The 72,089-nt window shown below is 41.7% G+C and overlaps 2 protein-coding genes and 2 pseudogenes across 18 annotated transcripts; 1 reads left to right on the top strand and 3 right to left on the bottom strand.

The window, feature by feature from the left end:
• Nucleotides 1–4,432: 4,432 nt before the first annotated feature.
• LOC309704382 (uncharacterized protein) lies at nucleotides 4,433–59,391 on the bottom strand. Of its 15 annotated transcripts, none has more exons than XR_014276211.1 (8): nucleotides 59,069–59,373; nucleotides 58,614–58,988; nucleotides 57,633–57,679; nucleotides 57,177–57,323; nucleotides 54,919–55,051; nucleotides 53,332–53,438; nucleotides 52,019–52,071; nucleotides 49,433–51,551 (listed from the first exon to the last, which is right to left on the bottom strand). XR_014276211.1 is itself a non-coding variant. In XM_082529501.1 (7 exons), the coding sequence occupies exons 6-7, from the start codon at nucleotides 53,110–53,112 to the stop codon at nucleotides 4,541–4,543; spliced, it is 1,206 nt and encodes a 401-aa protein (XP_082385627.1). In that variant the 5' UTR covers nucleotides 53,113–53,438; nucleotides 54,919–55,051; nucleotides 57,177–57,243; nucleotides 57,633–57,679; nucleotides 58,561–58,988; nucleotides 59,069–59,389; the 3' UTR covers nucleotides 4,433–4,540. The 15 variants fall into 15 exon arrangements, 8 of the variants coding, with proteins under 8 accessions (XP_082385627.1, XP_082385626.1, XP_082385625.1 ...); XR_014276212.1 differs by having other exon boundaries at nucleotides 49,433–51,684; XM_082529501.1 differs by lacking the exons at nucleotides 49,433–51,551; nucleotides 52,019–52,071 and adding an exon at nucleotides 4,433–5,700 and having other exon boundaries at nucleotides 53,067–53,438; nucleotides 57,177–57,243; nucleotides 58,561–58,988; nucleotides 59,069–59,389.
• On the top strand, nucleotides 21,790–27,825 carry LOC309704392 (dehydrogenase/reductase SDR family member 7B-like; annotated as a pseudogene). The gene is made up of 7 exons: nucleotides 21,790–22,785; nucleotides 23,278–23,452; nucleotides 24,911–25,024; nucleotides 25,142–25,352; nucleotides 25,527–25,619; nucleotides 25,718–25,870; nucleotides 26,292–27,825. The product of its transcript is annotated as a dehydrogenase/reductase SDR family member 7B-like (transcript).
• On the bottom strand, nucleotides 28,395–40,704 carry LOC309705592 (protein cramped-like; annotated as a pseudogene). Its single transcript has 19 exons — nucleotides 40,701–40,704; nucleotides 40,230–40,432; nucleotides 39,982–40,135; nucleotides 39,446–39,529; nucleotides 39,220–39,268; nucleotides 38,903–38,988; nucleotides 38,340–38,463; nucleotides 37,410–37,491; nucleotides 34,687–35,628; nucleotides 34,221–34,392; nucleotides 33,873–34,045; nucleotides 33,691–33,765; nucleotides 33,505–33,586; nucleotides 33,219–33,329; nucleotides 32,423–32,580; nucleotides 31,582–31,768; nucleotides 31,147–31,314; nucleotides 30,761–30,910; nucleotides 28,395–29,839 (listed from the first exon to the last, which is right to left on the bottom strand). The product of its transcript is annotated as a protein cramped-like (transcript).
• A 7,342-nt stretch (nucleotides 59,392–66,733) lies between the features above and the next one.
• Nucleotides 66,734–69,067, bottom strand: LOC309704389 (uncharacterized protein). Its single transcript, XM_082529519.1, has 2 exons — nucleotides 67,974–69,067; nucleotides 66,734–67,209 (listed from the first exon to the last, which is right to left on the bottom strand). Exons 1-2 carry the CDS (start codon nucleotides 68,793–68,795, stop codon nucleotides 66,874–66,876), a joined length of 1,158 nt encoding a protein of 385 aa, XP_082385645.1. The 5' UTR covers nucleotides 68,796–69,067; the 3' UTR covers nucleotides 66,734–66,873.
• Between the last annotated feature and the right edge of the window lie 3,022 nt (nucleotides 69,068–72,089).

Consider the following 72,089-nt stretch of genomic DNA (forward strand, 5'->3'; position numbering starts at 1 on the left):
TGCTGCGAACTGCTCTTCCTGGGATCTTCCTTTCCGACGTACGCTCACTCAGGAATGAGATGGACGAGCTGGCCCTGATGAGAAGCATGAACAGAGACGTTGCCTCCTCCTGTGTCTTGTGTTTTACGGAGTCGTGGCTCTGTGAGGACATCCCGGACAGCGCGCTCAAGCTGGAGGGCTTTCATCTGCTGCGCGCGGACCGGCAGGCCTCTCTCTCTGGTAAGACCACAGGTGGACGTGTCTGCTTCTACATTAATAGTGGCTGGTGCACAGATGTAACAGTGATTGCTCAGCACTGCTCTTCCTCTCTGGAATACCTTTTTATTCACTGCAAACCGTTTTATTCTCCGCGGGAGTTTGCTTCATTCATCTTGGCCGCTGTTTACATCCCGCCAGATGCGGATGCGCAGGCAGCTCAGTGCGCACTCGCGGAGCAGATACTGCACATGGAGCGGACATTCCCGGACTCTCTCATCATTGCTCTTGGGGACTTTTACAACACCCCCCTCCTCACCCCACACAAAAGAGGATTTCACACCACCTCCTCCCACCACAACCCTTCATATTCATGAAGCAGATGCGAGGAAGCAGTTTAAGAGTCTGAATGCTCGGAAAGCTCCCGGCCCAGACGGTGTGTCTCGTCTACTGGACGCAGCCGGAGGGTTCACTTGGTTGTTTGCTCTCAATAGAAGCTGAGCGCGTCTCCGTGTCTGTGCTGGTAAACGATACTGAGTCCCAGTGCTCAGTAAACTGTACACCTGACCGTTATTCTCCCACTGAATCCGGTGTGTCCACGGTCCAACACGTGCTCAACACGATGGTGCTGACCGGTGCCCAAACACACCAGAACACCAAATAAGTAAAATAACACAAACACGAACTTCTCCATGGCTCGTCGGGATGGCAACTGCTCCAAAAGTGACACATGAAATAGGCTGACATTTGAGTTTGACACGGGAGGTGAGGGGGTGTTTTGAATATGCTTGACTCCGTCACGAGGTTGCGCACAGCATCACCGGCAAGGGGGCTTGGTTTGAGAGGTTTTTGGCATCTGTGATGTGATTTACAACCATCCACCCATGTACAGCAAGAAGCCGCACTCACAACCGTGGGCATCAGCAAGTTGGTGAAATTTAAACAAAACAAAACAGCATTCCATCTGAAACTCTCTTATTGTACCCAAAATACAAATTTTAGTGATTACATGTGGCTTCATTAATTATGTTCAAACGGATGAATACATAACGCAAGTAATAACTTTATGATCAGTCAGTGAATGAAGGAGCTCAAGAGTGCAAATATAGTTGCAATAAAGTGACAAATATGCCCTTTTATGTCAAACAAAGACCGAAATAAGTGGCATCAGTGTGAGGATGAGAATGAGCGATCCAACCTCACACTGCAGATATCAGGGCAAAGCACAGTGGGGGGGTTGCAGTCTTCTTGGCTGGACCTTCTTCTGCAGTGTGTGATCTTCTAGGAGAGTCTTCATGCAGCATGCCTGCCAGTGTGGTCCACACTGCTTCTCTGTCAGTCTTGGGCACACTGCGTAGGTCTTTAAAACGTGGGTCCAGTGCAGTTGCGATCTGGAGCCATGCATAGTTGGTATGTTCCTGGCGGGAAGCAAGGTCTTCCTTAAACTTCTCTTTAAACCTCACCACATATGCAGGGTCCTCATCAGTTACTTCCATGACACGGCGCAGGTGGCAGAAGGCTGGTAGAACTACAGAGCAGGAGACGTAGGCCTCTCCTCCCAGCAGTTCAGTCACATATCTGCAGTGGAATACACACACACACACACACACACACACACACACACACACACACACACACACACACAGAGAGAGAGAGAGAGATAAGACAGCAAATTAAAAAAAGCTTTTTAATACTAGGTAATATTAATAAAATATTTGATTTCATTTATTTTTTAAATAAGACATTTTCATAATAACAAAACTGATTTAAGATGTATGTTTGATACATTTAATCTAAACCTACAATTATGGTCACAATGACAGGCTCACCTGCAGGGCTCTAGAAGTGTCTCCAGTCTCTGGAGTTTGTCCCACTCTGGAGGCGTCAGGAGGACAAGTTTATGCTTTTGTTTATCCAGAGTCGCGGTTACTGCAGTTTGGTTGCGGATCAAGCGCTTCACCATCTCCAGCGTGGAGTTCCAGCGCGTAGGCACGTCCTGGGCCAACGGCTCCTGCTTGCGCCCCAGTGACACCTGCTCTGCGTTCAGCTCTGCTGTGTTTGCTGGGCTGTGCTTAAAATGGCCAACAATTTTGCGGCATTTGGCCAGCGCAGTGACAAAGCCACTGTCTGCGAGACTCACTGTGATGCATCTCTGTAGAATGTGCGCGGTACACGGCATGTGATTGAATGGCATGATGCGAGCCGCGGCGATCATATTGCGCGCACTGTCCGTGCCTACTGTTGTCACCTTCTCCTCAATTCTCCACCTGCGAGCAACAGTCTGGAACTGCTCTGCACAAGCCTCCGCAAAGTGCCGCTCTTCCGTTTTCATTATAGTCAGCGCAAAGGATGTCAGACCCCAGGCTTCAGTGATTAAATGCGCAGTAACTCCCAGGTAATTGTCATTACTCAATGATGTCCAGTGGTCTCCTGTCAGAGCCACGCATTCTGTGTGAACTAAAGCCTCTTCTTTTTTCTTTTTCTCCGTTTCATACAGTTCGTGGATTCGAATTGTTATTGTGCTTCTCGCTGGGGGCTTGTAGGACGCGTCCTGAGATGCAACCTTTAAAACATCCGCAAAGCCCTTGTCCTCCACAATGCTTAGCGGTCTGCAGTCCTTTGCTATCCATTTGGCTATATTGTCGGTCAGTTTGTCCAAAGAAGACTTACCGAGTGGCCTGCGTTCACTAAGAGTGGTCTGACGCAGGCCGGGTGAAGCTGCTGCCCCGACAAACGCGTGTTTGGCATTAAGGTGGTATTTTAAGGTCGAATTTGAACGGTGAAATTGAAACTCTTTACTACAGTGAGTGCAAATTACAACGCGTTTGTTTATTGTCCCATCTATGTTCTTCTTGTATTTAAATTCCCCATCCAGAAGGCCATCCGCTTCCTGCTTCTCCATTTTCAGTGGCGCGGTAAACAAATCAAGTGGAATTATGGGAGCGACTTATCTGCGTGTTGCGCTAAATAGTTAAATATTCTAACGTAATTAATTCCAAAATTTAATTATCGCAATTAACGCGTTAATTTCGACAGCTATAAATATAATATAATATAATATAATATAATATAATATAATATAATATAATATAATATAATATATCATGTTGCTATTTAATGTTTTTTGTTCGTGTTGCAGCTGCTCTGTGAGCCAAGCTTTCGTTGTCTAAATTCAATGGCAATATATCTCTGCACCACACGATGGCGATAGATTCTCACAGACAGTCTGTGCTCTGCTTCCGCCACCAGTCATCTTTAAATCTTTTTTTTTAATTCAATGAAACCTTTATTTAACTGTCCATCTCGCGGCATTACTTAAAAAAAATCATATTTAAATACAAAGAAGATTAAATACATGAACGACAGTAAATTGATAAAATAAGAGCAAATAAATATATTTACAAATGATAGCAACATCAATGGAATAAAAGCATGAACAGCAGCAGAAGGAGAAAGAGGCCTGTATCTACATTATTACTCTGGCAGCTCTCAGTCTCCATACAGACAGGACACGTTGCAGCGTAATTGCAGACAGGTGCGTGGGCCTGAGCTCCGCCCAGGCAGAATGACGAGTGGAAGAAAGCAGCAACACAATAAACATATGTAGCCTTGCGGAGCCGGCCGGGCAGACACCGAGACAGAGTGCAACGATTTTATACGTGACAACATACACAAAAAAACACACACAACAAAAATCAGAATGTGTTTGTGATTTGGATTTTTATTTAAAGGTGAAACCTTTTTTCTTTTCTTGTTTTGCCAGATTAGACATTTTGATTCATTTCATTTAGTTTTTTTGTTTTACTTTGATGCTATAATAGATGTTTTTAAAATGTAGTCATATTTAATACTATATTGCATCATGGCAAAACAACAGTCTCCTCAAGCTGCTTTATACTGTAAGGTAAAAACACTACAGTAAAAGCCAGAAAACCCCAACAATCCAATGATCCCCTTTGAGCAAGCACTGGGCGACAGTGGGGAGGAAAAACTCCCTTTAGGAAGAAACCTCCGGCAGAACCAGGCTCAAGAAGGGGCGGCCATCTGCTGCGACCGGTTGGGGGTGGGTGGGCAATCTCAGTCCACGAGGGCCGGTGTCCCTGCAGGTTTTAGATGTGTCCTCGAACCAACACAGCTGATTTAAACGGCTAAATTAGCTCCTCAACATGTCCTGAAGTTCTCCAGAGGCCTGGTAACGAACTAATCATGTGATTCAGGTGTGTTGAGCCAAGGTGAGATCTAAAACCTGCAGGGACACCGGCCCTCGTGGACTGAGAATGCCCACCCATGATATAGGGAGACAAGATGAAGTATACTTCTAATGGCCTATTTTAGCAGTTAATTTTTAACAATCAACTGGTGGTAATCCATCATCAGAATTGAGGAAAGGTGGTGTTGATGGAGACTCTACAGGAGGATTCACTGGGGAAGCCATACCTGCACTTCTGCCAGGGTGTCTTGGACGTACCTGAATAAATGTAGTTTTCCCTGGAAGTGGACGAGGATTAATCTGAGACGGAGTCTCCTCAGAACATCTCCCCATCATGCTTCTATGGTCCAACGATGCCAGCTTTTGTCCTTTCTGTTTTTCTAATTTAAGCTGGAGTTGAGCGTCTTTCACTCTAGATTTTAGATGACCTATCTCTTTTTCTTCATTGGCAGCCTTTTGGATAATCTGGTTCACTGGTCCAATGAGCTCCTCTCTTTGTCGGAATAAAGCGTACTCGGAAGACTTTACCATGTCATTGTACTGCTTTTTAAATGATTCCAGCTCCCGTGTTTTATCTAGTAAAGCTGCATCTAGATCCTTGCATCTGATACGTAGACAGTTCAGCTGTTTTTCAAGAAACTCCTTCGTTGTTCCAACAAAGGGGGTGCCTTCCACTCCGTCTACGTATTTATTTTTCAAGTAGTGGAACATATCCCTAAATTCCACCTTTTCTTTTCCTCTCAAGTGACCTTCATGTGGAAATGCCTTTTCAAAGGACAAAACGCACTGGCACAATTCCTCTTGGAAGTAGCGCTCTTTCTTCTCCAGCCAATTCACTTTGGATATAAATCTTTCCCGTTGCTTTTTTGTGGAGCGCAGTTTCTCTTCCAGCGCCACCTTTTCAGCCAGTGCCTGATTGTGTGCCGCTTTTACTTTGTGCCGGTCCACTGCTGTCTTTCTGTGGTTTTCCTGCTCTGTGCTTAGGGCCTTTTTGACGTCTTCAATTTTCTTTTTCAAAGAATCAACTTCGTCTTCAAGCATAGCCTTCATTTTCTTTTCCAAGGCCAGAGCTCTAATATTACTCTGGCATTTCTGCTTGATCGCCATATTCTGGGCCTTTTGGTCGTCTATCACTTTGCCCATTTGACCTTTCTCCTCTGTTAATTCTTTCATGTTTTTAACCATAAATTCATTTTCGTCTTGTAACTGTGTATTATGCCACAAAACACCGTCAATCCAACCCTGCGAGGATTGACGTTCTTCCTCGCGTTCCTTAACCGCATTGACGGTCACACCTCTACTATTTTTTACTGCCGTCTGCAGCTTTTCTATTTTGGAGTCATACATGTTGATCACCTCTTCTAACTTCCTGTCTGCAGCATTTGCTTTGTTTTCCAGTTTTTTAGTATTTTCCTGGTAAAACTGCTGCATCTTATTTTTTTCCTCTTTGTGGCGTTTCAATAATAATTCAACAACTTGGCTGTTGTGAAATTGCTGACGTGCCACCTTTTCTTTCTCTGTTTCCAGCAGTCCTTGCAGGACTTGGACTTCGTCCTCGTGTTTTTCTTTAAGCTCAGCCAGAGTTTTCTCCGTCTCTGCGCGGAACTTTACCAGAGCTTCGTGGTCATCTTTTATCGAGTCCAACCTGTCTGCGATGTTTGTCCTGTCATCCAAGACCGAACCCAGCAGCTTATTATTCTGCAAAAGTTCATTGTTTTCTTTTGTTAGATCCTCGATCCGTTTCTTATTGACTGTATGCAGGTTTTTGAAGTAGTCAAGCTCAGTTTTGAGCTTTTCAACCTCGTCGATCATTGGCTGCAGTCTTTGCTCGAACTGTCTGGCATATGTTTCTTTTTCTTTTTCACTTTTTTTAACCATTGTTTTCGAGAAATTAACATTTCTGTCTTTGTTAGCTTTCGAACTCATTTCTGCTTTTTTATGTGCTGTATCACTCCAACAAAACGATAGCTTAATGAATTCCCTTTGACAGCTGTCCTCTATTTATAGACTTGAACATCAAAGGATGAAAGGACTGTCACTATGACATCACCACGTTCTGTGACGTAACAGGGCTTTGGAGCGTGATGTCATGGGGGTGGGCGTGGAAAGGATTTTGGGGGTCTAAACAAAGCGTGTCTTTTTTTTTTAAAACTTTATTTAACAAACAATGAGTATACAACATACGAACAGATGAAGTATACAACAGAACATGAACACAAAAAGCCAAGGGTGAAAGAAAAAGGTAACAATTATAAGAATACACGCAAAAATTCACATACATATATTGTTGTGAGAGCCTTTTTGTTGGTGCAGTCTGATATTGATTGTATGTGCATGTGCACATCCTTAAAATAATGACAGAAATATGGTGTTTTGTTAGTAAACTTACATTTATGGATAAAAAATTTAGCTAAAAGTATTAAGAAATTAATCATAAAAAACATTTCTCATACTTCTTGGGGAACTTAAAGAAACAGAATAAAACATTTTCCCATCGTAAAGAAAACTCCCTTAAAATATGGACAATAACAAAGCTGCTAAATTCCTTCCAGAATCTCTGTGTAAAAGAACAGTACCAAAAAAGATGTGTCACCGTTTCTGGATGATCCCCACAGAAAGTACAATTAGTATTTATGTCCCTTTTGAATTTGACCATGTAGTGACTGGCTGGATAACATGTATGTCGAATTTTAAAAGAGACTTCTTTCACCTTATTTACAATCAAATATTTATGGGGGACCATCCAGACTGTCTTCCGCTTGATATCTGGAACACTGATTGGAAAATTATATAGTGCAATAAAGTCGTTGTAAGTAAGTAGTTGTCCCTCTTTACTAACCAGCTGAGCCACCAATAGGATCCCATTTTGGAGCCAAGTTTCCAGGAAAAGTGATTTATTTTTCTATAAAATATCTCTGTTGTTCCAGATAAGGTATTTGTGAGGTGAGAAGTTGTGTTTATAAATGAGGGTCCACGCTAAGAGGACCTGCTTATGGAAGGATGAAAGCTTTACAGGGACTTTCTCAACATTGTAATTACAATTTCAAATAAAAGTAAAGCCACCAAAACGAGAGAAAATGTGGTATGGTATAAAGTTCCAGATAGAGGTAGGGTTTTAAGAAAATGTTTGGCCCAATTAATTTTGAAAGTGTTATTTAAAGTAGAAAAGTCTAAGACGTTAAGCCCACCTGATTCGTACTTATTCATCACAACAGTTTTTCTAATATAGTGCGTACGGTTTTTCCATATAAAATTAAAGAGCATACGGTCAATATCTTTACTACTTTTCTTATCCAGATGTAAGGAGAGAGCAGCATATGTTCATCGGGATATCCCTTCAGCTTTAGTAATTAACACTCTACCTTTCAAAGACAAGTCCCTTGTTCCAAGATGGCGCCGCCGCGTATGGATGCCCCGGTGCTTCAGTGCGTTACTTCTGTTTTGTTTTTGTGCATAACTTCTGTGTCTGGGCACTCCTCTGGATATTCTTACACTAGAGAAGAGCTTCTTAACTACAGGACTACAACACCTGTGGATTTACTTCCAATATTTGTCGCATCTGCGGCAGATTTACTGCAGACTCTGATCAGGAAAGTGAGACGCCGAAAGCGAGGAAAGCGAGCCGGCGCACTCGTGCGTCTGAGGAGACGCGGACTGCGAACTGCTCTTCCTGGGATCTTCCTTTCCAACGTACGCTCACTCAGGAATGAGATGGACGAGCTGGCCCTGATGAGAAGCATGAACAGAGACGTTGCCTCCTCCTGTGTCTTGTGTTTTACGGAGTCGTGGCTCTGTGAGGACATCCCGGACAGCACGCTCAAGCTGGAGGGCTTTCATCTGCTGCGCGCGGACCGGCAGGCCTCTCTCTCTGGTAAGACCACAGGTGGACGTGTCTGCTTCTACATTAATAGTGGCTGGTGCACAGATGTAACAGTGATTGCTCAGCACTGCTCTTCCTCTCTGGAATACCTTTTTATTCACTGCAAACCGTTTTATTCTCCGCGGGAGTTTGCTTCATTCATCTTGGCCGCTGTTTACATCCCGCCAGATGCGGATGCGCAGGCAGCTCAGTGCGCACTCGCGGAGCAGATACTGCACATGGAGCGGACATTCCCGGACTCTCTCATCATTGCTCTTGGGGACTTTTACAACACCCCCCTCCTCACCCCACACAAAAGAGGATTTCACACCACCTCCTCCCACCACAACCCTTCATATTCATGAAGCAGATGCGAGGAAGCAGTTTAAGAGTCTGAATGCTCGGAAAGCTCCCGGCCCAGACGGTGTGTCTCGTCTACTGGACGCAGCCGGAGGGTTCACTTGGTTGTTTGCTCTCAATAGAAGCTGAGCGCGTCTCCGTGTCTGTGCTGGTAAACGATACTGAGTCCCAGTGCTCAGTAAACTGTACACCTGACCGTTATTCTCCCACTGAATCCGGTGTGTCCACGGTCCAACACGTGCTCAACACGATGGTGCTGACCGGTGCCCAAACACACCAGAACACCAAATAAGTAAAATAACACAAACACGAACTTCTCCATGGCTCGTCGGGATGGCAACTGCTCCAAAAGTGACACATGAAATAGGCTGACATTTGAGTTTGACACGGGAGGTGAGGGGGTGTTTTGAATATGCTTGACTCCGTCACGAGGTTGCGCACAGCATCACCGGCAAGGGGGCTTGGTTTGAGAGGTTTTTGGCATCTGTGATGTGATTTACAACCATCCACCCATGTACAGCAAGAAGCCGCACTCACAACCGTGGGCATCAGCAAGTTGGTGAAATTTAAACAAAACAAAACAGCATTCCATCTGAAACTCTCTTATTGTACCCAAAATACAAATTTTAGTGATTACATGTGGCTTCATTAATTATGTTCAAACGGATGAATACATAACGCAAGTAATAACTTTATGATCAGTCAGTGAATGAAGGAGCTCAAGAGTGCAAATATAGTTGCAATAAAGTGACAAATATGCCCTTTTATGTCAAACAAAGACCGAAATAAGTGGCATCAGTGTGAGGATGAGAATGAGCGATCCAACCTCACACTGCAGATATCAGGGCAAAGCACAGTGGGGGGGTTGCAGTCTTCTTGGCTGGACCTTCTTCTGCAGTGTGTGATCTTCTAGGAGAGTCTTCATGCAGCATGCCTGCCAGTGTGGTCCACACTGCTTCTCTGTCAGTCTTGGGCACACTGCGTAGGTCTTTAAAACGTGGGTCCAGTGCAGTTGCGATCTGGAGCCATGCATAGTTGGTATGTTCCTGGCGGGAAGCAAGGTCTTCCTTAAACTTCTCTTTAAACCTCACCACATATGCAGGGTCCTCATCAGTTACTTCCATGACACGGCGCAGGTGGCAGAAGGCTGGTAGAACTACAGAGCAGGAGACGTAGGCCTCTCCTCCCAGCAGTTCAGTCACATATCTGCAGTGGAATACACACACACACACACACACACACACACACACACACACACACACACACACACAGAGAGAGAGAGAGAGATAAGACAGCAAATTAAAAAAAGCTTTTTAATACTAGGTAATATTAATAAAATATTTGATTTCATTTATTTTTTAAATAAGACATTTTCATAATAACAAAACTGATTTAAGATGTATGTTTGATACATTTAATCTAAACCTACAATTATGGTCACAATGACAGGCTCACCTGCAGGGCTCTAGAAGTGTCTCCAGTCTCTGGAGTTTGTCCCACTCTGGAGGCGTCAGGAGGACAAGTTTATGCTTTTGTTTATCCAGAGTCGCGGTTACTGCAGTTTGGTTGCGGATCAAGCGCTTCACCATCTCCAGCGTGGAGTTCCAGCGCGTAGGCACGTCCTGGGCCAACGGCTCCTGCTTGCGCCCCAGTGACACCTGCTCTGCGTTCAGCTCTGCTGTGTTTGCTGGGCTGTGCTTAAAATGGCCAACAATTTTGCGGCATTTGGCCAGCGCAGTGACAAAGCCACTGTCTGCGAGACTCACTGTGATGCATCTCTGTAGAATGTGCGCGGTACACGGCATGTGATTGAATGGCATGATGCGAGCCGCGGCGATCATATTGCGCGCACTGTCCGTGCCTACTGTTGTCACCTTCTCCTCAATTCTCCACCTGCGAGCAACAGTCTGGAACTGCTCTGCACAAGCCTCCGCAAAGTGCCGCTCTTCCGTTTTCATTATAGTCAGCGCAAAGGATGTCAGACCCCAGGCTTCAGTGATTAAATGCGCAGTAACTCCCAGGTAATTGTCATTACTCAATGATGTCCAGTGGTCTCCTGTCAGAGCCACGCATTCTGTGTGAACTAAAGCCTCTTCTTTTTTCTTTTTCTCCGTTTCATACAGTTCGTGGATTCGAATTGTTATTGTGCTTCTCGCTGGGGGCTTGTAGGACGCGTCCTGAGATGCAACCTTTAAAACATCCGCAAAGCCCTTGTCCTCCACAATGCTTAGCGGTCTGCAGTCCTTTGCTATCCATTTGGCTATATTGTCGGTCAGTTTGTCCAAAGAAGACTTACCGAGTGGCCTGCGTTCACTAAGAGTGGTCTGACGCAGGCCGGGTGAAGCTGCTGCCCCGACAAACGCGTGTTTGGCATTAAGGTGGTATTTTAAGGTCGAATTTGAACGGTGAAATTGAAACTCTTTACTACAGTGAGTGCAAATTACAACGCGTTTGTTTATTGTCCCATCTATGTTCTTCTTGTATTTAAATTCCCCATCCAGAAGGCCATCCGCTTCCTGCTTCTCCATTTTCAGTGGCGCGGTAAACAAATCAAGTGGAATTATGGGAGCGACTTATCTGCGTGTTGCGCTAAATAGTTAAATATTCTAACGTAATTAATTCCAAAATTTAATTATCGCAATTAACGCGTTAATTTCGACAGCTATAAATATAATATAATATAATATAATATAATATAATATAATATAATATATCATGTTGCTATTTAATGTTTTTTGTTCGTGTTGCAGCTGCTCTGTGAGCCAAGCTTTCGTTGTCTAAATTCAATGGCAATATATCTCTGCACCACACGATGGCGATAGATTCTCACAGACAGTCTGTGCTCTGCTTCCGCCACCAGTCATCTTTAAATCTTTTTTTTAATTCAATGAAACCTTTATTTAACTGTCCATCTCGCGGCATTACTTAAAAAAAATCATATTTAAATACAAAGAAGATTAAATACATGAACGACAGTAAATTGATAAAATAAGAGCAAATAAATATATTTACAAATGATAGCAACATCAATGGAATAAAAGCATGAACAGCAGCAGAAGGAGAAAGAGGCCTGTATCTACATTATTACTCTGGCAGCTCTCAGTCTCCATACAGACAGGACACGTTGCAGCGTAATTGCAGACAGGTGCGTGGGCCTGAGCTCCGCCCAGGCAGAATGACGAGTGGAAGAAAGCAGCAACACAATAAACATATGTAGCCTTGCGGAGCCGGCCGGGCAGACACCGAGACAGAGTGCAAAGATTTTATACGTGACAACACACACAAAAAAACACACACAACAAAAATCAGAATGTGTTTGTGATTTGGATTTTTATTTAAAGGTGAAACCTTTTTTCTTTTCTTGTTTTGCCAGATTAGACATTTTGATTCATTTCATTTAGTTTTTTTGTTTTACTTTGATGCTATAATAGATGTTTTTAAAATGTAGTCATATTTAATACTATATTGCATCATGGCAAAACAACAGTCTCCTCAAGCTGCTTTATACTGTAAGGTGAAAACACTACAGAAAAAGCCAGAAAACCCCAACAATCCAAAGATCCCCTTTGAGCAAGCACTGGGCGACAGTGGGGAGGAAAAACTCCCTTTAGGAAGAAACCTCCAGCAGAACCAGGCTCAAGAAGGGGCGGCCATCTGCTGCGACCGGTTGGGGGTGATGGAAAGAGAATAGAGGGAGACAAGATGAAGTATACTTCTAATGGCCTATTCCAATTGGTGGTAATACATCATAAGAATTGAGGAAAGGTGGTGTTGATGGAGACTCTGGGGAAGGCCTTCGTCTGCCAGGGTGTTTTGGAGCCACTTGAATAAATTTAGTTTGCACTGGAGGTGGACGAGGTTTAATCTGTGGAAAGATCTGAGACGGAGTCGGAGTCTCCCCATAACATCTCCCCATCACGCCTCTATGGACCAACGGTGCGAGCTTTTGTCCTTTCTGTTTTTCTAATTTAAGCTGGAGTTGAACATCTTTCACTCTAGATTTTAGATGACCTATCTCTTTTTCTTCATTGCCAGCCTTTCTGATCATCTGGTTCACTGGTCCAATGAGCTCCTGTTTTTGTTTGAATAAAGCGTATTCGGAAGACTTTACCATATCATTGTACTGCTTTTTAAATGATTCCAGCTCCCGTGTTTTATCTAGTAAAGCTGCATCTAGATCCTTGCATCTGATACGTAGACAGTTCAGCTGTTTTTCAAGAAACTCCTTCGTTGTTCCAACAAAGGGGATGCCTTCCACACCGTCTACGTATTTCTTTTTCAAGTTGTGGAATATATCCCTAAATTCCACCTTTTCTTTTTCTCTGAAGTGACCTGCATGTGGAAATGCCTTTTCAAAGGACAAAACGCACTGGTACAATTCCTCTTGGAAGTGGCGCTTTTTCTTTTCCAGGCAATTCGTTTTTTGTGTGAATATTTCTGTTTGCTTTTTTGTGGCGCGCAGTTGCTCTTCCAGTGAGATCTTTTCAGCCAGTGCCTGATTGTGTGCCGTTTTTACTTTATACCTGTCCACTGCTGTCTTTCTGTGGTTTTCCTGCTCTGTGCTTAGGGCCTTTTTTAGGTCTTCATTTTTCTTTTTCAAAGAATCAACTTCATCTTCGACCATAGCCTTCATTTTCTTTTCAAAGGCCAGAGCCCTAATATTTCTCTGACATTTCCGTTTGATCTCCATATTCTGGGCCTTTTGGTTGTCTATTACTTTGCCCATTTGATCTTTCTCCTCTGTTAATTCTTTCACGGTTTTATCCATCAATTCATTTTCGTCCTGTAACTTTGTATTACGTGTCAGAAGACCCTCAATCCAACACTGCGAGGATTGATGTTGTTCCTCGCGTTCTTTAACCGCATTGACGGCCACACCTCTACTATTTTTTACTGTTCTCTCAAGCTTTTCTATTTTGGAATCATACATTTCCATGACCTCTTCTAACTTTCTGTCTGCAGCATTGGCTTTGTCTTCGAGTTTTTTTTAGTATTTTCCTCGTAAAATTGCTGCATCTTATTTTTTTCCTCTTTGTGGCGTTTCAATAATAATTCAACAACTTGGCTGTTGTGAAATTCCTGACGTACCACCTTTTCTTTTGCTGTTTCCAGCAGTCCTTGCAGGACTTCGACTTCGTCCTCATCATCTGTGATTAGGTATTGAAACAGCTGTTTACTCCCCAGATGTTTGTGTCCTCAAAGAAATTCCATTTTGATTTATGTGAATGTATTGTGCAGGTACTTTCTCTGCTTCGCCCTCATTGCTTGCTTTATCTGAGAACATAATCTGCCTTCTTTTAGCTTGGGGTAGGCCAACCCCACGACTCTCCACTGCTTCCACAAAGTAACCTCCGATAACCTTTGGGTCACTGTTAGTGTGTGCGGCCCGCAGCCAAATGATGTTGCGTGAGAAACCGTCGATGCATCCATTAATACATATCCCATATGGCTTTAGTTTGTCATAAGAGTCTATGTGCCACACAAAGTTAGGCCCCTGAGCAAAATATTGCCTCCTTCTGAGACGTGTGGTCTGGCGAACCTGGGAACCTAATGGGTCCAGTAAAGAGATGAGGATCCTGACGTCTTCTTTCCTGATTGCAGTGCCGTGTTGTTTGCACTTTGTAAACATCCACCGATAACCGTGATCCTTCCCAGGCCCTTGCAGTTGGTTCACAATAAAATCTATCCCGGCGTCCAGGTCGTACTTACGTCTGTAAAGCGACTTGGCTCTCAATATCCGGTTTAAATGTCTCTCCGTAATGATGGTTCCTTGCATTGCCAGGCTTTTCAAAATGCGTTTGTAGCTCATTCCCAGCCTAAAATAAAACTCAATCAGACTGTCTCTGTCCATGGTGTATAGGTTTAGCTTCTTTTAGCTTGGGGTAGGCCTCAGTTGATGTTTTAAATTAAAACGCTTGAAGACAAAGTGAACTCTGGACAAGCGTGCGGCCTACCTGAAGCCCAGGTGGGCTTGTTGATAATCACATTTTCACACTCATCTCGGGGCACATCCGTGGTGTTCTGGTGCCAGCCTGAAAACGGGTCTCACAGACCCGAACACCATACAAGGGTTAAAACAAAATATTAACCGACAAATAAACCCCAAAATATAAGTAAACTAACAACAAACTTTAACTAATTTAAAAATAAATAAATAAAGAACAAATAGCTCCAACAATAACAAAAATGTAATGAGTCATAAATCATGTAATACGTAAATCCTTAAGAGCTGACGACAAATCTGTAAAGAAATTCCATTTTGACTTTCATTCTATCGACAATTACTATTGATTGATTTTCATTACAAAAAAGATTTAATAGGTTCCTTTAAATAATAATAATAATAATAATAAAGAAGGAAAGAAGTCAAAAGTTATCTCGATGAATTATCAGATGAGTGCGTCATAAACTTTAACTCACCAAACTAGCAGCATAAATTATGAAACCAGATAAGGTTTTATCAAACTTAATTTAAATCTCTTCTTTCAGCCAATTGGAAACTGTCAATCACATGCTAGCTTTCTAAATTGCCACTCAGCCACCAAAACAAAAATGTTGTAAAAGGGCAGGGAGATGCAGAACTCAAGAGAAAAACTTTATTGCTCTGTTTCTTTTGAAGCTGATATAAAATTGTATCAAAAACTCACACAGATGCAAAAGATTTGGACGTTTTTGGAATTCTAGCAAGTGTGAAATGACTTGCTATTGTTGGGATTTCTGGTTTATATATTGGGGATTTTACCTTGCAATATAAGTCCTTTCATACAACACAATAAAACACAACAGAAATCAGAAGGTTTTTGTGATTTGGATTTTTATTTATTTATTCATTTTTTCTCTTCTTTTTTGGTCAGGTTAGTACGGTGGCCCTCAGAGGCCAAACGGACTGCAACTTTAGAAAACACCAGCGATAAGAAAAATGCTGTTTTGTTTTTCCTATTTCCGTTGTGTTTTGTGTGCTTTTGCAGCATTTTTCTTACTGCTGGTGTCCGTTTGGCCTCTCAGGGCCACCGTAGGGTTAGACATTTTGATTAATTTCATTGAAGTATACTTTAGTTTTATTGTTTTACTTTGATGCTATAATAGATGTTTAGAAAATTCAGTTATATTTAAGATTATATAGCATCATGGCAAAACAACAGTCTCCTCAAGCTGCGTTATACTGTAAGGTGAAAACACTACAGAAAAATCCAGAAAACCCCAACAATCCAAAGATCCCCTTTGAGCAAGCACTGGGCGACAGTGGGGAGGAAAAACTCCCTTTAGGAAGAAACCTCCGGCAGAACCAGGCTCAAGAAGGGGCGGCCATCTGCTGCGACCGGTTGGGGGTGATGGAAAAAGAATAGAGGGAGACAAGATGAAGTATACTTCTAATGGCCTATTCCAATTGGTGGTAATACATCATAAGAATTGAGGAAAGGTGGTGTTGATGGAGACTCTGGGGAAGGCCTTCGTCTGCCAGGGTGTTTTGGAGCCACTTGAATAAATTTAGTTTGCACTGGAGGTGGACGAGGTTTAATCTGTGGAAAGATCTGAGACGGAGTCTCCCCATAACATCTCCCCATCACGCCTCTATGGACCAACGGTGCGAGCTTTTGTCCTTTCTGTTTTTCTAATTTAAGCTGGAGTTGAACGTCTTTCACTCTAGATTTTAGATGACCTATCTCTTTTTCTTCATTGCCAGCCTTTCTGATCATCTGGTTCACTGGTCCAATGAGCTCCTGTTTTTGTTTGAATAAAGCGTATTCGGAAGACTTTACCATATCATTGTACTGCTTTTTAAATGATTCCAGCTCCCGTGTTTTATCTAGTAAAGCTGCATCTAGATCCTTGCATCTGATACGTAGACAGTTCAGCTGTTTTTCAAGAAACTCCTTCGTTGTTCCAACAAAGGGGATGCCTTCCACACCGTCTACGTATTTCTTTTTCAAGTTGAGGAATTTATCCCTAAATTCCACCTTTTCTTTTTCTCTGAAGTGACCTGCATGTGGAAATGCCTTTTCAAAGGACAAAACGCACTGGTACAATTCCTCTTGGAAGTGGCGCTTTTTCTTTTCCAGGCAATTCGTTTTGTGTGTGAATATTTCTGTTTGCTTTTTTGTGGCGCGCAGTTGCTCTTCCAGTGAGATCTTTTCAGCCAGTGCCTGATTGTGTGCCGTTTTTACTTTATGCCTGTCCACTGCTGTCTTTCTGTGTTCTTCCTTCTCTTTACTTAGGGCCTTTTTTATGTCTTCATTTTTCTTTTTCAGAGAATCATTTTCATCTTCCACCCCAGCCTTCATTTTCTTTTCAAAGGCCAGAGCCCTAATATTTCTCTGACATTTTTGTTTCATCTCCATTTGCTGGGCCGTTTTTTCGTTGATGGTCTTCCCCATTTGAGCTTTCTCATCTGTTAAATCTTTCACCGTTTTGCCTATTAATTTGTTTTGGTCCTGCAGCTTTGCATTATGCGTCAAAAGGCCCTCGATCCAAAACTTCGAGGATTTATGTTCCTCCTCACGTTCTTTGACTGCATTGATGCTCACACTTTTACCAATTTCCATTTTCTTCTCAAGCTTTGCAATATATTTATCATAAATGCCTATGACGATTTTTAACTTTGTTTCTGCAGCATATGCTTTGTCTGTGAGTTTTGATGTATTTTCGTCATAAAATTGCTGCATCCGATTTTTCTCCTCTTTGTGGCGTTTCACCAGTAAGTCGACGAATTGGCTGTTGTGAAACTGCTGACGCGCAACTTTTTCTTTTTCCGTTTCCAGCAATGCTTGCAGCACTTCAACATCTTCTTCATGTTTCCTATTAAGTTCAGCCAGCGTTTTCTCCGTCTCTGCGCGGAACTTTATGAGAGCTTCGTTGTCATCTTTTCTCGAGTCCAACCTGTCTGAGATACTGGTCCTGTCGTCCACAACAGAAGACAGCATCTCATTATTCTGCCAAAGTTCTTTGTTTTCTTTAGTTAGATCCTCGATCCGTTTGTTCTTGATTGTGTCCTGTTTTTTGAAGTAGTCAAGCTCAGTTTTAAGCTTTTCAACTTCATCAATCATTGGCTGCAGTCTTTGGTCGAACTGTCTGGCATATGTTTCTTTTTCTTTTTCACTTTTTTTAACCATTGCTTTCAAGAAATTAACATTTCTGTCTTTGTTAGGTTTCGAAGTCATTTCTGCTTTTTTATGTGCTGTATCACTCCAACAAAACGATAGCTCAATGAATTCCCTTTGACAGCTTTCCTCTATTTATAGACTTGAACATCAAAGGATGAAACGACTGTCACTATGACATCACCACGTTCTGTGACGTAATGTCATTAAACGGCACCACGTTCTGTGGTAATAGGGCTTTGGAGCGTGATGTCACGGGGGTGGGCGTGGAAAGGATTTTGGGGGTCTAAACAAAGCGTGTCTTTTTTTTTTTTAAACTTTATTTATCAAACAATGAGTATACAATATACGAACAGATGAAGTATACAAAACAACAGAACATGAACACAAAAAGCCAAGGGTAAAAGAAAAAGGTAACAATTATAAGAATACACGCAAAAATTCACATACATATATTGTTTTGAGAGCCTTTTTGTTGCTGGAGTCTGATATTGATTGTATGTACATTTCCACATCCTTAAAATAATGACAGAAATATGGTGTTTTGTTAGTAAACTTACATTTATGGATCAAAAATTTAGCTAAAAGTATTAAGAAATTTATCATAAAAAATTTTTTCTCATACTTCTTGGGGAACTTAAAGAAACAGAATAAAACATTTTCCCATCGTAAAGAAAACTCCCTTAAAATATGGACAATAACAAACCTGCTAAATTCCTTCCAGAATCTCTGTGTAAAAGAACAGTACCAAAAAAGATGTGTCACAGTTTCTGGATGATCCCCACAGAAAGTACAATTAGTATTTATGTCCCTTTTAAATTTGACCATGTAGTGACTGGCTGGATAACATTTATGTAGAATTTTAAAAGAGACTTATTTCACCTTATTTACAATCAAATATTTATGGGGGACCACCCAGACTGTCTTCCACTTGATATCTGGAACATATCGGTTCCAATAAGATGTTATATATGGGAGAGAGACGATATCTTCTTGGAATAAACTACGTATTCTCTTATTGCTGTTACCAAGTTCCTATGAAAAGCAGATTTTTCCTATTGGTGACTCAGCTGGATCGGGGAGAGTGACTGAGGTAGATATTGAGCTGTCAGTGTTTTTATATAACATTAAAGTCCCTGAGGGTATGGCACCAAGCACCATTGAGAATTCCTGAACACTGATTGGAAAATTATATAGTGCAATAAAGTCGTTGTAAGTAAGTAGTTGTCCCTCTTTATTAACCAGCTGAGCCACCAATAGGATCCCATTTTGGAGCCAAGTTTCCAGGAAAAGTGATTTATTTTTCTATAAAATATCTCTGTTGTTCCAGATAAGGTATTTGTGAGGTGAGAAGTTGTGTTTATAAATGAGGGTCCACACTAAGAGGACCTGCTTATGGAAGGATGAAAGCTTTACAGGGAGTTTCTCACCATTGTAATTACAATTTAAAATAAAATTAAAGCCACCAAAATGAGAGAAAATATAATATGGTATAAAGTTCCAGATAGAGGTAGTTTTTAAGAAAATGTTTAGCCCAATTAATTTTGAAAGTGTTATTTAAAGTAGAAAAGTCTAAGACGTTAAGCCCACCTGATTTGTACTTATTCATCACAACAGTTTTTCTAATATAATGCGTACGGTTTTTCCATATAAAATTAAAGAGCATACGGTCAATATCTTTACTAATTTTCTTATCCAGATGTAAGGAGAGAGCAGCATATGTTAATTGGGATATCCCTTCTGCTTTAGTAATTAACACTCTACCTTTCAAAGACAAGTCCCTTTGCAGCCACTGGTTGAACTTTTTTAGGGTTTTCTGTATAATTGGAGTGAAGTTTGAAGAGCATCTTGATTTTTGGTCTTTGGATATTAACAGTCCCAAGTATGTGACTTCTTGTTTAACAGAGATATTACAGATAGTATTTGCAGGGCAGTCTTTAATTGCTAGTAACTCACACTTTTTTAGATTTAGGCATAAACCAGAGGCCTCAGAGAAATCACTAATCACAGTAAGGGCTGCAGGGATTTGGTTTGCATTCTTCAAGAAGAGTGTGGTGTCATTGGCTAACTGGCTGATGACGAGCTCCTTATCAGCTATGGTGATTCCTTGTACAACACTGTTTGAACTATTAGTTGCAAGAATTTGTGTACAAAGTAAAAATAAATATGGTGAAATAGGACATCCTTGGCGAATAGCACGTTTCAGGTCAAATCTCGGGGTGGAGCCGTTAATTATTTTAATAGAACTATTGCCATTGGCTTATCATTTTAACTGTAACACTGTTCAATCTCAACTTTGCACCTACCGTTTTCATCATTTATGTCACAAGCATTTGTAAGTGCAATTTGTTTGGAGGCACAATCGTCTAATTTTTGTGTGTGTGACAACATTTCTGCATCTCAAGAACGGTTTAGTTTGGACTACTTGCACAATTTTGCGCTTTAAACTGACCTGCAATTTCGTTTGACTAAAAACTTCACAGCAGACATTTGCCCAAATTTCTGGAAGCTTTCTGGGGTGAACACAGCCTCTCATCAGTTTAATATATGAAGTGCCAGATCTTTATTGCATGTCCACATCTCCACTCATGTGACTGAGGCCTGGTATCAGCTTGGCATCCTTTCATCTCTCTAGCCTTTTAGTTAATTATGCCTTACTAAAAACATGTACAACAGAGAGCACAATCTGTGATTAGGTATTGAAACAGCTGTTTACTCCCCAGATGTTTGTGTCCTCAAAGAAATTCCATTTTGATTTATGTGAATGTATTGTGCAGGTACTTTCTCTGCTTCGCCCTCATTGCTTGCTTTATCTGAGAACATAATCTGCCTTCTTTTAGCTTGGGGTAGGCCTCACTTTATGTTTTAAATTAAAACGCTTGAAGACAAAGTGAACTCTGGACAAGCGTGCGGCCTACCTGAAGCCCAGGTGGGCTTGTTGATAATCACATTTTCACACTCATCTCGGGGCACATCCATGGTGTTCTGGTGCCAGCCTGTCCCCTCTGTTTTTGTGGGGGTTTTCCCCACATACGAAAATGGCCGCTTCTGCCTGGAGGGAGTTTTTTATTTTTGCTTTGCAGCTGCACAGGATCTGTTTTAAACACTTCTATTTTAGGCAATTTTATAATATTTTAGACGACAGCACATAAAACACTGTTTGCTTGGACTGAAAACTGACTCACAAACAGGTTAGAGGCTCCACCCATAGAAGACCTGCAGGGAAAGATTTAATTAAAGATGCATCAACAACTATAACAAAAAAAGAATCCTATTAGACATGATTTTAAAAAAACAAAACAGTTATAGTCCCTGTTTACAACACCACACAGGTTGGAAACTAATTCTTGCAAAAATAATGCTTTCTACACAATTGCCCCAAGGGATCAATAAACTATTCTGATTCTGAAAGTCCAGATCACAATCCACACAACGGTGTATTCTTGGTATCCTTGGGAAATGTGTTGGATAGGTCTCAAATGTGGCCGGAACTCACATCTACATCAGAAGTCACATGAGATGATAAACCGTACCTTGATTTGATTTATAAATCGGAGTGTTATGGTCAGACGAAGCAAAGATTGACCTGTTTGGCCACAATGACAAGAGGTAAGTTCAGGGCAGTAATGTTGAGTCTTTAAAACTTAGTAACAGTGTTAACCAGGGTGGTAGCATCAATAGCTACAAAAAGCATCTGGTTGAAGTACAACTTACTAAAGGACATTTAACCAAATATTACTGGGGGTGTATGTATATATTTGGGCCTATATATACTTTTGACCCTGTGTGGATTAGAGAAAATCCAAAATAAAGAAGTCTTTTTTTAAAAGTCATTAAAGATGTACGCTGTATAATCATCCCTTGAAAAAAACGTTACATTAAAATCGTTTATAATTATATTTATAAAGCACAAATTTTAACTTGCAACAGCCTTAGAGGTACATACGTTTGACCTCGTGTAACCTTGGATTAGAGAAAGTTCAAAACCAGTTCAAACTTGTTTACCTAATTTTTGTTCATTTTAAAGAAATTAAAAATGCGTGCTGTACAATCATTTCACCCAGGACAATTCAAAGAGATCATGAAATTAAAGTCCATAGTGAGTCCCTGTAAACTTCTGACCTCAGCTGTATTTATTCACACTCAGGATGTCTGCATGACTCTGAGTCAACTTCCTGTGTTTGTGATGCAATTTCCATTCTGAACTTCTGAAGGGCAGCACGGTGGCACGGTGGTTAGCACTGTTGCCGCACAGCAAGAATGTCCTGAGTTCAATTCCAACATCAGGCCGGGGTCTTTCTGTGTGGAGTTTGCATGTTCTCCCCGTGTCTGCGTGGGTTCCCTCCGGGTACTCCGGCTTCCTCCCACCGTCCAAAGACATGAAGCTTGTGGGGATAGGTTAATTGGATAACCCAAATTGTCACTAGGTGTGAATGTGCAAATGTATGTGAGTGCGAATGGTTGTTTGTCCTTGTGTGTTAGCCTTGCGACAGACTGGCGACCTGTCCAGGGTGTACCCCGCCTCTCGCCCTATGACAGCTGGGATAGGCTCCAGCGCCCCCCGCGACCCTGAAAAGGATAAGCGGAAGTGAATGGATGGATGGATGGACTTCTGAAGAATATGAACCTGACAAATACCCTACAATTTGTAATAAATAATAAAAAATAAAGTAAACTAAGAATTTTTAAATAATTAAAAAGAAAAACTGAAATGAGATGTAGAGCACACTTCTAATGGATCATGTAGCAATGAAGAAGATAGCAGCTGATTAAATAGGCACTAGTGGTTTAAAAAGACCTCTAAATATAAATGTAAAGCATTAATATAGCAAATTATCAAATTATGAGCTTTACGAGAAATAATAGCTTATTTCCTTATTTGTTAATCATTTGAAAGAGCGCATTTTGTTAAGTGCATACTCCAGATCAGACGGTGGCGCTAAAGCGACCAAAAGCTGTTTTTCTAACCGTCAATAAAGACAAAACAGAAGGAAGAAGATCAGCTAAAAGAAGAGGAGACACATTGACACATTACTGCTGCTCTGCTCAGCAGCTCGGCTCAGGTGAGACCTGTAAAAAACAGAACTACAAACCAACACTTGTTAGTATTTGCTAGAGATGCTAGCTGTTGTTAGCTTTAGCCTCAGTAGCCGTTATTTTGACACTGCCTGCGCAGAACAAGCTAGTGCTAAACCCAGTGTGTGCATGTGCAAGGTGTTCACCTGGCATACTGAACTGTACTTTTTAACCATGCGAATATTAATGTGCTAAGTGATGCATGTATTTAGTTAACATTTGCTTAATAAGATTGTCCGAAGTCTGGTGATATCAAGTTATTGGTTGTTGCTAGCAGGTGGGGCTTAAGTGGTTAAGAAGATAAAGGAAGATCCATAACTCCTACTGTTCTTATTACAATGAATTACCATTTAATTCCCCCGCTTTTTTGGCTGTATGTGTGTTTATTATTGTCATGTTGGTAGTTGCATTCAGATGGACTTTAAAGGTACAGTAAATAATTTCTTATAAGGTATTTACTGATTATTTTTTACCTGCAGGTAGCTGGTGATTGCCAAGTAATGGAGCGTGTGATGGGAGGAGGAATGCTACCGGTGGTTTTAACCGGTTTGGGAGTCGTATTGTTGTACCGGATACTTGTACGTCTCAGAAAAGGGGCTTCAGTCCAAGGTGCTGTAGTGGTCATAACTGGGGCCAGCTCTGGACTCGGGAAAGGTCAGCCTCCATTCATTCATTTCAGCTTACATGTGCAAACTCTCTAAACCATACTGCTTTAGTGCTAGTAGGCTTTTATTTAGATAATGTGCAATCTCATTCTTCAGTGTTGTTGTGCAGATGCCAACATGTAGTTGTAGTTCTTTATCAGATTTGGACATTGTACTGCCCGTTGGTTGTCTCGGACCAGTCTGCGTGCGATCAATGGGAAATTAGGATTTAAACATATATACGTATACATGAATCATTTTGTCCCATTTCAGACACCAAACACTCTTTGATAAATTCCTGGTCAGAGAGTGGATTCCTGATTTTTGTAGGAAACCACATTACAAATTTGTCACTTCTATTTTGAACATGAATGCTATTTTTTTACTTTACAAACACATGTTTGTGAGCGAATGCATCTCCTCTGTAAGTGTGCCTGATCTTTTGTTTCTGAGAGTTTCTAGCCCCGAAAGATGTCAGCTGACCTTTAAAAACAGGAAAGATTGATACGGAGTGTAGAGTTTTTAACAGGACGTAGACTTCTCAATATTTAATTACTGAAGTCAGAGGTAAAGCCATGTGTTTAGTTTGTGGAGAGCAGAGTGCTCTGTTTATGGATTACAGATTGAATCCCCTTTGTGAGACTAAACAGAGAGAGAAAAGAGCTGGACTGTTGCTAGCAAATCTGCGAAAAGCAACAGGACTTTTCACTAAGCCTCACACATCCAGGGATGGAGCAGGCAAGACCAGCTTTGTGATTTCAAACAAGCCATCCTCTGAGGAGTTTATCAAAGAGTGCTTGGTGGCTGTGGATGACAGTTGTGATGACCCAGCCCTGTTAATGAATTTTTTACATGGGACAACGAAAAGAGTTTAGCAGCCACAGGCTCAGTAAAAGGGACTACCAAGGTTTGTTTGTTTGTAAACAACTTACACCTGTCAAAATCTGACAGGGAAAAATGTGGGACTTTTAAAGCAGATGCAAGATAAAGTGACTGAAATGAAGCCAGAAGTAAAATTGCTTTTTTTTCCCGCTGAATCGTACAGCAGAAGGTGTTGTGCAAGTCAGTGAACCATGCTGTTGGTGTTGTAACTAAAACCGTTAACTTCAGTTTGTTGCACTGTTGATTCACTGGATGCACTTGTAGAAACTCAAGACGGACTAGATTCCTGTAGCTGAGCAAGAAAAAATAATTAAAAATAGCAATAGCACTTATTTTAAAATAAAGTTAAGTCTTTTAAATTTTGCAAAAATATGGACATTTTGTGCACAATTGTTTTGGGGAATGTTTATTATATCATGATAAAAATGTTAGCAGTTTTCTTCTATGCTTATTTCAGTTTTATAAAGTGCTCCTGGTAAGAATTAAAGAGATACTGAGCAGATTTGAGTTCAGCTTAGTGGTGTGGCTCTCTGCACCCACCCCTGTTTTATGCTCACTAATCTACAACGAGAATTCTGCATTGTAGAGTCTGCGCGGGTCTTCCACGCTGCAGGTGCACGGCTTGTGTGGACGTGACGCAGCTCGCCTGCAGCAGGTGGTCCAAGAACTAACAGCGAGTTCAGCAAACACACAGAAACTGGTATGTATATACACACAAAGGAGTAACACAATAAAGTCTGGTCTGTCTGAACTATAGCTTAGCCTCTAAGGATCCATTTGTAAAGAGTCGTTTTGTTTCGCTTTGGTTATCCACCAGATTCACACTCCCTGTACTGTTGTCTTCGACCTGGCTAAAACAGACACGGTGGAGAGAGCTGCAGAAGAGATCCTGAAATGTTACGGACAAGTGGACATCCTCATTAATAATGCTGGAATCAGTTACCTTGGCAATATACTAGAGACTCACATTTCAGTTCAGCGGGATGTTATGGAGACAAATTACTTCGGGCCCGTTGCTCTTACACAAGGTTTGTTTAATCTTGTTGGTTTCAGCGTACGGGATGTTTTCATTTATTTTGGCTTGTGGTTGAAAGAGCCGAGCTAAATGTGAAGTTAATAAGTCATTTATGTAGAGATTTGGGTGAAGATTATCATGAATATGAGTCAGCCCTCTCTCTTTCATTTCTTTCCTCTCTCCACAGCTCTCCTGCCTTCCATGGTTCGCCGGCACAGCGGCCATATTGTAGTGATTAGCAGCGTCCAGGGGAAGATAGCCATTCCTTACCGGTCAGCCTGTAAGTCGTCTTTGATTAATGCAAACAAACACAACATGAGTTTGCCAGCAGGAGGAGGGTAACTAAAGCAAGCCTCTGATTTGTCTCATGCTGGTCAGATGCTGCGTCCAAGCACGCCACCCAGGCCTACTTCGACTGCTTGCGGGCAGAGATGGAGCGCTACGGGATCCCAGTGACTGTGATCAGCCCCGGGTACATCTGAACCAACCTGTCGATCAATGCTGTCACAGGAGATGGATCCAAGTATGGAGGTGAGGCAGTGAGAGGATGGAACAAAAGAGTAACAGTAGCAAAAGCAGCATTTTTAAGAGTCAGCTGGTAACAGGTGATAAATCTCAGAGTTATTAAGGTGGTGTTGGAATGTGTGTGGATCTTTGATGCCAGCTGGGATTTTGTGTTTTCTTACTGATTTTTTTTTTTGACTACATAAGGAAAAGACTACAAGCCAAATGGATTTTTATAACTAAATAATAAAAGTAAGAAGCAACATAACCAGAGTAATTTATAAGTTATTGTAGGGTCTTTCTTACCTTACATTAAAAAGCACCTCGAGGCAACTGCTGTTGTGATTTGGTACTATATAAATAAAAGTAATTTGAATTAATTGAAGTAATCTGTACTCTCTTGTATCAATGATGCAACATGTCTCTTGTCTTTGCAACTACCGCTCAGTGTTGGACAGAACTACAGCTACGGGCTGGGACCCCAGGGACGTGGCGTGGGAAGTCCTAAAGGCTGTTCGTCAGCAAAGTAAAGACGTGGTTTTGGCCGGCCCTCTGCCCACTGCTGCAGTATACCTCCGCACACTCTGGCCTGCACTTTTCTTCAAGCTCATGTCCTCGCGCGCTCGAAAGGAGCAAAAACCTAAGGATAAGTGATGTTCGAGCTGGTGAGGTCTAGGACCTGAAATAAGCAAGACTTTGGAGGAAATGAGGAGATCTGTTTTATAACATCTGGGACAGAGCTGGAGTGGGTTTTTGTACTATTCATTGTTTAATGTCTAATTTACATGTTGATATTGTCTGTCATGTCTGAGAAACTTTTACCCTTCCCACCCAAAAACAACAAAAATTGTTGGCAAAAGCCTGCAGTATCACATTTTGCAGGCTGGTGAGAAGAGATGGTTTAATTTGAACTCCATAATTTGGGACTCCTGATGCAAACAGAACAGCTTAAATAAACCAAACTGTGGTAAAGGAATCATGTCTGATGTTTTGGCAGAATGTCTACCCACAACTGTGTCACTTACTCTCCTTTAAAATATCTACTGTGGTTACAAAGTCAACGTTTGCCAACAATTTCTCATTGAAAAATGGTGCAGCACCCGACCTGTTTCTGGGTCATATTTTCCATGCAGTATGCAGAGCACATCACTGAAAATGAGTCACTTCAGCACACGTATGTGCAGTCGAGTTTTTGTTTCCGGCTAATATTCTTTGTCACTTTAAAGTGTCGTCTGGATTGGAGCATGATTGTACTTTTATTGGGAGCAGCGAGGAATTCAGTGTGGAGTCTGTGCGGATAAACCACTCATCCATCTCTGGAGAAGCTGACAAACCTGTCAGAAACAAGCCCAAGGCCAAAGACCGAACTTTGTACAAGCTTGCATATGAACTGCTGTGTATCCCCCAAACACAGTGAATACAAGAAAACAGGCAGGTTTTTATAACTATCTTTATGCACAGAATAAAACACCTTTTACAAACTGAAAACAGTATTTTTTTTTCCTCCTTTCTTGGATGTCACCTTAAATTAAAACAGAAAAAACACTTGTCTCAGAAATATTAACAATAAATAGTCCAAATAATGATTTACATTATGTTACAAAAGCGCAGTGAATACTGGAATTTCCATTTGTACAAATACATCCTTCAATAGGATTCCTTATTAAGAATCATCTAGTGTGACAAGATCAAGCGTTTCCAAATGTTCACAAACTAACACCACAGGAGCGCTTACATTTGTTAGATCGTCTTACAATCTCGTTTGTGGAATGACAAAGAGGTCTAACAGTTTACACCAAACGGGTTCACACAGCTGCATAGAGATGATGCTGGTTGATCAAATTAAATGTGAAGGCAATGAGTCTGTACTGCATGAAAAATTCAGAGAAACGATGTCTGCTTCTGTAACATGCAAGAGCCACTCTTTAGTCATAGTGTTTTGTTAGCATCCACTAGTCAGAGGAAAGTAATTTGGGGGCATATAATAAAAAACAAAAATTAAAATAAATGGAGTCAACTATGGCTTTAGTGTTTCATTAAATTAACCGCTCGCTCTTATGGAGTGTATTTCTACTGGGAACTCAATAGTAGCCAGGACATTCATAATTCTAGTTTGTCAAACAAAATGAATGTGTGGCTGCAGCCAGCTCATTTGTTTGAACTAATTAGGACGGCAAGAAAGCAACAGAACTAAGGAAAGTAAATGAGCAACATTGTTAGATTTCCTTGTAATCGATGGCGTCGGCAAGAGAGCGCCCACCTGTTGTGTCAGCGTTACTGAAAACGACAGCAAAAGTAAACAAAGACACGCCCTCCTTGCTGTTGATCTGGCAGCTTCAGGTCTGGATAGGTCACCTTTTAAAACAGCGCAAGCCTGAATGTATGTTAACAGACAGGCACGCATCAGAGTGCTGCCGCTCACGCGCATCTTTTTGAGTTGTTCATCTCCCTTCATTAAAACCTTCCTGTGCAATTCACGCTCACATCTACAATACAGGAGGGAAATTCTCCCTATTGCAGCTTGCGAATGAGGAGCTGGGAAAGCGCCGAGTCAAAGGAAACGTTTTAATGTGAACGTTCCTCAAGGCTTTCATTCAGACGCAACAACCATGAAGAACAGTACATTACGCACATTATGCTGTTTGTGGCTATAAGCACTGTCAGCACAGACTCTTTAAAACATTCTGATTCAGTCTCCAAATACCACACGTGTGAAGAGGGCTTAAATATCTAAAAAGGTATTCCTGTTTATGCAACAAAATCCAATATTTGAACTTGCATCTCTGCACACAAAACTAATGAGAAATGAATGCAACAATAAAATAATTCCAATAACATTTTCAGCATCTGTGGAGCTACCCAAGTGGAGTCAACCAACAAGCTGCCATTTTTTATTTGTATTTGTTTGTTTTTTTTGTTTTGTTTTTTTTGTTTGTTTTTTTTTAAATGTGGGTTTGAGAAATGAAGAACCCGATTCCAAACACGTGTGACTACAACACAATCTGTAACACCTGAACTCATAAGAGATGAGGAACAAAAAGAAAAGAAAAAAGGAGGCCAACAGGAAAAATGAACTTCTACACATCACTTTGTTTTGTTCCACTTTTGCTACTGAACTATGCCAAGTATCTCTTTCTCACCGACATTACTTTTAATAAAAATCACAGTCCAGTGGCTGTTTGCCACCAGCTGATGATCTGAACTGCACATTTTGAGCGGTCAGCCTTACAGCCTTTAATACACACGCACACACAGATACATTCATGCACTCACACACCGAGAGCAGGAAGAGACATGAAAGATCAGATATTTTGTTCGGATATGGCATAGTATTTTCCTGTACATGAGGTTGTATCTTTGTAAACTCATTTGTTTTATCTAAAGTGTTTGTATTTAAAGGGAATTGTTCCTTAGAGAACAGTTCAGTGAAACCAACGCAACTCGCTTTTGAACAATGGTCACGGTTGACCACCTATTATTGCACTTTTACAAACAGGCCATGGATGGCTTTGAGGGGGGATGGGGTTGGCCTTTCTCCCCAGTCTTCTTTCTCCAAACAGGGAGAAGACAGAGAGGAAACCTCTCCTCTCCTCACTTACAGTACCTCTTGTCACCAACAACATGATGCTCTAGGTGAGCAAAGTTCTGCCTTGGTCTCTTTTTAGGAATGGCCTGCTTATCGACAGGTGTGAGAACCAGACGTGGTAAAAGTTGGGGTAATTTGCAGCTGCTGGCTGCAAATCGGTTTTGAATTTCTAGCAGTAGTCACTGCTTCCAAGTGTGGGCCCAGAAGTTTGTGTCTCTCTCTCCTGGAACTGTGGAAATGCCTGGAACTGGCTGTAGATTAGAGGTACAGATGACCATGGCTTGGTGGAGTCTTCCTCAGGGAGGTGGAATGGAGGGCTCAGTTACGGCGAGCTCCTGAGCCAGATCATTGAAGCGAGCGATGTAGTCTATGCTGCTCTCACTCATCATACAAGCAAGCTGAGAATCCATCTGCAAGCAACACCAAAGAGCTTTCAGACTGACAACAAGGGCAAATCCAAGAAGGAGAAAAAAACCCCAAAAAACAAGATTTTTCCAGACATCCCTCGAACAGTTTCATACTTTAGGTCAAGAGTGCAGGGGGGGAAAAGTTCATCACATCAATATCTGTCAATGAAATTAAATTATTTACTGAAAAAGCAGATGTGTTAGTCCAAACACAGGAGGCAACAGTCACCGGGCTCTATTCACCTCCCAGGCAGGTTTGGGCCCCATCCCAGGAAACAGGTTTAAGCTAACAAGTCTGCGTTTGTTAACCCTGAGATGAATCACTTAACACAATCTGAACTAAACCTGCTCACTGGCAGGTTATCTTTAACAAACTTAGAGCTTCTCTCTGCCTCATCCCCTCCTGCCACACCTGAACCAGCTAACTGACACTCCCGATTCATTTCTTCATAAAGTCGCTATCAAAGCACGCAAGAGAGCGAGAGAGAGCACTAAAAATGGAAACGTGTTCACAGACTGAGATTCAGATATTAAATGCTGTCAGCATTTCAAAAGGTATGGTGTCTGAATCTCAGGGTGTGACTCAACAAGTTTTTCATTAAAAATCACCTAAAATTTGGTGGATCAGCCCAGAAGCTGATCTATCCAAAAGGTACCATGTGGTCCCTAACACAACCGGCTCTGGGTCAGAGTCCACTTGCACAGCAGGACAGATCCAAAAGGGGATAAGAACCACATTTTCAGAGTGGATATAAATGCAGGTTATTTTTAAAATGGGAAGTGATGTTTTTACATTTACATTTTAGAGACTAATTAATAACATATAACATGTTGGTTGCTGAGATTCAGACTGTGTTGTGTTTGTGGCAAGTGTTGCTTCTCAGTCACAACTTTCTTTCATTTAATCAACAAGCATTTACTTACCTCTGCCACATCAGGAAGGCCACGGGATTGAATCATGAGAATCATGAGAATTGCAGTCCAGGAGGCTAGGACCGAGTAGAGCTGTGCCACTGGAGGGGCCAGTGGGGGTTAGGGTGGTCCGTCTGCCCTTATCAGGAGAGACCATGCTGGCTGCAAGGAAAATAAGAGCAAAAGACTGAGTAAATGGCCTTTCATCATACAGCTGTGTTAGTAATATTGGGGATTTTACAAACAAATCTTTGTAAATGTTGACTGCACGTGCTGCTGTATGCAGCATTTTTAGTGGGAAGTAATGATAAAAATACATCCACTTAATATTCTGTTCTTCTTGGCCTAAAATGTAACTTCTGGCACACTCTTGAGAAAGGAAGCAAAAAAACTCTTACAAAGGAGGCATCCCAGTGTGGAGTCAGACGAGTCGCTGGGGTACCACTGAGGGTCGTGGCTGGGTGAAGGGATCCAGCCTCTGGATGGGCTGAGCGAGGGAGACGAGGCCAGCAGTTTGGAGCCGTCGCTGTTGCCCAGCTTGGCTGGAGAGAGAGCAGCCTCCTCACCTGCAGTGCAGCAGGCAAACAGAAATGAGATATCAGCGATTAAACTCAGCAGGCTCAGATGTTTAGCTGCTTGGATGTCAACGTGCACTCTTTTCCACAACCTGCAGAGGAATTAATGCTGTGGAGCCACAAAGCTGACCTCAGTGGTAATTACAAAACCTTTCTAACCTACTCTCACTTTCCATTTCACTAAACAAACATCATCAAGCTTTATTTAGCAGTTTCTTGTCAATATGGCTCGGGTAAGACGTCTGCACGTGCACGCACCGTAATGTGTGGAGTTGATGGCAAGCTCGATGATGGAGTCGCTGATCTGCGTTTGAGGTTCTCCGGGGGTTAGAGCCTCTTCAGGAGGGCCTGGGAGTGAGATATCAAGGAGCGAGGCAACGCTCGGGGGAGAGAGGAGTGAGTCTCCCCCGCCGGTGACTCCAGGAGACGGAGGTGGTACGCCATTCTATGGAAAGAGCGATTTAACTTAGCACATCACATTTTTTTAAACCATTTATTCAAGCATAGCTGACAATTTTCTTTACCAAATGGTGATCAGCTACGACTGGAAAACAAATGAGGTTACGCAGACTCACTGCCTTTAACTAAGCCAAGTGTTCCCTCACAAAGGTCCACTGTGAGCAAGGAAACGCTCTGATGGCGATACAAACAGCTTTATTTATCCCATCAGGGCAAACTGTTTGGAGCAGCTTGTTTTTAAACCGTAACAGACAAATAAACAGGTGATCATGAATATGACAACTGTATGCAAGAATAATGTCTACAAAGAAAATCTATAAAAATTACTAAATCATTTGTGAAGTCTTGTACGACAGATGCACAGTAAAAAGAAAAACATTATGCAAAACCTGGCCTACACCGCACAGATAAACAGAAAATCATTAGAGTGAGCAATAACTTTCATTAAAGTAAGATAAATCAAAAACTGACCGTTTTAAATGTAACACTCCAAGATGGTAATGGGCAATAGCATTTATTCTAATGCCACAGGCAAGGAGGAGACATCAAATGAAGGAGGGTTCTAGTCCGTGTGTGTGTGTGTGTGTGTGTGTGTGTGTGTGTGTGTGTGTGTGTGTGTGTGTGTGTGTCTGTCTCTGACCTCTGGAACATTTTGCTGGTGGAGTTGAGAGTCTGGCTCAGCATCAGCAATGGGAGTGGTGGCGAGAAGAGCGCTGTTATCCACAGTGGAAGAATCCACCTCCCGACAGGGACTGCCTGGGATGATGCCTGCAGACTTAGCTGCCAGGTCAATGGCACCTGAAAGTATTAACAGTTCAGGCAAACGAGAGATTTGTCATATCACTCCTGATAAGCATCAACAGCAACAGCATGTGAAGAGCAGAGCAGGAAGAAAAAAAAAAAAAAGGATGGTCCAAGGTCTTCTGGAAAAATGTTTTTGCTTCTGTCGTCTGCACAGAAATACTGTCTGTCACTGACCTTCTCAGAGTTCTAGATTTTGACACAGGAATCTTACACAAATACAACTTGGACCTTAAATATGTTTTTAAGCAATTTTATAAAATATGTCTGTGAAGGTTCTCAGTCATCCAGGTCATCGTAGTCAAAGGAGCTTACAAAGAAAAGCATCTGGACTTCTTTAAGTTACTTGAAGACGTTTCACCTCTCATCCGAGAAGCTTCTTCAGTTCTAAGGTCAAATGGTGGGGAGTCCCAGATTTAAACCTAGTGGGAGTATCCCCCCACAGAGGGACAAAAGGACCCCTGATGATCCTCTAATCGCCTGAGCCAAGGTGTGAAACTGGGTGCTTATAAAAGCAAAGTTGTTGACCCCATAAAAACAACAATATGTAATTTTTTTGCAGTATATTTGGTGTAGAGTTTATCAATATTTCAATAAAACAGAAAAATGTAGTAGATAACAGAAGAAGTCCATACTAGAGAGCTGGCTGGCCCCCGCAGAGCTGGATGTTGCTGGGGTTGTTTTAGTTTGGACAGAGCGAGAGGAAGGAGCTAGTCGGGGATGGATCGGCCGGAAAGATCCAGTTCCTGAAGGAAGAAACAGGAAGTGAGAGAGCAGACAATTACCAGAGGGTCTTGCTGAGAAAGAGAAATCGTTTTTAGCTGTGATTTCATTAATGCATACTGTAAAACTACGCCCTAAACATTTCCAGCCTCAGCTGACGACATATTCTATCGTTCTGTCCTGCCATCTGAGGAGTACCTGTGGCAGAGGAGTTGGAGAGGATGGAGAAGGAGCAGACGTGTTGAGGAGTGTCTCCTGTAGTTCTGGGCAGCAGTGTTCGCTGTGAACGAGAAAGAAGTGGCCAAACAAAAACACACTTAGGAAAACCCGCCTTCCACCCAACCAAGCCCAGAACTGATGAATGGATAATGATCTTGCTCTCACCTGAACTACAAGTGGTTTGCGAAGTTGTCTGTTCCGAGGTTTTCTCTGTCTAGAAAGGAAAAGATCTGACTGCATCTGTGAGAAAAAGAAAAGAAAAAAGCACATATTAATGCTCGTTAATACATGAATTATGTCTCTGTACAGTTGGCATAAACAAAAAATGATGCATTATTCTGGCTTACACTGATCGAGTCGAGCTGCTGTCTGAAGGCTAGCTCTGCCTCTTTGTTAGGGGAGAACATTCGGTTGTGCCGTGAGCTGTTGGGTGGCAGCGTGGTGGGTACTGCGAACACGCTGCTTTCTGATTCGCCAACTGCAGTAGAACCCAGCAGAGAGCGGGTAAGGTTGCGCCCACCTGAACAGGATTGAAACAGATGTGGTGCCACATCAGGAAAGGCAGCTATTTGAAGACAACTTCTAAAGAGGAAGCATCGGTGCTGCATAATTACTTCTCGCTGTTTAATAACTACAGCACTGTAAGTACAGAAAAGACTTTATCACAAAAGCCAGCAGGAGAGAGACATAAATACCTCCAGCACTTGGCAGCTGTAACTTGGGCATGCGCAAAGACGCCTGCGGCCGCCCACAGCTGGGGCTACGGGCGCCTGCAACAGGACCCTTCGCCGGAGGTGTGAGGACCTGGTTTTGCTCCTCCTGATAGGTCTTGAGGGGTGATGTGGCTGTGGAGCACAGCTCTGGAGCCTGAAGGAAAAGACACATGATATGCTCCTATCTCGAAATAGCACTTTCATTGAAAAAGACAAAAAAAAACCAAACAAAAAAAAAAACCTGTGGTGTTCATAGTACATAACCAGTAACATGTTTTTCATCAGCTGGCTTTGTACGGAATATAAACTCTTCACACTGCTGCATCTTAAAAATGTTTAATTTTAAGCCTTAATGCCACTGATAATTACACATTTTTCATCTTTTCAACTTGTAATTTAAACAACACACCAGGCCACAATCTTGGAAGACAGAAAAGGGAAAACTTACCAGAGGTTTGGGGTTGACTTCAGTGGAAACCAGCTTGAGTAAGCAGCGCAAAACTCGATTTGTCCTGTCGGGCTTTGGCTGCACTGAGGCTTGTCCCTCTTCTGAGTTGCTGGGTGGAGCTGTGACCGGCTGCCACTCGTACTCCAGCTGCAGCTTGCCTGGCTTCCCAAACATCAGGTACAGCTCGGCCAGGGTGACGTTCTCTGCGTCACGGGCGCTCCAGCCTTCCTCTCTGATCTGCTCAACGACCCGTTCTTTGGTCGCTGGTGGGGAAGCTTGCGACACGGCTTCGTCTGAGCCAGTCACTGGAGGTTTGACTGAAGGAGGCTGATTTGCCTCCGAGGAAGACGCGCTGGTGCTCTGCTCCTCTTTGTACTGCTCAGCGGAGCCATCGGCACCACTACATGACCTGTCCGTGCTTCTGGTCATGGCTAAACCACCACTGACCTCAACGCCAGTGCAGGCCTTTCCTGGATCAGAAGATCCCATCCCATCTCCCTCTTCTCTGACAGTCAGCTGAGAGGAAACTGGGACACAAGGGGACTGAAGTCTCTTCTCCTCTACCTTTGCAGAACTGTCTGCTGATGGATCAGGGTTGGGGGTTTCAGTTCGACGAGCATCACCCGTTATAGTCAGTGAAGCACCAGCAACAGCAGCGCTTCCCCGCCCAGATTTGCTGCCAGTTCGAGGTTGTGGAGCTGCATGGATGCCCAGGATCTGGGCAGCTGGCAACTCCTTGGCATTAGGTCGGCTCTTGCCACTCTCGATCCAATGGACAGTGCAGGACGCTTTGGAGTGAACCACACGTGCCACCCCAGGCAGTGTAGTCAATGTGCAGCTCTCAGCTGGAAAAAGAAAAAGTTCTTCCTTCTGAGTTATGCTGGGAGAGGCTGTGCTGGTCTGGTTGCCTTCTAGAGCCTCTCTCTCCATGAGACTCTTAAGCTGAGTTTTCAAAGTTAAGGACCAGTTTATATTCGACACAAGCTGGTACAGTGGGGCAAAAAAGTATTTAGTCAGCCACCGATTGTGCAAGTTCCCCCACTTAAAATGATGACAGAGGTCAGTAATTTGCACCAGAGGTACACTTCAACTGTGAGAGACAGAATGTGGAAAAAAAAAAAATCCATGAATTCACATGGTAGGATTTGTAAAGAATTTATTTGTAAATCAGGGTGGAAAATAAGTATTTGGTCACCTCAAACAAGGAAAATCTCTGGCTCTCACAGACCTGTAACGTCTTCTGTAAGACGCTTTTCTGTCCCCCCACTCGTTACCTGTATGAATGGCACCTGTTTGAACTCATCTGTATAAAAGACACCTGTCCACAGCCTCAAACAGTCAGACTCCAAACTCCGCTATGGCCAAGACCAAAGAGCTTTCGAAGGACACCAGGAAAAGTATTGTAGACCTGCACCAGACTGGGAAGAGTGAATCTACAATAGGCAAGCAGCTTGGTGTGAAAAAATCAACTGTGGGAGCAATCATCAGAAAATGGAAGACATACAAGACCACTGATAATCTCCCTCGATCTGGGGCTCCACGCAAGATCTCATCCCGTGGGGTCAAAATGATCATGAGAACGGTGAGCAAAGATCCCAGAACCACACGGGGGGACCTGGTGAATGACCTGCAGAGAGCTGGGACCAAAGTAACAAAGGTCACCATCAGTAACACACTACAACGGCAGGGAATCAAATCCCGCAGTGCCAGACGTGGTCCGCTGCTGAAGCCAGTGCATGTCCAGGCCCGTCTGAAGTTTGCCAGAGAGCACATGGATGATACAGCAGAGGATTGGGAGAATGTCATGTGGTCAGATGAAACCAAAGTAGAACTTTTTGGTATAAACTCAACTCGTCGTGTTTGGAGGAAGAAGAATACTGAGTTGCATCCCAAGAACACCATACCTACTGTGAAGCATGGGGGTGGAAACATCATGCTATGGGGCTGTTTTTCTGGCCAAGGGGACAGGACGACTGATCCGTGTTAAGGACAGAATGAATGGGGCCATGTATCGTGAGATTTTGAGCCAAAACCTCCTTCCATCAGTGAGAACTTTGAAGATGAAACGAGGCTGGGTCTTCCAACATGACAATGATCCAAAACACACCGCCCGGGCAACAAAGGAGTGGCTCCGTAAGAAGCATTTGAAAGTCCTGGAGTGGCCTAGCCAGTCTCCAGACCTCAACCCCATAGAAAATCTGTGGCGGGAGTTGAAAGTCCGTGTTGCTCGGCGACAGCCCCAAAACATCACTGCTCTCGAGAAGATCTGCATGGAGGAATGGGCCAAAATACCAGCTACTGTGTGTGCAAACCTGGTAAAGACCTATAGTAAACGTTTGACCTCTGTTATTGCCAACAAAGGTTATGTTACAAAGTATTGAGTTGTATTTTTGTTATTGACCAAATACTTATTTTCCACCCTGATTTACGAATAAATTCTTTACAAATCCTACCATGTGGATTCATGGATTTTTTTTTTTTCCACATTCTGTCTCTCACAGTTGAAGTGTACCTCTGGTACAAATTACTGACCTCTGTCATCATTTTAGGTGGGGGAACTTGCACAATCGGTGGCTGACTAAATACTTTTTTGCCCCACTGTATATGCCCCAGAAAGCAGCATGTTAGAGCAGTACATTTCTAATATGTACACTAGGAATGAAAAACACTCTGAAGAGTTTTGCATACATATTGCACTGTAATGTTTTTTTTAAAAAGGATACAATCCACTGGTCATGATAAGCCCACTTCTGTTTCAGATACTCTATGAGGCTGGAAACTTTCCTGTGGAGCTCCACCACCATCCTGAGAAAACAGAAAAAACATTTGATGTCAACTTTGCAAAATACAACACTACCAGGTCGAATACGTCTGACATAAACTACTTCTACATTTTACACTTAGACTACTGTGGATCAAATTTAATAGAGTTTTCTAAAACCGAAATAATCCTGTGTGGGAAAAATCAAAACGCCAACTACGTGCTCCAAAAATAACTAAAATAAAACAGAAATGTTCATTAATGTATAGTTTTACTATATTTGTTTTGTCACGTTTGCAAACAAATGCATACTGACATTGCTGTAATTCAGCCATTTTCACAAAGTCCTTACCCTTCTTCAACCTACCCATGATAAATAACCCTTATTATCATAATAATTAAACAAAAAAACAAAAAAAAAACCCTAACACTGAAACCAGTAAAAACGAAACTGAACCTCAAAAGAAGCAAACCCAGTCTGAACACTAACTGAAAACTGAACTGAGAACAAAAATTAAAAATGAAAGAAATAGAGTTTAAACTTTGAACAGCATCATGTCTGAGGGTGTTTACACTTTTCAAATTTCACGAGTTAGCTTAAAAAAAAAACATATACACACATATTTAATTTGCACAAAAAAAAAAAAAAAAAAAAAAAGAGCTGACCCAGAAAACGGTGGAAAACATGCAAACCATCAAACTGAAATAAGCAGTCTGAAGCCAAGAAGAGGTTCTTAAATTAGCTCAGGCTTTGTTGCATCACCATGGCTTGAACTAATAAAATAAATAAATAAAATAATAATAGAAAATGAATTAATGAAGGTATGACATCTCTCCGACTCTTGGATGTTATGCTTTTGAAAATATATTGTGGTTCTTATCCATGTCAGACCTGAGGCGAGGGTTGTGGGCAAGACTCTGAACTCGGGCCCAGGAGTGGTTACTGCGTGGCTGGAGCTCCACTGCCACCTTCAAGGGCAGACGCACCGGCTTCTGGTCCTCTTCATCACTCACTCCTGCAGGACACAAAATTACAGATTCAGCCACTATAAGAAAAGCCCAAAACCTATAAACTCAACTATGCTCTCTCACTTAATCAACCACGACAAAATGAAAAGGCAGCCATCAATCTCGGTGGGATCCATTCACAGATTTACATACAACAATGACAAGAGACAGTCTTTTTCTACCCTTGATGAAAGCAAATATTTTCAGTAAGTGTGATGAGTGGGTGTTATTGAGCAGAGGGGTTGATGACAGCTGGTCAGAACAGTCATCTCCTTCATCCTCCTCACTTTGCACCCAAAGTTACCATGGAAACACCACCAGCCCACTTGATGCCATGGTTTTTGTAAAAAAGCCCCGCCCCCGTGAACCCCCCAGTCTCACCATCAGTGAGGTTTTCAGTGCTTGTTCTGTAACGCGTGTGCTGGGTTTCTGCAGGCTCATACTCACCATCTGGATCACAAAGTTTCTTCAACGCTCGGCACATTGGAGCTTTGATCCGCAGGTTCCTCCCCTTAGAGCGCACGGTGGTGGCCCTGGTGGAACAGAAGAATCTTTATTCATATATGTTGTAAGCTCTAAACCTTGCCGTGCCACAGAGAAAGCATCTGACTACATACTGTCAACTCAGCCCTCAGATTTGTTTTTCATACTAGCAAAGTGCTAATCTGTATCTTTCCAAATGTGATCTAGTGCATCAGTTTAAAGTATCACAATCCCAGATGTGTACGTAAACCCACTAGCCAAAGCTTCTGCCACAGACTTACCCTTGCTGGATGAGTTCGTTCAGCTTTGCCACATTCTTATCATCCATCACTGTCAAAGACAAAACACAAGACAGCTAGTTAAGACATGCTCCTCAGGGGCAACTGCCCCGAGCCACAGGGATCATCTGGAGTTTAATCACATCCCCTGTGTCCACAACCAGCAGAACAAACAGCAAAACACACGCAGTCTACATTGCATCCAAGCGCTTTCACAGCCCTCACTTACATCCTCCAACTTTTTTGCGAAGCTCGGCGTAGCAGATGAGGCCGTACAGTTCTTGAGAAGATTTCTTTAACACCCTGGAGTACACTGAGAAGGAAAGGAAGCACAAGTCACAACACTGGTGGAGGCCTGTGCGTGCTACATAAAGATAACATGAGAGTAACACTGGGTGCTTTTTGTAGGGGAAAAGAGCTCCAGCTTATCTGGTGAACTTCTTTAACATATGTTTTGCTTGCTAAAAAACAAAAATGTCAGTGTGAGTTCTGTTGTAGGAAAAAATAATAATATATGTGGCTGTTTAACAGCATCTCTTCTTTACTTCTCATTCACAGTGTCTGCAGTAAGTAGCATAACTGAAACAACTAAACACAAACCTAAAATAAACCAATTAAGATCAGCCTAAGACATCACCTTGTTGTATGAGTTGTACACATTTTTATGAGGCGTCATTCGATAAAGTCATTACAGTGTACAAACTTCATATTTGGGGATCAAAAATTCCAAGGTGAATTAAGAGAGAGAGAAAAAAAGCAACTCACCGTTAGCGAAGTCGATGTGTTTGGAGATCTTGTGCCAAGTTCGGTAGTAAAAGTGGCGGACCTGTTCCTTGTTCTTCACCATATTTGCTGGCTTGCCTCTCTTCTTGTACTTCATTGCAATGTTGTTCTGGATGGCCTCAAAATCCTTCCCGTGCTGGGAACAAAGGAGGGCAGCCGTGAATCTACGACGTCAAAAGATCTACACATGGTAAACTTTTAACTTGGTAAAAGGTTGTTGCAAGCTTTACCTCATAAAGACCCTCAAAAAAGCTGTTTTTGTCCTCGGCGCTCCAGGATTCCCACTGCCGACGGGCTCTTTTCTGGTTACCAGCTTGTTCTTCCTTCTCTGTAGACCCTTGGCCCTTGGAGGTCTTGGATACTCCCCCCGTGGAGCTGACCACAGGCCCGGTCTGCCCCACCACACCCTGGGAAGAGGAGCCATTCTCTGCCCCTGTTTTAACACAGAAACATTCAGAGGAAAGGCACAACTTAAATATCAGCTCACCACCCTGGCTGTTTTTTATGTCATAACGAAAAAAGGTTGATCTGAGGTGTGTGATTTGCGAGATGTTAAAATACATGCACACAAAGCCACCCACTGCCATTACAGCGCACAGAACCTGCAGAGCTTCCCTCTCTGTGGTTAAGCTCTGGCAAGGAGACAGGAAAAGCAATCAGTCCCTATGGTCAGGTCTACATTACACAGTTCCAAAACCAACTCATGGTGGGCTCCACTGGCCAAGTTTTCTGGCCCAGTACTGTGCACAACACCAGGAGACATTAGCAGGAGCACCCAGAGAGTTGCTGTTGCAGTACTGTGCTACATTATAAAAAAAAATAAATAAAGAAAAAAAAGTGTTGTTTTTTTTGTTTTTTTTTAGCCCAAATGGGTGTTAATTTACAAACACAAGCATGTGACTGGCTCACAGACAATAACCTAGATGTGTCGCCTTCAAAATAGAAGTGCACCGATATAGCATCACATAAAAATAAGTGAGGCTTTCTTAGTCAGACAGTCAAACGTTTGTGCTCAATCTAAATATAGTTTCTGACACAATCAGAGCTTTTCTGTTTCAAACAACAAAAATCCACCAGTCATACCTGTCAAAGGATACACAAGTAAATAATATTGTTTCTGATCTGATCAATGGCTGCTGTTTTGTGGACAAAGCAATTTTAAAAGGAAAAATGTACAAATTAAAATCACAGATGTATAATGTACTGAAATATTTTTCCAAATAAATTCCACTTTTCAATGAGGAACACACAGATTACTGGGTGGCATAGCCTCATTAACAAACTCAAAAACCACCACCACCTTACTAAGTCTCAGCCCCACCCAAAGCTGTCTGTGCCTCCAGAGGGACAGGTAGTGTGGAAACCCAGGAGGTAATGCCTTGTCTGCATAGATAAACTGACACCAACCAGCTCACACTTAGCAAATACAATACTATTAGTGATTGGTAGCCTACAGGGGAATCCTTCATTGTGTTTAAAAGTCATCCTGAAAGCCTTAAGTCATCTCTAGCTTTGATTCATTGTTTAGAAAGTTCCTGATATCAGTCACCCTCTGAGTTACTACAGAGGCTCATTCAGATTATTTGCAAAACCAAAACTGAATAATGGCAAATAAATTACAACCTCTGCTTTACTGGTATTTGTTGTAAAATGGGGGTGATAAAAAAAACAAAACAAAGGTAGCCTAGGCTAAATCTGTGGGTCAATGAAATGATTGGCTGAAAACTGCAACATCATTCTAGTCCAATTTCCTATATAGTCCCAAAAGAAAATAATAAGAAAAAAGACAAAAGAACTGTAAGCAACCCTGTTCAGTAATGTCCCTTTCCTGTCCTGATATCAGGTCCATTTTAAGCCCGTGATTTAAACAGACACAGTTGAAAGGTACAAATGTGCATGACACGAATTCAAACGTGGTGCAGATGTGTGTCACAGGTTGATCTGGCTGTAGGCTGTGGCACTTGGCCAGAGGTGGCGCTGGTTGACTCGACTCCATGTTAGTGCACAAAGTAAACTGCTCGCTGTAGTTGTGAAGCAAAAACGCTGAAATCGGAGAAATAAACCGTGCGAGCGGAACGATAACGACGACAAGAGTCTCCCGATCGTTTACTCTTGCTGTCCTGTGAACAACATCGGCGTGGTGTTAATTGTTTGCTGTTTTCGCGATCGCGTCGCGAATGAGGATATCACCAGATAAACTCGCCACATTTTAAACATTTTGTTGTTCAACAGCATCAAGACTGACGGAGTGTGTTTGAGATAACCTCACAAGTGTCACAGATGACACATTTGGCGTTTTTTTGCTGGTTTGTCGGTAGCAGCTCCTGAAACGCAAGACTGCCACACATCTGTTCGACCAACGCCAGTTGATCTAAACGCCAGTAGATCTGGAACACCGCCAGTCCGAGTGTCAGGTGAACTGAACTTCAGGTAAGAAGTTATGACCTGCAGTCTATCTGGGTCAGATATAAACCAAGTTTAGGTGGAGTTTATTTTCGTTGTGCTGACTTTTTACCCTCAGTTGCAATAACTAGTACTGGTTCTAGCCAGCTTGACAGAGTTTATATACAGCTGGGTGGGTGCTATGACGTTACTGATAGTGAACTTTATTTTATTCATAAGGTTAGTTAGTAGAGTTGCCAACGGCTCTTTAAAAAAATGGAATGGTCCCTCATTCAGAGAAAATATTACACGTTTCGTATTGAGCTGAGAAGGAACACAGTTTGTCCCGGACTTTCGCTATAATGAAAAAAAGACACAAAGCTGGAGTTATTCTGTCGTTACGCTGCACAGCTGCCTCTTCTCCTCTCATCCTCTCCCCTGCCTCTCCTGTTGCTACTTCAATCATGAAACTGATCAATGATCAGCTGATTGGCTTTTCTCCCTTGTTTATTTATCGCCCACTTTGCGCCAGAAAGAGGAAACCAGCAGATGTCGCGCTAAACAACAGCAGCACATTTAAGCTTGATCAGCTGTTGTTAGAATTTATTTGATATTACTTTCTAGTATCAGCTGATGTTTGCTGGAGTCACAGCTGTAAAAGCTGCTGGTCATGATATCGGTTTGGATATGTGGTGAGAGGGAAACATGAAGATGAAACCAGGAGATGTCCTTACTGAATCATCAGAGCTGAACAGGTGATGGAGAAACAGGTTTACCTTTTAGTTCACATGAATGAGTTGAAGGGAAGTTATGAACTGTTTCTGAGACACAAATAACACCAGGATCCTTTTTTATGTAGCTGACAGCTGGCAACTGTGCAGGGGTGGATCTAGGAAAGTTTTGCCAGGGGGCCAGGTAGGGCATTAACAGGGAAAGGTGGGGCACAAAGAAATACTTTTCTTTCTTATTCTCATTTAAAATATCTAGCTTTTATTAAATAATTATCTAAATCTTACAACCAAAGTTTTTATCTGACGTAAAATGTATAGAAATCATACATATACCAACAAGACAGTGTACATCACTGTCACAACAGCATTTGTTTTCAGTCAAAGTCTTTATGGCTTTAATACCTGGTGGGCCGGTCTCTAGTCAAAATGCCTGATTTTCTGTCCCAGTCCAGCCCTGCAGGTTAATACTGGCAGTGTCACCATGCCAGCTGACTGTATTTCATCATCAGCCAGTGTTGTTCTTGATCAATATTACCAAAGTTTACCATAAGGCAGCATAGAAAGTATTTACTTGCTTTCAGGTTTTATTCAAATGTTAGTCTTTTCAGTTGTTTCCCCACTTTTTTCCTGTTTCAAAATCAAACACCAGTTTGTGAGAAGATTATCTTCTTTTTTTTAATAGGCATTGGTTTTGCATTGGCATTGGCTAATTTGTCAATTCTTTGTTACAAATGTTCGTATTTTAATATTCAAAAATGTTTTTGCCCAAAACATATGTGCACTATATGTCAGTAAAAATATTATGCAAATATTGCTGTCCTTGAATGCTGAGTAAACACTGACAAAGCACTGATTGTATCTCTTGTACTTTATCAACGCAGTATCTAAAAACTTTGCACCATAGTGGTTAAAATCTCATTCTAATAAGAATTAAAAGCGCATTCGGTTATTAGGTTTATAGGATTATTGAATTATGGTTAACGGTTGGTAGATTTTTTTTTTAAAAACATTATCTGCCAATTACATCTGCCACCCTTCTCCAAATCTGTGCCCCTACCTGGCCCCCCAACAAAAATTTTCTAGACACGCCACTGGGTCCGGGTGGATCTCCACCAGCAGCTCAGCAGGCGAATCCGAAAACTGACACTGACGGCCAAACTCGCAGCGGTGCTTGGAGTAAGCATAAGTGGACCTGGACCTCACCGGACCTGGAGTACCTGATGATTAAGTGCCGGCCATTCTGGCTACCGAGGGAATTTACAGCAGTGATTATTACGGCTGTTTACATTCCCCCACAAGCCGACACTGACCGAGCACTCAGGGAACTGTACAGCGCGATCAGCAGTGAGGAAACCGCACACCCAGAGGCAGCGTTTATCACAGCCGGAGACTTTAATAAGGGAAACCTGAAGAAAGTCTCACCCAAACTCCACCAACACATCCATTTTAACACTCGTGGAGACCGGCTACTCGACCACTGCTACATCTCTTTCCGGGATGCGTACAAAGCCCTCCCCCGCACCCCATTCGGCCAATCAGATCACCGCTCCATCCTGCTCCTGCCCGCCTACAGGCAGAAGCTGAAACAGGAAGCTCCAACCCGGAGGGCGGTGCTGTTTTGATCACGCGGACTGGGAAATGTTTCACGTGGCTGCTAGGGACATTGACGAGTACACAGACTCAGTCTGCGGATTTATCAGGAAATGCGTGGAAGATGTCGTCCCATCCAGAACAGTTAAATCCTTCCCAAATCAAAAACCCTGGATTAACGGAGATGTTCGCGCGGCACTGGCGGCACGGAGCACCGCCTTTGCCTCCGCGAACACATCGGACTACAAACACGCACATTACCAACTCCGGAAGACTATCTAAGCAGCCAAACGTGAGTACAGGGACAGGGTGGAGCAACAGTTCGACAACCCTCGGAGTATGTGGCAGGGACTAAACACGATCACAGACTTTAGAGGGAAAACCAGCACACCGCAGACCACGGCCTCTCTGTGTGAGGATCTAAACGTATTCTACGCTAGATTCGACACAGCGAACACCATGAGACCGGACAGTGTGCGCACCGCGGATGACGTCAGTGCGCACACTGTGTCTGAGGAGGATGTGCGGAAGTGCTTCAGGAAGGTGAACGCACGCAAAGCTACTGGTCCGGACGGGATTCCCGGCCGCGTCCTCAAGTCATGCGCGGCTCAGCTGGCTGCAGTGTTCACGCACATCTTCAACCTTTCCCTCTCTCTGTCTGTAGTCCCAGCCTGCTTCAAAATGGCCACCGTCGTCCCTGTACCCAAATCCTCCACCATCTCCTCATTGAACGACTGGCGACCTGTAGCCCTGACCCCCATCGTAAGCAAATGCTTCGGTCACTGGACCCTCTACAGTTCGCATACCGCCACAACAGGTCCACTGATGATGCCATAGCCTTGACACTACACACTGCCCTGTCACACCTGGAGAAGAGAGACACGTATGTGAGAATGCTGTTTGTAGATTACAGCTCAGCATTCAATACCATCGTTCCCTCGAAGCTGGACAGGAAACTGCAGGATCTAGGACTGAGCAGCTCCCTCTGCAGCTGGATCCTTAGCTTCCTGTCTGACAGACGCCAAGTGGTCAGACTGGGCAGCATCACCTCATCCCCCATCACACTGAACACTGGTGCTCCACAGGGGTGTGTACTGAGCCTTCTCCTGTACTCACTCTACACCTACGACTGCACAGCCACTAACAACTCCAACATCATTGTGAAGTTTGCGGACGACACTACAGTGGTGGGTCTTATCACCAATGGTGATGAGACGGCTTACAGGGAGGAGGTCAGCGCCCTGACCCACTGGTGTCAAGACAACCATCTCACACTCAACGTCGCAAAGACAAAGGAGCTGATAGTGGACTTCCGGAGGTGCAGAGAAGTACACACCCCCATCACCATCAACGGCGCTGCTGTGGAGAGAGTGAGCAGCTTCCGGTTCCTTGGTGTACATCTGGCTGAGGATCTTACGTGGTCAGTACACACAAACAAAACAGTGAAGAAGGCGCAGCAGCGCCTCTTCTTTCTCAGGAGACTGAAAAGATTCGGCATGAGCCCCCGCATCCTCAGGACCTTCTATCACTGTGCCATTGAGAGCATCCTCACTGGATGCATCACCACCTGGTATGGCAACAGCACCGCCTACAACTGCAAAGCTCTCCAGCGAGTAGTGCGGTGCTCTGAACGGATAATTGGAGGTGAGCTTCCCTCCCTCCAAGACATCTACAGGAAGCGGTGCCTGAGGAAAGCGGGGAGGATCATCAAGGACTCCAGTCACCCCAGCCATAAACTGTTCAGACTGCTTCCATCAGGAAGGAGGTTCTGCAGCATCCGGTCCCGTACCAGCAGACTGAGAGACAGCTTCTTCCATCAGGCCATCAGACTGCTGAACACTTCATAGACACCTCAGCTTCACTACTGGAACTTTAACATTATGCACTCCATACTGTACAGTAACGCCACTGTTTTGCACATGTCTCAACTCTGTATATTTTTATATATTTTATTTATTGTTGACTCTATTTAATTTGTCATACATACATACATACATACATACATACATACATACATACATACATACATACATACATACATACATACATACATACATACATACATACATACATACATACATACATACATACATACATACATACATACATACATACATACATACATACATACATACATACATACATACATACATACATACATACATACATACATACATACATACATACATACATACATACATACATACATACATACATACATACATACATACATACATACATACATACATACATACATACATACATACATACATACATACATACATACATACATACATACATACATACATACATACATACATACATACATACATACATACATACATACATACATACATACATACATACATACATACATACATACATACATACATACATACATACATACATACATACATACATACATACATACATACATACATACATACATACATACATACATACATACATACATACATACATACATACATACATACATACATACATACATACATACATACATACATACATACATACATACATACATACATACATACATACATACATACATACATACATACATACATACATACATACATACATACATACATACATACATACATACATACATACATACATACATACATACATACATACATACATACATACATACATACATACATACATACATACATACATACATACATACATACATACATACATACATACATACATACATACATACATACATACATACATACATACATACATACATACATACATACATACATACATACATACATACATACATACATACATACATACATACATACATACATACATACATACATACATACATACATACATACATACATACATACATACATACATACATACATACATACATACATACATACATACATACATACATATACTCTTCAACGTTACTCATCATTTTAAGCGCTGCTTTCACGTCCCTGCATGTTTCCTATTGCTCGCCTTATCTGATCATCAACATCCTGTACACAAAACTGTCGCTGCTGCAAGTGCCTTAACTCTGATCTAAAGTCACCTTTCACAAGAAAATCATTATAAGCGCCTATTCTACTAAAAGATCCAAGAGAGAACAACCATTTTAATCAATTAAGTTTAAGCATATAAGCAATTACTCATGCATACATTTTATCATAGCTAAATGCTGCCTAAAAACAACTCCTGTGTGTTAACACCAACTTCATTTTAACACTCACATTTCCTATGTTATAACCCGTTTTTGGTATAGCCTTTTTATTTCATTTTGCTCCTTACCCCTGGAGGGTCTTGGGTCGATTTGTGGCTATTTTCAAATTTTGATTACATGCCATTTGCACAGTGTTGAATGGACTATAGCCAAATTCTCCAAAAAAAAAAAAAAAAAAAAGTTTGATATGATTTTATTTCAAAATTCAAGTCCGACTTCCTTCAATTAGCTTCAGTGGCTAAGCTACAAATAAACTTACACTATTGGGCTTAGGGTCGATTTGTGCCCCATTGAAAGCCATTATAAACGCTATTTTTCACTGCAGAATTATTACCGTTAACATCTGGGTGACGGCTTAGGTTTCGTTTTTGTTTTGGACAAGAGGCCTTAGAATTGTAATTTTATTTGTCCACCGGGTGGCGCCCTTGCTCCACATTTGACCCGGGGCTGGAAAACAGCAAGAGCAACAGCGGGCTGCTTTGACAGACCTGCGGGAAATGAAGCCTCATTTCCGGCGTGCAGCAGCGGCTTCGCCCGCTGATCGGGCGGGACCATTTTCTGTCCCTAGGACCGTTAGAGTAACAATTTCTGCTTCAGTTTTACCATCTCTAAATGATCAAAAACCCCAAAAGTTATAAAATAATCCTAAAACCCATTTCAAATTAAACCTTAAATTCCCCCTTTTTTGACACATCTCATGTGTCAAACTAAAAATGCTCCACCCAAGCTTAGGAAATTAAAAGAAAAATACAGTTAGTCATATCATCCCTCAAAACACCTCAGCAATCCTCCTCTCAGGTATATTTGCTCCGACCCTGCAAACCTGTCTTTAAGGAATGAAATCCATTTAATCATCATGTCACATCTTTTCGAACTCCCGGCTCTATCCACAGCCTGCATCCTTGGAACTTCCTAAAAACAAAACCTGAACTTCACATTCCATACTCAGTTTTCCCCCTTATGATCCAATCTGTGTTATAAAAATAAACTTAGAACAGTTATCAGTCATGTGTTTCTTCAGTTAATGGTAACATGAGTTATATCAAAAAAATGTTTCCCCTTTAGCATTCTCCCAACAATATACTATAATACCATAATCTAACCCCAGTCAATAAAACAGAAATTTTCTCAAAGCAAACATCAGCAACCCAAAATCAACATCGCCAGAATTAAGCCTTCCACTCCCCTTGCTTATGGCAAAAGCAAAGCAAACCCTTTCTCTTGCTGGCATGGCAAGTGGTTTGTCCACATTTATTCATCCCCACCTTCATCCAGTCACACACACATCCACACCATGTATTCACACCAGGTATTGCTAATAGTGGAGCCTCCCGCGCAAGTAATCAGATTCTCCACTCTCAGCAAAATGAGCTCATTCATTTGTTTTATTTGTCATAGTAAAATAGTTCTTTATGCTTTTGGACTGGATTGACTCGCTATTATTGTCCCGATTCGTATTTTGAAGAAAAGACAAACGACTACAAAGTCCCAATAAGGTGCGTCAAAACAAGGATTTTATTGAAATATATATGGGGGGGGAGAAGTAGAGCACGATCACTCAAACAGCGGCGATCTTCCCCGAACAATACTTGGGGTGTAACATACATATGATGACCAGTAATATGCGTCACCGCAGATGAAAAACAACATGCATGTTCCCCCCCCAGTTGTTCTGCAAAGCCCACCATGGCGTCCCTGGTAAGGTTTGAGAGCCTCAGCAAATTATAATGAACATAATTAATGCGATCAACATTTTTATTTGGAGTTATCCATAGGAACACACTTTCAAATCCTGCTGCTATTTGGTTAACTAATTTATATTCATCAGGAACTCCCCTGGGAACTCCAATCGAGTCAATCCAGGTAGGCGAGTCAGTTCTCGGGTCATAAATCTGTGTACCCGTTGTGCTTCTTTCCCTCAACATGCGTCTCCTACATCTGACTGTCAATGTACGCGTGTCATGTTGTGGAATGGCTTTTACCCTACTCCCTATTAGCATCAATGGTGCTCCTAACCGCACCATAGCACATGTCCCCACACTCCCCAAAGGAACATGCACCAAAAGGGTGTGATGTCCACAGTAATAATACAACCCACCTCTAGCCCATGTACCTATTATGGTGTTTGGGTCACTTACATTATTTGTGGTCCTTCCCGTGAGCGTCCTCTCACACCAACTAGGGTCAATTTCTCCCAGAGTGTATTTCACGGCGTCCGTAGAAAATTCAAAACAGGTGTAATTATTTTGTTTAGGTATGAATGAACCTGTCTGCGTACGCTTGTCAATTGGTGGATATAAACTTGACAGTGTGATGCAGTCACCCGTGGCCACAGCTTCTCTAGTTAATCTCAACATGCAATTATAACCCCACTCATCCTCTGGATACAGAGGCGCAGGCTCAGTAAACAAACGAGGTCTAGCTGTAGCACAGGCAACACAATCATCTACATGCTGTTCCCTAGCATTTTGAGCCACCCAATCCAGCCAGAGATTGCTGTCACTGAATCCGGTGGCACGTTCAATTAAATCTTTTCAGGCGAGTGTAGTCAACTGCAACTACCTTCCTATCTGAGTTTTGGTTAATTTTTATCAGTGATGTCCCATTGTCCCTTACTACAGGCCTCATTGGTTTAGCTTTACTAAGAAAATTAACTTTTATTAACCTTTTTGGATCTATCCCTACAGTTTCCACACCCAGAACTAAATATAAGGAATTTTGACGCCACCAGTTCCCCATTGACAAGGTCAATGGATTCTGGGCCGGACTATAATCTCTCTGAAGTTTTAGCTCATTCTCTGGCCCCTGCTCTGACGCCTCCCAATCTTCCCCAGTGTAACCTTTTACCTGATCCCAGTTCCGACACCAATTGGCATAAGGACGACTTCCCCTTTCACAATATGTGTTCACAGCATAATCCCAACACACCCACACATTAAATCCCCTCCAGCTACTGTCAGCTCCCTTACAGATAAAAACGTTGCACAAATCAAACGTGAATGAAGTGGTGGACCCATTAACATAGTCTAATTCTAGTCCACCATATATGCTGAGGCACTCATCCCTTTTACCTGAGACTTCACGCTTAACCTTCCTTGGCAACGCAATCAATTTGGACTCTGAAGCGGGTAGACTTCTGCGTCTGGGCAATTCACCTGTCTGCCAAAAAACAAAGAAACATTAGAACACTCACGCACGCCAACACCCCAGTTATTTTCCAATCTCCCCACAAGCCCATGGTTTTGGTTCCCCTACTCTCCTCTAACTCTAGGCTGGAGCCCCAGCCTATCACGCTTCACGCCTCTTTGGCACCTCCTCTTTGAGTGAAGAGACGCCCCGGATCCTTCTCTTCTTTCTTCGACTTCCCAGGTAGACTATTTGGGGATGAGCTTGTCTCCACCAAGCTCTCGTCTGCCACTGCACATTGAGACCAATGGAACCAGGTCTGGCCTTTCCCCTTCAACTGGACCGCTGTTGTGGTACGAGCGTTCACTTCAAATGGCCCCGTCCACCTCGGGTCTTTCCACTTTCGCTTGATGACCTTCAGCCACACCACCTTGGCGTCGGACCTGTCCACCGTGGTCACTCCTGCTGCAACCTGTTGTGTGAAACTAGACACAAGAGCTTTTAATTCTTTCCAATATTCTGCATGCGTTCTGTTACTTTTTATACTCTCTTCAGCCGGGACTGCCGTCCAGGGACCTGGAAACTGTCGTCCTGTCAACAGCTCGTACGGCGTGAAGCCTGTGGATTGGTTAACAGAACATCTTATGATCATTAATGCAATGGGCAGGGATGCGACCCAATTTAGCCCCGTCTGAGCACAAATTTTGTTCTTCAAATTTAGATTCATCCTTTCTACTTTCCCTTGGGACTGAGGATGATACACAGTTCCAAACGTGTGTTGCACCCCCAGCCTCTGTTCTGCCTCCGCCAAATCTTTGTTTTTAAAATGGGTCCCATTATCTGACCGAATTCGCTTGGGGAACCCATACCTCCTTTTAGACAGGGACTTTCAATCTGATCAGGTCCCCACTGGTAGCCTTCTCCTCAGCCAGTTGTAATCTGGAAAGCCCACCTTATATTTGCTCTCCCGAGAATTTGTCACCGCTGTTATTCACTGTTGCAGGCCTGCTTAGAACAAAAATGAGAAAAAAAAGAGAGCTGATTATTAGCTCATCAAAGCACCTGACAGGTTTTCTTTAAGTGCACTGTTACAAAAATAATGGGCCCCTTCTTAGACGTCCATGTTTAATAAAACTCCCTCTATTAAAAACAAAAACAACCCAAACCTAACTGACAGAATCAACCCATCTCCACAACAACCTCAAAAATCTTAAACAAAAAGTTGTGCCACCAGAGTCCTGACACTCCCAGGTCAACTCATGTAATTTCACCTCCTCAATACACCGAAAGTCTTGTTAAAACCACACAATTTGCACACAACAATCGCCCCCTTTATGCACTTTAACATACTTAGATTCAGCATAAGATAACCCCATTACAACAACGTATCAACACTAAACTATAAATTTCCTATCCAAATCTGCTATGCTTCCTCTCCTGAAAGAGAGGCGCACACACACACACACACAGTCATCTCTCAATAAGTTGCTGTGACAAGACAAATACATGTTCAAACATTACCACCTTGTTAAATTATTTTATTTCTTTCTACAGTGATCACTGGTTTTGATCACTCAGTACGAGGGCACTCCTAAGTCACTCTTTTAAAACTACTTCAATCACTTTTTCTTTTTTCCATAATTCACTCCCTTGTCATATAGCTTCTTTTGAGTTATTCCTCAACTTCAAACTCAAGTGCATTTTATTCTTTTTTTTTGCCTGTCCCGTTTGGTTCTTTGGCCATCAGAATTATTGTCTGAAGGCGAGAAAAGATGCCCAACGGATTTACTTTACCAAATTGACCATCCCAGCCTTGCCGTAATGGTCTATTTGATTCATCTTTTATGGTTTATTTTCACTCGCTTTGCCCATTTGCTCTCTCATCTGTTAAATCTTCAGTTTGGTCCTGTAACTTTGTATTACAGGTCAAAAGACCCTCAATCCACACTGCGAGGATTGATGTTGTTCCTCGCGTTCTTTAACCGCATTGACGGCCACACTACTATTTTTTACTGTTCTCTTAAGCTTTATTTTGGAATCATACATTTCAATGACCTCTTCTAACTTTCTGTCTGCAGCATTGGCTTTGTCTTCGTTTTTTAGTATTTTCCTCGTAAAATTGCTGCATCTTATTTTTTATTTTTTATATTTTTTATTTTCACTCGCTAGATACGGGACTGACTTGAATGAGGAAAAGAAAAGGGAGAAAGGAAGAGGGGGGAGAAACAGTGGAGAAGAGGGACGGGGATAAAGGGCAGAAAAAACCTCGCGTTTTATGGTGACTCCTGAATTTCCTCCACTTCCTCCTCATCCTTAAAATACTCCGGATGAGTGTCCACAGCATTGTTCAGTCTGATGGCATCCTCCATGACCTGGACAACATGATACCATTAGAATGACATCATAGAATGAGGGGTGTGACCAGAGCCAGAAATGCACTCATTGATCCTTTTGTTGATTTATTGCTATCATACACTACTAATCAACTAATCGAAGTGCAAGTGTCACAGTCTGTTATTTATTCTCCCTCCATGCAAGGCAACATCCAGGGGTGGTGCTGTGGGTTCAGCATGGCTGGCAGCCATTGTTCAATCATGCCTCCCCTATTTCAGTTGGAACGCTGGGGCCTGGAGGAGAGAGCTGCGGACTGCCATGCACCATGAGCAGCCGATGGGAGCGAGAACAGTCGCAGTTCTTGCTTTTTCTGTTGGGGGAGGCCCAAATAGTGCCATTCAACCTTCAGCAGCAGCAGCAGCAAGGGGCTGTTTTTACAATGTCTGCCAGGTAATTCTACACCGACTGGGTAGAGGGCATCAGAGGGCCACTACTGCCATTTCTGAGGAGGACAGATGGAGCTGGGGGACAGGCCCTTCGCATATGCTAATGCACAATGCAATAGCCAAAGACCACTGGAAATTAAACCAAGGGGCAAAATATACAGCCCAAGGCTGCGGTTCGCTCCTGCGTGTGTAACGGAGCAAAGGTGATTTTATTTTTTCCACAGTGTTTTTAAAGGAGGGAAACCTTCCTCCAAACGGACAGAGCAGTGGAGTCGCCAAGGGAAAGCACACAAATTAAAAACTGTGGAGCCTGCGGCTTAATTTGACTCAACATGGGAAACCTCACCCGGCCACGGAAAGGATTGACAGATTGATATTTATAGTTAAAAATATAAAATGAATTAAAACAACCCTGGCCAGGGGACAACACAATAAAAATCAATAAAACACAACATTAAAAGTCCAGTGGCGTCCGCCACGGTACACTAAAACAAAAAAACAACTCTTTAAATGAACAAAAAAAAAAAAAATCATGGAAAGAATTTCCACGTGATTAAATTGCTTTATTTTAGCATTATGCAATTCTGTTACTCCAACTTAATGCACTCAAGTCGGACCAACTTAATTAAAGATTGATTCATCAATGTATTTACTGCATTTTGATCCAATATATTTTAATAGTGTTGATCCAACAAAGAGTTTTGTTCCAACTCAATTCAGGTTTTCTCCAACTAATTTACTAAATTTGGTCCCAGCTTAAGTTAATTGAGTTAAACCAACTCATACAAATTAAGTTATTCCAACACAAGTCTTTAATGCTAATAGAAAACACTTTAATCACATGGAAATTCTTTCCATGATTATTTGAAGTTAATTTAAAGAGTAATTTTTTGGAGCATTTAACAAAGTCTAGAGTCTGGTTAACATACATTTCACTATTACATCTAAAAGGTAAATACAAATTTGTCATACACATCTTTTTGTTTTCTCCAATTTCTAGCAAATTTCAGGTTCAGTGAATAGACCAGACCAAGCAACATTGTCACTGCAAAAACTACATTGCCCAACTCACCCATCACTTCCACCCCCTCTAGAACAATCATAACATCCTGAGGGTCATCGCTGGCTCCGCACCCTCTGACCGAATGACACAGATTCCAAAGACTGTCTCTGCTATGGCAGTGGCCATGCTTTCTATCAACTTCCTGTGACAATAAAACAAACAAATTTAAAAAAAAGATAATGATTTCTCACTAATGTCCATTGCAAACAGTTTTAAAAGTACATCTGTTTTACATTAATGTAAAATACCTAAAAGCTTTATTCATTCAAGCCTTATAATAATGTAAATGTAATCAAAAATGACTGCCCGATATTTTTCCTCACTCAAGAGAAGTTCATTCAATACCTCAACAATGTTCTGTCTTTCAAAATCTTGAGTTGTGATAGGGGTGACTGTGGCACAGGAGGTAGAGCAAGTTGTCTACTGCTTTAATCCCTGGCTTCTCTAATCTGATACTAAAACTATCAATGGGTAACACACTGAACCCCAAGTTGCTCCTGATACATCCATTGAAGTGTAAATGTTACATAAAAATCTTGTATGAATGAGGTTATAATGATATTATAATAATGATAGTATAAAACACTCAAGAATGGTGCGTGTAGTTAGGGCTGCTCAATTAATCGAATTTTAATCACGATTACGATCTGGGCTTTCAACGATCATTAAAAGTGACTGAGCCGATTATTAGCCCCTCCCTCGTGCTTTACTCTCGCGCTGCTCCGTGTGGCAAATCGAGCGCACCTCTTGTTTCCAACACGCGTCACAACAATTAAGAGGACCCGAGGGAAGCTCGGAAAGCTAAGCAGAAGTTATTTGGAGAGGAGAGTGACTGCCGTTGGTTGAAAAGAGGGGTAAAAAAACAAAAACAAAAAAAACTTCAGTGGTGTGGAAACATTATGGGTTCGCCGAGTCAGACATCGTGTGTAAACTTTGCTACGGTGTTGTAGCTGCACCACTGCAAAGTTCACTAAACAGATGTTTACATTTATTTCTTATATTGCAAACATTTGCACTGTTATCAGTATTTGCACACTATTTTATATTATTTGTTAAAGTCATTATTCAATACATTGTTATTGTTAACCTTTACAGTCAGAGCGGGCATGCTCCGTTTTGCGTAACTATTTTTAAATCCCTGTAGAACCGGAACCGCGTAAGCTAGCGCAATAATTTTTTGCATATGAAACCAGAGGAGTCGTACTTACATCTTATGCTATCAGCTTGTCCTAGGTCACGGTTGCAAAAATTGCACAAAACGCACTAGCAGGAACAAACACATAATATTCCAGAAACACGCTTTGCCGATTTGATCAGCTGTTCGCAACACTTCCCACATTGAAACAGACGTCAGCGCGAACTATCGCACGTCCGCCATTTCCTGCCAGAAACCCGAAGTGACGTCATCTTCGCGGAAACTGTAGTTTTTTTACTTGTAGGCCTTAAACACCTATACTGGTGTTTTTATAAGTCATGTTAGACTTTACTGAATAGTTTCTGGGATGCTTAGAACTCATATTGCACTGCTGGAAATAGTTTATTTTGATGCACATGCTGTTTTCTTTGCAAATTTGAATCATAGGATTGTTTTCCCTGCAGTATATAAAAATTGCTTTATCTCCAAAATAAAACTATGAAGACACTCAAAATAAATTTCCTGTTGTTGTAAACTATTTTTTGCATTTAAAGTTTTGAGGGATAAACCTCTTAAATTTCTCCAAGTAGAAATATATGTAAAAAACGATTTTCAATTTTTTTGTAGTTTATTGCACTTTTTGCAATTAATCAGAATCAGAATACTTTATTGATCCCTGGGGGAAATTATTTTTTGTTACAGTGCTCCATTTTAATGTAGTTACTATGGACTTAATGCATACATATTATTAAAATATGGGCTATAACAGTTGTATTGATGTATAGCAACTTGAAATGCTCCCAATGGCACTATAACATGTAAAAAAATAATATAAGCTCTGGCGGACTTTGTTCTATAGTAGGTCTTAAAGGGTTAAATAAATATCGTCAAATAATCGAGACCTCAATTTCAGTGAAAATAATAGTGATTATCATTTTTGCCATAATCGAGTAGCCCTACGTGTAGTATCCAGTGAGAAACTTAAAGCTCTTACTTTTCCCATTTTAAAAGCTATTTTTTTTACAGCCACCGGTAATTTATAGGAAAACCCCATCCCCTGAAACTTTTTGCATGTAGTTCAAGCTTATCTTTGATCATCTCCTTAGTTAAGGATACAGGCAAGTTAACATACCAGGTAATCCTTCACCAGCTCAGGATCTTCATTCAGGTACACGCAAAGACCTTTGGCGATGTATTCTCTTCTGATTTCAACAGCATCAGTACACAGAGTGGGGGGGGGGGGGGGAAACAAATATATACGGAAATCCATCTCAACGACCTAGCAGTGGGATTAAAGAACTTTTAACTGAATTACCAGGAATTTGTGAGAAATACAGAGGCTATTGTTTTACAGTCTTAATCTTTTCAAATAGTATTCATGCATTTTAGACAATTCTGTCATTCTAATATTGTTTTTTACTTTGTATTAATTTAATCATGCCATACCCCCAATTCAAGAAAGTTTAGATGATGTGTACATAAAATCAGAATGCAATGTTTTCTTGGTCTCAAAACTATGTCACTTACAAATGAATATATTAAATTTTTAACATGGGAATGTGATAATTTAAGAAAAATATTAGCTCACCATGAATTTGATGAACGGGCCTGCCAGCTCTCCAGACCTTTCACCACCTGATAAGATTAAACATTTATTATCTTTACAGGAGGGAACTGCAAGTCTAAGTTTAAGTAGAAAAATATTTAATTTAAAAAACAAAAAACAAAAACAGGAAAACATATCTGTTCATGTTTTGTCTTTCCTCCTCAGTGTACTAAAAACACAAGTTGTTAAATAAACCACTCTCCATCAGTTGCAACTTACAAATTTCAACAACCCACACGTAAAATGTAAATTTATCACAACAGTCTCTGTGGTAGAGCCAAACTAGCTTATGTGCAGAGTTTAAGTTATAAACAATATCTATATTTGGAGTAGCTAAGTCTTTCATATTAGGCTATCATGCTAGCATGACATTGTGCTATATTCTTGCACTAATGTGTTAGCTAGCTATCCATCCATCCATCCATTCGCTTCCGCTTATCCTTTTCAGGGTCGCGGGGGGCGCTGGAGCCTATCCCAGCTGTCATAGGGCGAAAGGCGGGGTACACCCTGGACAGGTCGCCAGTCTGTCGCAGAGCTAACACACAGGGACAGACAACCATTCACACTCACATTCACTCGCACATTCACACCTAGTGGCAATTTGGATTATCCAATTAACCTATCCCCACAAGCTGCATGTCTTTGGACGGTGGGAGGAAGCCGGAGTACCCGGAGAGAACCCACGCAAACACGGGGAGAACATGCAAACTCCACACAGAAAGACCCCGGCCTGATGTTGGAATTGAACTCAGGACCTTCTTGCTGTGAGGCAACAGTGCTAACCACCGTGCTGCCGTGTTAGCTAGCTAGAATGGCATAAACAGATTAAAAAAAACAAAACAACAACAACAACAACAAAAGAACAAATGTGAATAAATAGAACTGAAAAGAATCGACAAACTAATGATACCTTTGTGCAAAAAGTATTTTCATCAAGATGGATGAAGATAGATTCACTCTTACCTTTCCAAGAGGACTGTGGAGCAAACCATGTGCTTTCCTGCCTCTTGTTTAGAATCTCACGTGATCTTGTGATATCGCGAGTCTTTAAGGCAGCTAACCACTCTTGTTAGATTTTATCATGTCATATCAACAAGAATTTAAGAGGTGCTAGTTGGTGAATTTCATGTAGATCTTATATGATTTTATTACGTTCACCTTAGAAACATAAATTCATTGTGTTCAAATTACATGTTAGAGTCTTGTAAATGCAATAAACCACCAAATTTCACTTTGAGTGTATAAGAGTCACTAAGAATTAAAAATCCAGTGAAGCGGTGCAGGAGGGAAACCCGGCGGCGTCCTCGCCTTCCTCTCCGCGTTCTGCGCCCCGGTGCGCTAAAGAAAGGAAGGCAGCGGTAGTCACTATTCTTTTAGGCAGCTATAATTCATTAAAGGGGACAAGTCAAAAGACTTACCCCGGGTGGGCAGAGCTCTTAACTCTGCCCGCCGCTTCTTTGTAACCGCCAATCGGCACCGGCCCGCCTCGCCGCCTCTAATTCCCTGCAGACACGTAATCTGGCCTCCTGTTGCTGCAGCAGTCGGACCGCTCGCTCCGTGTTGCTGGCACTGTATCCTCCTCTCCTGAACGCCAAGCTCCACCAGCCCTCCGGGCTTGCAGGCGCCGCCGCCTGACACCACTCACGCCTGCCCGTCTCTCAAGCCTCTTTCTCCATGGTCTGCCAGGCCCTCTTATTGGCCTCTGTGACCTCCCAGGTGTGATCAGGTTTATAATCAGGTAGGGGCGGAGTCTTTCCAGGACAAGTCACCAAATAAATACCATAAAAAACATGCAGTAAAACTCATAAAAATAAACCAGTGTACAATATTAAAATATTGAAAAGGTAAAACACAGCAAAACATGCATAGTAAAAAACCCTAGATAACTTGTCCCTTTCCACCCCGTGACACGTGACACACACCTTGACTTTGGGAACAGATTGATGTGATTGCTGTGATTGATGCGATATTTGGCCACATTGCTATAACGACACCACTCGATTACTTCACACGCATGCTACCAATAATCCATAAATTGCTGCTTAAGGAACTAAGGACAATACATTTAAATGCAAGTTCTTTTTTCTAATGTGTTGTACAACTATCAAATTCATTTTTTTATGTTACATAGTAATATGGTCCTTACCGATTGTGAAACTAAATTAATTCGTTTCATAGATCTAATCCATACTGCTCCTTTAAGGCAGCAAACTCGCTATATTCTATTCATTATACCAATTAATAACACCAGTGGTAAACAAAAACACTACTTTAAAACAACTCAGTGCAAATAGGCATGCATGTTCATTTGCTTTCAACTCACAACAACAACTCAACTTCCAAACCAAAACACCAACACAAAGGAGTGTGAGTTTAGACAGCACCAGTTAGCTAATCACATAGAACTGTAATCTTTGACATTTGTTTACCAAGTGAACAGCTTTAACATTTAAGCAGCTGTAACTGTTAGTGCAAACACTGTGTATTTATAAGGAAAGAGCTTCAAGTCTCCAGATCTACTAGCTAACAAAAGACACATTACGCTTTCACCTGCTTCTCTGCTTCAACAGCAACAATGTTCCTCTTACGTCAGAGGCACAGCTACAGCAAGTGTAGAGCCAAGCAGCCTCACCAGCGTAACCAGTGTTGCTCTTTTAGCTTTGAATGTTTTAACTTAAATGCATTAACAACTTGTGTAATAATTCTAACAAAAGGTTTCTAACTTTTATCTGTTTGTAACCCTGGGCTACACAACATCCATAAACAACATGTATCCATTCAATATCAATCCAACCAACAAACCTGCATTAACCCAACTATCCATAAAGCCAGCAACCATCCAGCCAACATGCATCAACCCAAAACTCCAACCAGACAGCATGCATCATAGTAAGACTAGGTGGACTGCTGTGGATTCATTTGAATCTTACTCTGCACAGCTGCAGAACACTGTTGATGTAGCTCTCGTCCTTTTCGACCTTATTCCTGAAAAGGCTGGTTTGTTTCTTGTCAGCAGGGTCGATGTCCTTGGGCCACCCCCCTCCACTTGGTTTACTCCACAGCTTCTTGTCTTGTGAAGTTTTGTGTTCACCTGAAAACAACAAGTAGCACCTGAGATTCACACAGACAGGCAATTCACACAGTGCATTGTTAATCAGGAGGTAGAGCAGGTCACTAATCAGAAGGTTGGTGGTTCAGTCCTTGGCTGCATCCCTTGGGCAAGATACTGAACCCTGAATTGCTTTCTGATGCATTCATCAGAGTGTGATAAAAAACACAGAAAAGTTGCTTTTATGAATGGGTGAATGAGGCATGTTCTGTATATAAGAACCACTCTCTTTACTCTGTATGTAATTTCAACCCTTTTGGCAATCCAGTTCAAGCTGTGTGTAGGTGATCAGTTACTGCAGGAGCGTCACACTCATTTTAGCTCATGGACTGCTTCTAGCTTGATTTATCCTAGCCCAATACTAATAAGATAATAATAATAATGAATACTGTATTGATCCCCGAGGGAAAATCCCTCTCTGCATTTAACCCATTCACTCAGAGAAGGAGTGGGAAGACACTGGGCACCCAAAGAGCAGTGCGTAGAGACAGCACCTTGCTCAGGGGTACCTCGGGGGAGCCGTTCAGTGGATTCGAACCCCCAACCTTCCAATCATAGGGCCACCACTGTACCTACTGAGCTATCCCTGCCCATAACTCTAGAGCATTCACATTTCTCTGTGTAAAGGCAGCTGATCTGTACGGAGCCCCTCTGATGACATGGTACAAAAAATAAATAAATTGTGGCCACGAAATACCATTTCAAGGCCACGAAATAGGTATAACGTGCCCACGAAACACTTGATGATATATATATATCATCCCAGGGCACATTCACTAGAGCCTGCGTCAGCCATAGTACGGAGTCCTTGCTGTTGGTGATGTCCTTAAGGTGAGTGTATTATATTTTATATTTATTTCATATTGTTATCCCGCAATTCGGCAGTTATTTATTCAGACCTATATTGTTACTATGTTCTAAATTGTATCTGCTGACGTTTCAAATGTTGTATCCTCATGTTGCTACTACACGTTGTTTTGTTGTGCTAATATGTAGCCGTAAACTCATTTTTAACTGTAGGACGTTTCAAAGTAGAGCAAGGCTGAAGGCTACTAATAAACGAGGTATGTTCAACATAAAACCTTAGTTCTCTGTGTCACGAAGTTGTCTCTCTTTTACCCTGGCCACATCACCATACTAGCTGGTGCAACTAATCTGGTCTGGACAATAATAACAGTTTTAGACGGAAAGCATCTTAAAATTGCCTCTTTTTTTCGCTGAACATCTCCTTTGAAAGTAGCATCATGTGAGTCACACTTGTCAAGGTAATGCATGCTAAATGAGCCGTAGCTTTCAATGCATCACCGGATGAAGCCTTGCAGTTACAGTAGCTCACTGCAGGTATCACGTTGCCAAGGGAACTAATAAAGCATACAGTGATCAGAATGATTTTGTATTGATGCAGGTTGCCATTGCTAATACTGAACTACTTAAACTCCAAGTAGACAATCGCTCCATTCCTCATTACCATAGATAATATCTAAGTAATAAAACAATCATTATCAAATTCTGATTTGCCATATATAAAGTGATTTTATAGGTAGGCTATCATGTAAAAATCTGCTACATAAAATTTATAACCGAGTGTAAAAATACTAATTTCATTTTCATGTGGTTTGGAGGTCAGCTATGGATACTCGGCTGCGAGAATTTTTAACAGAGCGTAAAGTTGAAGAAGATGTGATCAAGAAACTTGAAGATGAGAATGTAAGCCACTGCAGCTGTTGCTGTGTGCGTGTGTCTGTGTGTTTGTTTTTGAACGGAGAGCCGCAATCCACAATTTACTATGCACATTCTAAAATAAATTATTGAATTTCATATTTTGGTTTAATCAATGACATTAATTAATGACATGATATGTTTAAAGAGTAATTTAAAAAGTAATTTTTGTTCATCTTATGTTGGACAAATGTGTACCACATTACCAAAAGTATCTGTTATCAAAAGTAGATAGCAAAAAACAACTCTAAAATATGCAGTTGTATGTATTCATTGTTTTTTTAATATTGACACTTTTATTAATTTGTTATTTATATTTTTCAGATTGATGAAACTCTCATTCCCTTAATGACAGACAGTGACCTGGCAAAGTACATCCCCAAAGTTGGCGATAGAGTCTCCACTGTGGCCTTCTGCAGACAAGCAACACGTCACCATCCAGGAAAGAATCTATACTCTCAAGGCTACGACAAAGACTGACAGGAGCTGAGGGAATGCCTCCTAAAAAGAAATTGTCTCAGTGGGCAGAAAATACAAATGCAAAACGAACAGTGAGACGAATTGAGGTTGGCTGGATGGATTTTGATGAGGAGAAGGGTGGGTTCAAACAGGTGACGTGTGTAAGTGGTGGTGGAACAATAATGGATTGGATTTATATAGCGCTTTTCAAGGCACCCAAAGTGCTTTACAATGCCACTATTCATTCACTCTCACATTCACACACACTGGTGGAGGCAGCTACAGTTGTAGCCACAGCTGCCCTGGGGCAGACTGACAGAAGCGAGGCTGCCATATCGCGCCATCGGCCCCTCTGGCCAACACCAGTAGGCAGTAGGGTAAAGTGTCTTGCCCAAGGACACAACGACCAGGACAGAGAGCCCAGGGATCGAACCGGCGACCTTCTGGTATCCCAGATACGCTTCCCAACCCCCTGAGCCATGGTCGCCCCAACAAGGCATTTATCTGTAGATAAAAATGAAACAGTGTCAAATATCAAACTTATGGCTGAAAATCAGTTTTTCCCCAATGGCACCTCAAAAAAAACCAAAAGTCTTTCACACTATTCAACTCATATTGAGAGCTCACAGATGCATGTGGATGCTTCCAGTACAGTTGATGAGTTGTATAAGCAAAGTAAGGTCAAAATTCTGCGACTTTATCTGTGTACCAGAAAGAAAACACAACAGCAGCCTCAAGACGTAGAGGCCGATCATGCAATAACCCAGCCCTCTGTGGTAGATCTCACTGACAATGAACCTAATCAGGCCGCTGATGATCTGTTGGTGGAAAACGTGAATTCAGAACCATCAAACTTTGTAATTAATGATGGAGCTTCCATAAGTGGATATTTGGAACTGAATGACACATTACCATGGGATGGTCTGCCAAATGTAGGTGAAAGTGAAGATTCTGATGCAGTTGTTATTATTAGTGGGGATAACAGGGTGGATATTAGTGTGGTTGAACTAAACCCTGAAACACTGTTTACAGAAAAAGAGTCTGATCCACCTCATCACACATTGTCTCTCTCACCGGGGCTGACAGGAGAGGCCAATATTCCTGACCAAGCACCCCCTGAACCACGATCTTGTCCCGTAATACTAACTGTTAGAAGAGGTCATTGTCTTACTGATTTGATCAGTGCCTTTGAGGACTCAAACATTATTTCATCTGAGGTCAATATCACAGATAGGACACAAAGTACTTATTCAGGCCCCAATGTTTGTAATCAAGTGCTGGCGTCCCGTTGTGGGTTCTGTAGCTGGTTTACTCCCACCAGAAGGACTGCATCATTTCATTGCAGAAAAAAAACCAACTGTAAAAACAGTGAAGGAGCTTCTAATCTTTCCAGAGGAGATGACAGCTGCCCAGTCAACAGTTTCTCGTTACCTGAAAAGGTACATTGGAGAAATTGATATCTTCAGCTTTTCCTGCGGTTCTGTACAGGATCCAATCTGTTCGATAAAGCCATACTAATTGAGTTCATAGAAACTACAGATTTCCTCCGCAGACCACAATCCCACACATGTGGATGTGTGCTAAAGCTGCCCCTTGGTTATCACAGCTAACCAGACTTTCGCAGTGAATTTAACAGCATTCTCGCAAGCTCTATGTGGGTGATGGATGTGGTGTAGGTCAGTGTTACCCAACCATGGTCCTCAAGGCACTCTGCCCTACACGTTTTAGGTTTTCCACCCTAACAGTTCATAGAAACACGGGTGTAGTTAACAGTAACATGAAGGAATGAATGTGAATGTTCAATAGACTGGGCCGTTAAGTTCTCTTAACGGTGTAGCCCGTTGTGCCTTTTTCATGTGCAGCCTTTTTTTTCATCTGGTCAGTAAGTGCTTTCTTAGTTTCTCCCGCTAATTAAAATAGTAAGCTAAAGGGAATGTTCAGGTTATTTGAAGTGGAGTTGCCTGTAGTAGACAGCACTTAGCACTCTGACTTTGCAGAAGCAGCAGTTAGATATTGGGGACAAAATAAGGCAACAAATTGCTTGGGGAATGAGACCACAAAACAACACCAGTTGAAAATACATATACATATTTAAATGATTTTAATTTTCAGTGCTTCACCTGGCAGGAATCCGTACACTAAACATAGAAGTGCATCTGTTCCTGCTGCACACATTGTTACTGTGTTTTTGGCTAGTGCCAAAATAAATGACTAATTTTAACATTCTAATACTTTTTTACTACAGGAAGAGTAACAAATATTTCCAATATAGCATACAGTAACAGTTCTACAAACTGGAAGATTGCTGAGTGCTGTCTACTGTATATACAAACATAAGTACAACACCATTACAAATACCATATTCCAACTGATTAAGCATGTTCTATATTAAAGTATTTCAGATGTTTGCAGAAATCTTAATAGAAACAAGAATGTGAACCTTTATGTTCCTAATGGGTTTAGAAGAAAAGTTGTCAATTACAGAGATTGGTTACATTGTGAAGAGGTTTGTATAACCTCTTCACAATGTAACTGTTATTTTAGCCTGTTATTATATGCAAAATACAACCTGTTTTTGAGTATGGTGTATTTTGAAAGACACCAGTAAACCATTCTCATTTGTACAAAACATTGTCCTCTCTGTTACATTCTATACATCTTTAAACATGAACATGTCTAATGACACCGCTGAAAGTTATTTAATTACTCATTCTATAATGTCATACACGTGCTGTGATTTTTAAGAAAAGAAGCCGTTCTTTATCAAACATGGGATTGCTTTAATCTATTCCACAATAACAAAAATATAGGCTCAAGAAACATTTGGAGCATTGGTGACACAACTATGATTCTACACTTTAGCCTACTTGGTCTTCTTGTCTAATTGATCACAACATTAGCTATATTGCCAGTCTATGTGGTTGTTATCCAAGGTGCTCTTGTTTTTGTTAGAAATGAACACATTTTTGCTACCAAAAACTATTATGAACAACTTTTGATGCTTTAACAGTTTGATAAGTTTAACTCAATCCCAAAAGGATTTATTTTTTTCTAACCTGTATCATATTTTAGTTTAATACTCCACGCTTTGTAGCTACTGTGAGATTATTCTGTTATCATATGTTATCTTATATCTGTAGTTAAAGTAGTTGAATTATGTTAACAGCTGTAGAACATATATGTATCCCTTAGTCTAGATTGTGTGCAAAGTATGTAGCTTAGTTTCCCTTATATTTTTAGGTTAAAAGAATGTGACCATTTTTGGATTTGTTAGACAGGTGTGGATTACCCTGTACCCTTGATCTGCTGTGAATGTGTTACACTGTTTCTTGACATTTCATACTGCTGAATCATGAAGAGAATGTTGTGTGCAGAGGACCTTGTGCCGATAATAGAAGAGACAGACCACATTCCATACCCCCACCTTTACAGAGAGCAGAAAGACAGGGAGCCGAGGTCATAACTTAGGCGCCGTAACAGAGAAAGAATGTGAATGTTTAGGCTTTTACGACTAGGTGGGGGCCACTAGAGGCTATAAGAAGCGGAGTAGCCCGTCACCATTTTGAGATTTGCTGTGACCCTCTTCATGCATGTCTCCCCATCATGATGGCTTATGCTCATAAAGTGTTGGATTGTATGGAAATAAAAGATTGTTGATTGAGCATTTATACACCGAGTATTGTCCTTCCTTCAGCCCAAAGATTCAAAGAATTGGGAGATTTTAACACTACCAAGAGCAAGCAACACTTCATGATGAGTTAATTTACTGACATGGATAAAATGAAAATTATGTTATACAGTCTTTTCTGATAATTTTGATACAAAGACAAGATAAGTACACACTGGAGAAAAATAATTACTTAATAATAAGTACATTAAGCTGTAGGAATACGTACTGAAGTACAAAATGTACTACATTTGTATGTTTGTGTCCATTTAAGTAGCCTCAAATAACTGTGAACGAACTGTATCCCTGAGATGAAAATATAAATCAAGGGCCTGGGACATGGTAGATGGGAATTCCAAGCTTGATTCCTCCATTATTATTGTGCACAAATCAAACACTTGCACATCACATGGGACTGAACTAACAAAAGTGCAGCTATTTTTACACAAGGTCAAATCTTCTGTCAGTGGAACGAGACAGTCTTCTGCACCCCAAAGGTGAGGGGCCATGTACATGACATCAGGTATCCCACAGGGCACGTTGTTATTCTTTGAGGGCCTTATACGGTGAGCATTCCAAACACTCCGGATGTCATTCAATACCTCCTGATGAAGAAACAAGAATTAGGTCAGAGCTGTAATACAAGGCATTTTTAAAATGGTCGACAATAAGTGTGGTGCATCCTTAAATGAATTGAAAAGCAGCAATGTTTGGATGCAGTTTAATGAAAACCAAAGGAAGAGGGAGTGATTGCAAAAAAAGAAAAGAAAGAACCACACCAGGCAAACCACTGAGTTGTGGGATCTGGGCTTTATACTAATACTAATACTAATCTTGGTCCGGATGCGCAAAGCTTTTCAACTTTATGCGCATAATACAGGTGACAAAATCAATATTTTTCAATCCCATGAGGGGATCCAATATCATCTGAGTCCTGAATGTACCAATGATAGAGCGCTGAAGAGTTACTGATGCGTGAAGCCTCTGACTGCTTTTGACAGACTGGCAGTGACAGATCGGTAGCTGCAGCATAACTGCTGATGCAGAATGAGCGCAGACAAGGATAATGTCCTCCGATCAGAAAAAAACAACATTTAAGTCGTGCTGACTTCTGATCAGTTCAATTGGCAAAGTGTTCCCTGATTTAAAAACTTTGGCTGGGTCGATGCTTCAGCCTCCATTACGCACATACAGAGTGCAGTTGACCTACTTCAACAACGTTAGGAATACATTGCATTTACCGTTCGGTAAAGGTAATGTCGTTTTAACTACGGTATGTAAACGATTATTTTGTTACCCTTACTGCTAAAACAGCGTAATTTAATGTAATTAATTACCACCACTGGTTATCATAATATGGGTCATTTACCTGAATGATTGACATGAAGCAGAACTGTGACAGAGCTTTGTCAATGAAATCCCCAAAGAAGAATCCTTCGTCCTTCAGTTCTCCTAGAAGCTTGATCCATGACTCGACTCCTTCTTTTCTCATCACTGCCCACCAGCTCTCAATTCTCTGGTTTGCCGTACTTGCTCCTGTGACATAGCTTCTGTCTCCTGCTCTATCATCCCCGTCATTTCTCTGTAAATAACGCTGGAGGTCTCTGACCAACACGTTCTCAGTGCCCATGTCAGTTCGTACGAGCCTGGGGAAACCCCCACGACTCTCCACTGCTTCCACAAAGTAACCTCCGATAACCTTTGGGTCACTGTTAGTGTGTGCGGCCCGCAGCCAAATGATGTTGCGTGAGAAACCGTCGATGCATCCATTAATACATATCCCATATGGCTTTAGTTTGTCATAAGAGTCTATGTGCCACACAAAGTTAGGCCCCTGAGCAAAATATTGCCTCCTTCTGAGACGTGTGGTCTGGCGAACCTGGGAACCTAATGGGTCCAGTAAAGAGATGAGGATCCTGACGTCTTCTTTCCTGATCGCAGTGCCGTGTTGTTTGCACTTTGTAAACATCCACCGATAACCGTGATCCTTCCCAGGCCCTTGCAGTTGGTTCACAATAAAATCTATCCCGGCGTCCAGGTCGTACTTACGTCTGTAAAGCGACTTGGCTCTCAATATCCGGTTTAAATGTCTCTCCGTAATGATGGTTCCTTGCATTGCCAGGCTTTTCAAAATGCGTTTGTAGCTCATTCCCAGCCTAAAATAAAACTCAATCAGACTGTCTCTGTCCATGGTGTATAGGTTTAGCTTCTTTTAGCTTGGGGTAGGCCTCAGTTGATGTTTTAAATTAAAACGCTTGAAGACAAAGTGAACTCTGGACAAGCGTGCGGCCTACCTGAAGCCCAGGTGGGCTTGTTGATAATCACATTTTCACACTCATCTCGGGGCACATCCATGGTGTTCTGGTGCCAGCCTGTCCCCTCTGTTTTTGTGGGGGTTTTCCCCACATACGAAAATGGCCGCTTCTGCCTGGAGGGAGTTTTTTATTTTTGCTTTGCAGCTGCACAGGATCTGTATAGAAGTTTTAAACACTTCTATTTTGGGCAAATTTATAATATTTTAGACGACAGAACATAAAACACTGTTTGCTTGCGTGCGTGTGTTTGTGTGTAAAAAGTGAGATGTTCAGAGGTCTTGCTTCATGGTATCGAACAGCCCACACAAAACAGGTTCTTTATGATTTAATTTAAGTGCTGATGTAAACCACAATGTTCAGCAAACATCTATCAGGTCATTGGACTGTATTTTTTTAAAGCTTAAGTATGCGCACATGGGATATATTAAAAACTGACAAGCCGTTTGAACACATGATGTGAAATCACTTAATCAACCTGCTGGATTTGCCAAAAGTTAAAATATTTATACTACTTTGGCACATTGCTCTTAACTTATTAAGGTGGCTATTAGTGAGGGTCATGATAATCAATTCAATTGAGCAGAAGTGACGTTCTTACTTCGATTCGTCCAAATTCATGTGAGTTCCAGTCTGTTCAGCCTGTTTCTGTGTAGCACCAAGCAGTAGACCTAAACCTGGATGTGCTTCTGGGTTCTGCCTCTAATGAAAACGGATGAGTGTAAAATGCAACCATTGTTTGTAGTTTGCTGCCACCTACTGAGTGAAAAAAGAACTGAAGTTGTAAAAAGTCAGTATTCCTAATGATAGGCTTCGTTTTGTTTCAGTTTCAGTTCACTATACAGCTCATCAAACTGTTTTCCCTTTACGTTTTGATATAATAGCTTTTTAGTACTACTGAGACACATACTGCCTTTTTCTTCCGTTAGAGTAATATTTTCTTGAGCTGTGTAACTGGATTTGTTCAAACATAGAGGTAGTTTGGATTCACTGACACAGGAGCCATACGCCCTTTCTGCAGTTTCTATGCTTCCTTAGCTCGTTTATGTCGCCATTGTTAATCCTGTCCTGTGCAAAGAAAAGCCCAAGCTACACTTGTCTGACTGACAGAAGGTTCAAGAGAAGGACATTTGCTCTCAACTCTTTCCCTGTTGAAATGTTATTCCAAGCAAGTGAGTTTCCTACAGGGTATGGAGGGTTAGTATGTGTTAATGATTTCAGTGTCATGCAGGGGAAAGTAGCATTCAGTGGAAGCTTCTCGGTGATTGTTTTAAATCCAAATATGACCCTTATTTGTGGCGCATGTTAGCATACAGTCAGCTCAGGAGTTAGTATCAGTCATGTGGTTGTCACGAGGTTGCGCACAGCATCACCGGCAAGAGGGCTTGGTTTGAGAGGTTTTTGGCATCTGTGATGTGATTTACAACCATCCACCCATGTACAGTAAGAAGCTGCACTCACAACCGTGGGCATCAGCAAGTTGGTGAAATTTAAACAAAACAGCATTCCATCTGAAACTCTCTTATTGTACCCAAAATACAAATTTTAGTGATTACATGTGGCTTCATTAATTATGTTCAAAAGGATGAATACATAACGCAAGTAATAACTTTATAATCAGTCAGTGAATGAAGGAGCTCAAGAGTGCAAATATAGTTGCAATAAAGTGACAAATATGCCCTTTTATGTCAAACAAAGACCGAAATAAGTGGCATCAGTGTGGGGATGAAAATGAGCGATCCAACCTCACACTGCAGATATCAGGGCAACGCACAGTGGGGGGGCAGGGGAGGGGGGGGGGTTGCAGTCTGCGCGCACAAGAGGGCTAACAACGCTGTGAGTGACAGAATCCACCCAAACTGAGGAACAGCTTCTTCCCCAGAGCTGAAGCCTGCACTGTTTGCACTATAATATAATATAATATAATATAATATGTTGCTATTTAATGTTTTTTGTTCGTGTTGCAGCTGCTCTGTGAGCCAAGCTTTCGTAGTCTAAATTCAATGGAAATATATCTCTGCACCACACGATGGCGATAGATTCTCACAGTCTGTGCTCTGCTTCCGCCACCAGTCATCTTTAAATCTTTTTTTTATTCAATGAAACCTTTATTTAACTCGCAGCATTACTTTAAAAAAATCATATTTAAATACAAAAAAATAAATAAATACATGAACGACAGTAGTAGAAAATTGATAAAATAACACCAAATAAATATATTTACAAATGATAGCAACATCAATGGAATAAAACCATGAACACCAGCAGAAGGAGAAAGAGGCCTGTATCTACATTATTACTCTGGCAGCTCTCAGGCTCCATACAGACAGGACACGTTGCAGCGTAATTGCAGACAGGTGCGTGGGCCTGAGCTCCGCCCAGGCAGAATGACGAGTGGAAGAAAGCAGCAACACAATAAACATATGTAACCTTGCGGAGCCGGCCGGGCAGACATCGAGACCGTGACAGAGTGCAAAACTTTTATACTTGACAACACACACAAAAACCCCCACACACAACAAAAATCAGAATTTTTGTGATTTGGATTTTTATTTAAAGGTGAAACCTTTTTTCTTTTCTTTTTTTTGCCAGATTAGACATTTTGATTAATTTCATTGAAGTATACTTTAGTTTTTTTGTTTTACTTTGATGCTATAATAGATGTTTTTAAAATTTAGTAATATTTAATACTATATTGCATCATGGCAAAACAACAGTCTCCTCAAGCTGCTTTATACTGTAAGGTGAAAACACTACAGAAAAAGCCAGAAAACCCCAACAATCCAAAGATCCCCTTTGAGCAAGCACTGGGCGACAGTGGGGAGGAAAAACTCCCTTTAGGAAGAAACCTCCGGCAGAACCAGGCTCAAGAAGGGGCGGCCATCTGCTGCGACCGGTTGGGGGTGATGGAAAGAGAATAGAGGGAGACAAGATGAAGTATACTTCTAATGGCCTATTCCAATTGGTGGTAATACATCATAAGAATTGAGGAAAGGTGGTGTTGATGGAGACTCTGGGGAAGGCCTTCGTCTGCCAGGGTGTTTTGGAGCCACTTGAATAAATTTAGTTTGCACTGGAGGTGGACGAGGTTTAATCTGTGGAAAGATCTGAGACGGAGTTGGAGTCTCCCCATAACATCTCCCCATCACGCCTCTATGGACCAACGGTGCGAG

Source organism: Aulonocara stuartgranti (genome assembly GCF_965226115.1).
Source record: "Aulonocara stuartgranti genome assembly, chromosome: 4".
NCBI lineage: Eukaryota > Metazoa > Chordata > Actinopteri > Cichliformes > Cichlidae > Aulonocara > Aulonocara stuartgranti.

What these genes read in the sequence shown, in the direction of transcription:
- LOC309704382 (XM_082529503.1), bottom strand. Translation starts at nt 53,112, where the DNA reads ATGTATGATTCCAAAATAAAGCTTAAGAGAACAGTAAAAAATAGTA. An exon ending in GAGAACAGTAAAAAATAGTA is followed by an intron (nt 5,701 to 53,066) that starts GTGTGGCCGTCA and finishes AAAATAGTAGAG; the next exon opens with GTGTGACCGTCAATGCGGTT.
- LOC309704389 (XM_082529519.1), bottom strand. Translation starts at nt 68,795, where the DNA reads ATGGACAGAGACAGTCTGATTGAGTTTTATTTTAGGCTGGGAATGAGC. An exon ending in GCTTCATGTCAATCATTCAG is followed by an intron (nt 67,210 to 67,973) that starts GTAAATGACCCA and finishes TTTCTTCATCAG; the next exon opens with GAGGTATTGAATGACATCCG.